Source organism: Actinia tenebrosa, unplaced genomic scaffold (genome assembly GCF_029948245.1).
Source record: "Actinia tenebrosa isolate PJP-AT-01 unplaced genomic scaffold, QUT_ActTen_1.0 PGA_scaffold10__47_contigs__length_13832649, whole genome shotgun sequence".
Taxonomy (NCBI): domain Eukaryota; kingdom Metazoa; phylum Cnidaria; class Anthozoa; order Actiniaria; family Actiniidae; genus Actinia; species Actinia tenebrosa.
In genome coordinates this window covers 5,692,617-5,764,705 of record NW_028292570.1, presented here as the reverse complement: position 1 = coordinate 5,764,705, position 72,089 = coordinate 5,692,617, and the positions used below count along the sequence as shown (strand labels likewise).

Sequence of the window (72,089 nt, the reverse complement as noted above, 5' to 3'; positions counted from 1 at the left end):
TTAAAAGCGAAGGTTTGCTGGAAGGTATTACCGAGTAAACAAACGTGGCGTAGTTAGTTTTTCAAAAAAACCGCTAAAAATCTGAGAAATCCGAGAAAAACTGTTGGCCTAGCGGCGATCTCAAAAGTATGCAAATTTTCAGTTGAATCAAACCAGTCCAAAAACAACTAACGTATACAGAATAAGAAAAGGGTATGAAAACTATATGTTTATAAATTGATAGAAGAGATGTTTTTGATGATATTTAGAATTGAGTGGTATTCACTCATAGATTTGACCCTTGCTACGCCAAAAAAAAATTAATCAAGTGCGCACCTTTTTTTCTCAATGAAACTCACGTCATGAACTTTTTAGATGTACTTCTAGAACATATCCAAAAATCAGTTTGGGTTATTGTATTTTGTGTTCATACGGAGGCCGTGAACATTGGGTATTTTTGACAAATACCTTGACTGAAATCGACAAGTGTTTGTTGTTTCTGGTCGCTATTTTCTCATTCGTTTCTATTTTCATCCGGAATTAAAGCCCGAAAATGCATTTCCTTTAAAAAAATACCTTTCATTACAATTTACATTTTATAATTTACATTATTTTAGCAGTTACAACATTCCTTTTGTAGATTCGGATTTCGGGACAATCCCGGTATTTTATTTTCCTATTCGGCTATTCGGCGTCTTTTTGTAAACTTTTGTACATTTTCATTTAGTTTTAAAAGATGGGCGATCCTTCGCCGCGAAGTGGATATTATTAAAATAGGCAATGGGGAATTACCGTGATTGTGGAATCGGAATGGAGACTGAGACGAGCAGTCTCCTTTACTAACTACCCTCGCCTGGGGAGAAGGTAAAAAGGAGACTCTGCTCGAAGGGTACACTTCAAAGTGTCATGAAATCTTTTACTTGTGTTTTCATGAGGAGAAATCTTTTAAATTTCAAAAGTAATTTCTAATTGTCAGGGAAAAAAACATTAGTTTGTGCTTTTACCTTTTTTTTTGGAGGTGGGGGGGTGGGGGGGTGGGGGGTGGAGGGGAGGATGACCTTATGCTTTCCTCACTCCTTCCTTTCTTTCTTCCTTCCTTCCTTCCATTTTTCCCTTGCTTTTCCTTCCTTTCTTCCTATTCCTCCTTCCCTCCCTCCTTCCCTCATTCGTTCGTTTTTATGCTTCTTTGTTTTCTTTCTTTTTCTTTTATTTGTTTTCAATTTATGGAATTTAACATTTATGTAGTGTTAAATTCCCCGCCCTGTCCAGGGTACACAGGAAAATATTTGCTGTTAAAATCGTTGAGCTACGCATTAAATCTCCCGTATCTCCGTGCATTCACACTGTTAAATGCATGCGCGTTAAACCCCCGGTCTCGTCACATTAATTCCCCGCCCTGTCCCGGGGTCGGGGTCGAGGGCTTCCGTTGACTAGTGTATTACTCCGGCAGCTCAGCTGAGCAGCACGTCGAACTGAACTTTTAACCAAAATTTTCGTCCAGCAACGTTCTAATTCGGGCATGTACATGTTATCATATGGGATTTTGCAGAATGCCGACAAACGTGCATGAAACTGCTTTATAATTTGATTTAAAAACATATTATCTTTAATGGCTTTTGCATGTCCATGTTCCTTAGTTAAACTGCATTGATTTCGTGCGATGTAAACCGTACCCAAAATTTTGAGATTTCTCAAAAGGAAAGTTTTTAAAACTGAAACTATCTTATCAGGTGGAGCAGGTAAAATCTTACAGTAGGTCTTCAATTGTGTCAGTTTTACTGGCTTAATCCGACTGTTATTAATTTTCGTTAGAGAAACTACCCGAAACGAATGTTGTAACTGCTAAAATAATGTAAACTGCTAATAAAAGGTATTTTTTAAAAGGAAATGCATTTTCGGGTTTGAATTACGGATGAAAATAGAAACGAATGAGAAAATAGCGACCAGAAACAACAAACATGATTTAAGAATGATTAAGAGTGATTTAAGAAAAGAATTTTATGAAAAGATTGATTTTAATAGCAATAATAAATCAGATTATTTAGCATGCACATTTGATTTATTTCATTCAAGTAACGAAAGCGTAATCCAGTATTTGTCAAAATTTGTTCACAAATGTTTTAAACTTCGCCAAGAAGAACTTTCTAAAAGCAAAAAATGATTTATTTTATTGGAATAGCATTCGAAAAGTATTTAAACGATTTATATATATGTATGTATGTATGTGTATGTATGGGTATGTATGTGTGTGTATGTACATATGTATGTGTGTGTGTGTGTATATGTATGTGTATGTATATATATATGTATGTATATGTGTGTGTATGTATGCGTGTACATATATATATATGTATATGTATATATATATATATATAAGAAATCTGTGAATCAATTTTCCGTAAAATAGTGCTCAATACATCGATAGAAGTAGAGCAGAATATTTGTTTGAGAAGAAAAAGTCAAGACAACATTTTTCCCGACAAGCCTGTTTCGATATATATATATATATATATATTTTAAAATATGGAAATGGTTTTCTTTTTAACATTGAGGTTGAGAAGCGAAAGCATAGAAGTTCCATAGCTTCAGGAAACTCAGTCATCGTTAACGTTGCGATTTCTTTGCTATAATTCCTTATTGTTCTAAAAACAGTTGGATATTAAGACCACTGCGGTTGACTTTTTCGTAACAATTTATATTGAATGTTTACCCAAAATTCTTTTTTCGTATTTTAATGTGCCAACACAGCTTGAGCTTTGGAGCCATAGCAATATTCTTGGGACAAAGAACGCTGTGTTCAATTATTTTTTTGTGTTGAGAGGTTATTCCGGGCGAAAGCCCTTGGAATTAAATTCGGAAAAAATAATTTCCGACTTCGCTGGGAATCGAACCCACGACCTTCGGTATATATATATACATACATACATAGTACATATACTCTAATCCTGAGAAATAAAACAACAAAAGTTTGAAGCTATAATTAAATATCCATTTTAGGCGTGAATATATTTCAGAGAGCAAAAGCGAAAGGCTATCTTTAATCCCTTTTAAAACATTTAGTTAAAAAAATAAAATAAAATAATAATAATAATAAATAAGAATAAAAAAAAGAAAGAAAAGAAAGAAAGAAAAAATAAAAGTAACCTAACTGAATCAAACGTCTTACCTTTACTTCAAATCAAATCTTATAGGAGTACTTGGACGGCACGGAAAATCGCATCCAAGGTCCAAAATCCAAGATCGAATGACAATTATTTAAATCCATTTTTTTAAAAAGGAATTCGATTTTTTTTTTCCTACCTTGCGAGCAGAGTCTCCTTCTACCTCCTCTACGGGCGAGAGAAGGAAAGGAGACTGTCGAAATCCTGTCTCTTGTTATTTGAGCATGCGTGACAGTTGCTTAGAAACGAATTGATTTCCTCTCCCACTCGGACAAAAATATTACTTCCGTTTCCGGTAAATTTCGCGCGTGATACAGACGAGGGGACAAAGCCCGCTTCTAGTCTAAAACGCAAACCTACGCTATCGATGAACACTGTAAAATAGCCACAAAAATCATCTTTTAAAGAGTTTGAAAATAAATCTTTACCTCACAAGAAAGGCAAAAGGACCAGCAGAAGTAAGAAAAGTTCTATCTTGAAAACCATCGTTGGCTGCTGGTTCCTTCGCCAAGGGAATCGCGAGTTGATAAATTAAGGACTTCCCATATCCTGTTGGTAAAGATACGAAGGTAACCCTACCAGTGATAAGTATAGGTAATCGTATGGAGCCGAGTAAAATTAATGTTTAATTTCACTTGTGTTTTCAAAGCTTTGAAATTGCCCGAGTCGTGAAGCTTTGAAAACACAAGTGAAATTAATCATTAATTTTTAAAACGAAGAACTATACTGACGATTACCCGTTTATCATATATAGGGCAAAATTCGAAGAAAAAATCCATTGATCCTGAACTATCAAATCGAATGTAGTTATGGTTCAAACGAATTTCATTCAGAATAGACCTTATTCGTGGCGTGACAATGTTTTCCCAATTCAGCGTGATAAACCTCTGGGGGAATGAAGAGCTATTGTTTTGAAACTCGTCGGGATATCATCGTTATTCCTTTCGTATCCTTTGGGATACTCATGAATTTTTCGAAGAGTAAAAACAAAAGAAACTGAATCCCCTGGCGGTTTGTCACGCTGAATTGGGAAAACATTGTCACACCACGAATAAGGTCTATTCAAACATAAAAGATCGAGTCAAAAATCATAAAAACATGCATAAAACTATATTCCTACCAACAAAATTCTTAATCTAAATCAGAATCCAAAGGAAGAAGCCGATTAGAGTGGCGTTTTGATTAAGTCCAGACCAAGATGACTGTGCTGCCAGCCCAGCGATGCCGTTCAAGATGACAGTGAAGTTGTACACATTTCGGATTACTTGAGTGGTCTTTCCCGAGACCCATTTACGGAAAACATTAATCCATACACTTGTACACTTTCTAGTGTTATCATTTTCGCTTGAACTTTTTAATTTCATGGTTTCTTCGCCTGCCTAATTATGCAAACATATGAAGCCATTTTGGTTTGGGGAAAAAAAATGTTTACGGTTTGCAAGCGTTGCTAGGCAACTGAGAAACCAATTATACTCTAGTATTTCGGCCCCGCGAATTACGGAAAAAAAGCCCTCCTTCATTAGCCAACATTGGAAAAACTTGCCCATACATTTGGAATATTTGCTCTTTTCGGTCTTTTTCCTCTCTTTCCAAACCAAAAGGTTGTTCTTAAAAGTAAAGTTATATAGCACAAGTAAACTGCGTGACAAAACATCTATGACCCGTAAATCTTCTGTCCTTTCGCTAACTACCGTAGTTAGCGTGTTTTCGAGGCAACGAAGCCTAAGAAACCATAAGAGTCGAATGTATAGGCAAACAGATAGTATGAGCTTATAAAATCAGCAAAAATACGGTTCTAAATTTTAACAAATTCCTATGAATTATATATCAAAATGTTCAGGAAAGCCCGGGGTTTTCAAATCCACTTCTGTTTTTTTTTTTTTTTTTTGACAGGTTCTGTTTTATTTCAAGGAGAGACGATTTTCTAGCTTGACCCCTGTCATGCATTTTCTATTGTAAAATACATCCAATAGCGTACATTCAACTCAAAAAGTACGGTGTTTTTTTTTTTCAATAGAATTCAATCTAAATCATATAATACAGTCCGTGAATAGTTGAATTAACTGAATCCACTTCTGTTTTTTGCCTATATAGTCATTATTTTGAGAAAAGATCCAAAAACCGTGTTTTTGAGACATAATTTGTATGGGCTCACATGAGGGGGCGTGAGCTTGAAATCGTAGCTGACCAAATGTTAACAGATTGTTTTCTGATGCATCATCGAGTAATTTTGCCCTGTATTTGATAAACTCTGTAATCGCTTGATGCTGATAATTAGATACAAATTGAAAGATTTAGAAGGAAAAAGCTTTTCAAAAACCTTTGTAATAACTTCGCCAACTTTGGTCGCCATTGTACTATAATTGTGCGCGCAGACTTGGTCATCGGTTTAATTCGTTAGTTCAGTCGTGCGCATGTAAACCAGGTAAAACCAGTTTGACTAGCCCCAAATCTTTGGCGACGGCGACTTCACAGAAAAGACAAGAAAAGTCTCCTTTTTTTTCTCCCGCCCGTAGAGGAGGTAAAAGGAAACTCCGCGCGCAGGGTATTTTTTTCCAGTGGATTCCCTTTTGTTTTGTTTTTTCAGTACAATTCTCAACAAATGAAATCCCCAAGTAATTTACCGAGCTATTAAGCATTTGGTGCATCAAAGCATAGTTAATATTAACTATGATCAGAGATCAGGTGGTGATTGGCTGATTTTGCACATGTTTTTCCTGGGTATACGCAGTAGCAAAAGTATGTCACTATTGATTTTTGGCTTAATTGTGTTCGGGAAGGAGAAGTGATTTCATAATTTATAAATATTTTATCGTGAAAGCGAAACAGCAACGATAACAGAAACGCTTTGTTTTGTATTTATTTGGCCAGAATGGGAAGTACAGCTGGCATAGGTTGACATGGGTTCAATTTCCGGACTTGGTGTCCTACATAAGTAGAGTTGCTTATTGTTCTTGTCTGTGCTTCGGTCTTTCTCATTTTCCCCATTCATTAATTCATCCATCTGTCCGTCGATCCATCCCTCATTTTTCGCTGAAGCAACTGAGATCTACGGCTGGGAAACATTGCTTTCAGGAATGGAATAGTGCAATTTATGCATACCTAGCCTATAGCAATTCTTGCAATTCTTTCGACAGCCGCCTGAGTCAACTATTTAATATTTGTATTGCAGATTAGCTAAAGTTCCTTTCAGATGTTAAAAATTAAATGACATTTTTGGTATTTAAATCAATGCGTTTTTAAGAAAATATATTTTAAGGATAAGAGGATAACTGAGAACGTTCGTGAATTTAACGAGTTCTCAAGAACAAAAGACATGTAGAAACCGGCTTGTGAAGCAAATAAGCGTAGATAAAGACAGACAACGCGGCTTAAAAGTGAAAGAAGAGGAGTTCTTACGCGTGACTTTAGATAGATGCCAGGTTGTCAGTCATATTAATTACATAAGTTCAAGCAGTACAGAAAGTGTGTAAAGCTTTTAAGTTGTGACGTATTTCCAGGTCCCATAGCTCAAGAAAACTGCTTTTATAAAACAAAATCCTCCACCAAAATCAATTAGAACTTTGGGCAACGAATCCGGTCATGACTGAAATTAATAAAAATTACATATCAGTACAAATTCAAGGTAAACCAATCAGAATCGAGGATTCAACATTATGTTGTGATTTGCATTTCCCATGATTCTTTAATGGTGTAATGGTAGTTTGATCAACACGAGATGATAGAGACCTTTTTTAAGACCTTGGACATCTATTCACAGGTCTCTTTCATTACGAGCTCACCGTTCGTCTCGCTTCGATGCAAAAGCCCGGCTACCTTTCAAGATGGCGCAGGGAACCGTGAAGGGGAGTATTGGTGGAGGCGAACGACTTGTAGAGTGAGGTCTAAAATATTTTTCAAAAATAATGTGCCACTTTCCCCCTTTCCCCTAGCAATGTTGGTTTATGTAGTTTTTTTTAGCCTATGAAGCTGTTGGCTGGTAAAATGCATGCAAGACAACAATTTATGATCAATATTTCATTCATAGTTTTAAATTATTGAGTTTGAAGGACAAGGCAACGGTAACTAAGAAGAGGTGGTGTATCGTTAGGATGGTTAATAAACACCAGAATTTCTTGGATGGTTTTATTCCAACGCTTGACCATCCATGTGACAGGAATTTTACATCATCATAACTTAACACAGGGAACCCATACACGGAGTTTAAGGTTATTACTTTACAGACGGAAAATCAATGCTAGTCGCCACAAGAACAGTCATGAATTAGCTGAATATAAATCTAGATGCTAAATGTAATACTTACTGATTGTCACCCTCCTTTTTTGGACATTTTTAGTACGAGTACGAACGACTGCCGTGGAATATTTGGCAAATTTTTCGTTATAAAAAAGCTAGATTGCAAGCGCCATGACACTTTTTAATGGTAATACCACAGGTAGCCCAAGCTTGGTTTCTGTGGTGTCCTGTTATAAGGAAATGTATGGGGAATCATCAAAAATTTCAATAAAATCATTGAAACGTGAAATAAAGCCTCGAAATTTTACCCTATCATTGAGAAATAGCACTTCTTTCGCTCTGCGTGGTTATTTTTTGAATTTAGCCCGTTTTAAGGATTTTTTTCCCCACCAGTAAGAAACAAGAGAAGGTTGGAAACTCGGGATCCAAAAGCGAGCCATCACGAGTCTTTGAAACCTCGTACGTCTTCGAATTTTCTTTCCAGCGCCAAATTTTAGTCATGACCCTTCTCTCACATCCCTATAGAACCGAGAAAGTCGCATTAGAGATTAGTCTTCGCGTCTTTAAGCCATGAAATTTGCCTGTATTCACATACTACCTCGCTTGTTCTGACCCGTACTTGGAGCTCACTGTACACCAGTTCAACGGATTTCTTTCGGCAACCGACCCGAGGTCACGCCGGAAGTCTTCGTATCGTAAATGCGGATTCGATTTGGATATTGTATTTCTTCGAAATTATGGTGAGTGTATTTTTTAACGGCCTAAGATACGAAAGTATTTAACTTATGATTTCGAAAATTATGGTGATTGTATTTTTTAACGGCCTAAGATACGAAAGTATTTAACTTATGATTTCGAAAATTATGGTGAGTGTATTTTTTAACGGCCTAAGATACGAAAGTATTTAACTTATGATTTCGAAAATTATGGTGAGTGTATTTTTTAACGGCCTAAGATACGAAAGTATTTAGCTTATGATTTCGAAAATTATGGTGAGTGTATTTTTTAACGGCCTAAGATACAAAAGTATTTAACTTATAATTTCGAAGATTCATTCTCCATTCCCCATTCCCCATTCTCCATTCCCCATTCTCCATTCTCCATTCTCCATTCTCCATTCCCCATTCCCCATTCCCCATTCCCCATTCCCCATTCCCCATTCCCCATTCCCCATTCCCCATTCCCCATTCCTCATTCCTCATTCCCCATTCCCCATTCCTCATTCCCCATTCCCCATTCCACATTCTTCATTCTCCATCTCCGCATCATTAAGGCATGGCTCTCAGATGAAAAACTGTTTGGCTATATCATAGCCAGTTTTCTACGAATCTTCCCCAAACTTGGTAAGTTAATGTCTTTTGTGAAAAGAAGGAACCTTAGAGCCTTGGTTACCATGGAAACTAAGTCACGTGACCACAAGGCCGCCATCTTGGATTTTTAAACAAATCGTTTGCAGTCGTATTGAAACTACTTCAAAAGTCCTGAAAATCCATATTCCTTTTTATATTTGCAATACCTATATGGATCTAATTAGATATCTTGGAAATTATATTAAGTTTAATTTTTAGAATATTTTCTGTATTTTCCAAAAAATTAAAAATATTCTAAAAATTAAACTTAATATAATTTCCAAGATATCCAATTAGATCCATATAGGTATTGCAAATATAAAAAGGAATATGGATTTTCAGGACTTTTGAAGTAGTTTCAATACGACTACAAACGATTTGTTTAAAAAATCCAAGATGGCGGCCTTGTGGTCACGTGACCTGGTTTCCATGGTAACAGATATGCGGTAATTGCTTGCCTTGAAGAATTACTACTACGAGCCAAATTTGGGAAATAAACTGTCAAAGATATGAATAAATAACTGGTTTTCCATCACTTCCTCAAAAGAGCCATGCCTTAATGGTGCTGAGATTCTCCATTCTCCATTCTCCATTCTCCATTCCCCATTCTCCATTCCCCATTCCTCATTCTCCATTCCCCATTCCTCATTCTCCATTCCCGGTCATTCTCCATTCCCCATTCCCCATTCCCGGTCATTCTCCATTCCCCATTCCCCATTCCCGGTCATTCTCCATTTTCCATTCTCCATTCTCCATTCTCCATTCTCCATTCTCCATTCTCCATTCTCCATTCTCCATTCTCCATTCTCCATTCTCCATTCTCCATTCTCCATTCTCCATTCTCCATTCTCCATTCTCCATTCTCCATTCTCCATTCTCCATTCTCCATTCTCCATTCTCCATTCTCCATTCTCCATTCTCCATTCTCCATTCTCCATTCTCCATTCTCCATTCTCCATTCTCCATTCTCCATTCTCCATTCTCCATTCTCCATTCTCCATTCTCCATTCTCCATTAGCAGCAGTAAGGGGGACTCGCGAAGGGGGTACCGGGAACGCCCGGGATTACCCGACCCAAGTGGCATGCGTCCCCCGCGGGAATTACCCGTAGGCAGGTATTTTGGTTAAGATATTTGTCTTATATACGATGCATGAATGTAAAAAGTTCACCAATGACTTCTGTGTGATTTGTCTAAGACCCAAAGTTAACATACCCAAGCCCAAGGGGTTCTGGTGTTGTGGTAAGAAAATGCAAATAGAAGACGACACGTCAGCACAGTGTTACGAGTGTGGTAAGAATATTCGTAATGCCGTACCAAATGCTACCAGAGAGCAATATTACGCCAATGGAGGTCGTAAGAAGACCCCATACAAGAGAATAAAATACTTTAGGGACTGGATGAGTCATATCCAAGGTTATCGACCGGTATATTTAAACAACGAAGTAAGGAAGAAAATCATAGACCACTTAGAAGAGCCAACCCCGCAAAGTTTACGGAAGACATTGAAAAAATTAAAGCTAGGGAAATATTACAAAGCTATTCCCTATCTTTTGTCTGAAATTACCGGTAAGTCCATTCCTCATGTCCCAGATATGCAGAGGGCCGAGTGGATGTTCTGTCGGTTGGATAAGGATATTCCTTATTACCCTGACGTAATCTACGAAATATTTCACGAAATAGACCCCAACCACCCCCTATTAGGATGGATTCCGAGAAGATGAAATGTGCAGCCGAAATCCCCCAACGCTTTTTTCAAAGCAGATGTCTACTGAGCGAGTTTTCTTTGTAGCTCCTCTTTTGCCTCCTGGTAGATCTTTTTGCGAGATTCCTCGGAAAGATCTTTTACGATGGTTTTTTTATTACCCGACTTTAACTCCCCGTATTTCTTTTCCTCCGCGAGGATCAAAGAGAACTCCACGTCGTCAATTTTACGGTCCCGCAGAGCCTGAGACACCAAGTCGGCGATGGTGTTAGCCTTTGCTCTTGCTAGGGCTATATGAGTGTCGTGCTTGGATATCTTACCGGACAATTGCTTTATAATGCCTGTCGTAACGGCGGAAACGATGCCACAGGCGGCTCCAACGCTAGCCAAAGGAACGCCGACGACTATTCCAGGTCCGGTTAGGGAAGTAGCAACGCCGGTGCCTGTTAGCGCCACGGACATAGACCCCGAAGTTATCGCTATTTTATGTAGCATGCTTCGGGCTCTGGCATACTTTTTCCTGACCTCCTCATAATGTTTTGTTTGCCTCTCTAAGTAAGTCAGTATTAGGTTTGCTTTATTAAGCCTGAAGTTCTCCGCGTTTAGTTCGTTAGGTTCCTCCTTAGGTAAATCGGGATAAAGTGGAGGTGCTGATGGTATAACATCCATTATATACTAATGTACGACGCTTTTGGGAATGACATAGAGGAGCAGCCACATCATGCTAACTGGAGAGCATTTAGGAAGATGTTCCCACATGCAGACCCTAGTAAGTTTGAGAGAAGACCTGATGGTATTTATTACCAAGGTTCCCGAATGTACAGCAATGAGGATTTAAAGCCAAAGCCGGTACCCAAGCCTACGCCAGTGCATAAGGAAGCTCCAGCTAATTTCCCGGAGGATTTATTGCTTACCGCGGAAGATTACCCATTTTACGACGCCCAAGGTGGTGTAAATGACTTTGATAAGCTGGTAACGCACCTGAAGATTTCAGTGGGCAAGCAATCGTTTGACGTAGTAGTAAGGAATATCTTTAAAGAGACGATGTTCAAGCATACGTCGGGTAAAGAGGCCAGGAAATGGTTAGCAGGACCTAACATGCGGTATTGGCCACAGCAGTTAAACTTTGCTATTTGGGCTGCTACCAAAGGTTGCGGCGTTGCCGCGGATATGTTTCATATTCCAATTATGCGGTTTCATGTTGCCTTTACGGTAAGGAGGTTGTTGCATGAGCTTAACGTGCCCATGCCGGGGGATGAGGCATTTAATCCAATGGATAACCACTATGACTCCGCTGCTCTGGAAAGGTTAATGAATGAGTTCAAACCACAGCAAAGAGACTTTCGTTATAAGGAGGGAAAGACGCATGGATTGGGTATTGTTTATGTTTGGTCGGTTACCGGCGAGCGGCCGGCAGACATGGATCACCAAGCATACCCAAGTAATGAGTTAGAGTTTGCTGACATAGGTGGTGATAAGGGTAATAACACGTTAATTACTAGGATTCAAATGATCTTTCCTAGCACTTGGGATCCGTTTGTATTAATGAAAGGAAAGGGTCTAAGAAACCTAGCTCGAATTAACCGCAGCATAGAAGCATTCGTTTACTGCACCCTGGGAGCGCAGGTAAATACCCGCAGCCCCATTGTTGGGTCCCAAGGCGCTTCACAGGAAACGCAACAAGAATTCCTAACCCTGTTTGAGTCCGCAATAATAGAAAATGATATATCTAAATCGGTGCAGAGATATCAACTTGCAGTGCAGCAGTCTAAAGTGCGACTGGATTACGCTTTGTCGCCTGGTTGTTGGTTGATGCCAAGTAATTTGGTTATCAACGCCAATTCCGTCGTGGGTTACAACAATAAGCTGCAGCGAGCTACCAAGGACATGAAGTTTGGGGTGAACGACGTGAACTCTGACACTCTTAGAAGCATCCCCCATTTCGTGGAGAAGCCTAAGAAGGAGCACGTAGAAAAGCCCGCACCAAAGAACGTAAAGAAGAAGGTCCTGCCTACGATACCCGAGGAATATGACCATAACTTACTAAAAGCCGGCTTAGCAGCTGCAAGCATTGGTCTGAGCTATTATATATGGCGATGAACAACCCCTACGTAGCTGGAGTAGATTGTGTTTATACGACTTACACAGGCGAGAAAAAATACACCCAGGCATCTTGGGTTGATGTCGCGGGCATGTCCGTGAATTTGAATTACTCAGGAAAGAAGTTGATAATATGCAGTATTTGCATTGGCACGAGCAGCCATGCTAACGTGGGCTTTAGGTTCCTGGATGACAATGGCGTACTGCAGCCCATGCGCGCGAAGACGAACAACAGAGAGCCTACGCATTTCTCCGTAGAGCCCAACCCAGCCAGCGCCGAAAATCTATCGGTTTGGACTTTCCACATGGTCGCCGATTGCCATGGGAAAGTAAAGCTGCAAATGCGCGTAGATGACACCGGGAGCGTTTGCATAAATAGCATAGAAAATCAAAGAGATACAGCCTATAACCACGCAACCATCAGCCCCCTTACGGCGTTAAGTCTCTAGAAGCAAACTATGTTTGCTGGAATATATGAACCCACACGTAAAGGAAACTGGGTTTTACTATTATTTAGAGGAGAAGGAATACTCGGGCAATAACTGGTACGACACCAACCTGTGGGCGAACGTTGGGGGGGGGGGGGGGGGCTAGGGCTGATTATATGTACTATTAGTATTAATGGGTGGTATAGCTGCAACGTTGGGTTTAGGATTGTTGATGAAAATGACTGCCCATTATTACCTTACAGGAAAAAGACGAATAGTAGGGCCCCAACTCATTTCAAGTTTGAGCCCACGCCCGCGAGCGCGGAAAACCTAACGTCGGTAACTTTTCATGTGGTGGCCAATTGCCAATACGCGAAGCTTCAAGTACGCCCTAGTGATACCGGCGGCGGGCAGGATAGCATTGTTGGGATTAATGCTGTCGATCGTTCCGGCCCGGAGAATACGGCCTGGAACCATAAGACCATTAGCATCATGAGCGTGCTGCCGCTAGTTCCGCATTACCAAGGCGGCGCGAATACTATCTTTACTTACCGCGCGTCGAGAACACCTCGGGCGCCCAACGACGATAAGCCCCCAGTAACGTACCCAGATAAGGTTGGAGAACTACCCCGATAAATATATATGAATCCACATACGAAACAGGACTGGTTTCTCCATTACCTAGGGGAGGAAATATATGCCGCCAAGAAATGGCACGAAACTGGGCTGTGGGTAAGGGTTGGGGGTTTGGGGGTAGTCGTGTGTACCATTAGCATTACGACGGGGTACTCGTGTAATGCCGGCTTTAGGATCGTTGACGAGACCGACACTCCGTTATTACCCTACAGAAAAAAGATAAATAATAGGATTCCGGCTCATTTTACGTCGGAACCCCCTCCCGTAAGCACGGAAGACATAACGCCGGTGACTTTTCACATGATAGTCAATTGCGAATATGCAAAGCTTCAATTTTATCCCAGTGAAGGCAGCATTCGAATGAATGTTGCTCCGGTTACTACTCCTCCTCCCGACGCAGCCTGGAATCATAAGCCCATCAGCACTATGACCGTAATACCCTTGATACCAAATTATCAAGGCGGTGCGAATACTATCTTTACTTATCCCCAGTCGAGAACGCCCGACGACGATAAGCCCCCAGCAACACACGAGGACAAAACTATTCCCTCATCTTCTTCAGGAATACCACGCCGATAGCTACTACTAACAACCAAATGTTATTCCCCACGAACTTCAACAGTTCGCCGCCGGTCTTTAGTACCAAACCTAAGGTGCTGCCAAGCAAGCCCGGAATGCTTGCTGCCATTTTTTTACCCAGCGCCGTTAACCCTGCCGCAAGTCCCGTAGTTACCTTAGCCAGCCCCGCGCCCATTTCCTTACCCACCTTGGCTAGGTCGCCGCCTATTTTTTTACCCAGCGCCTTTGCCTTCGCACCTACGGCGCTGATTGCATCCATGATAGCAACTACCGCGCCGGCAATACCGCCCGCAAATGCCAACGGCACGCCAATCTTCAATAGCACTTTTAGTACTTTCTTTACTTTTTGCTTAGTAGTGGCGGCCCCCCGCTCCCGCTCTGCGGTAGCAAGCCTCGTCCTTGCTCCCTCAAGTCGTTCCAGGGTTTCCTCCAATTCCCTTTGCGCAGCTGCCCGCTCTTCTTCAGGGCGCGCTTGCTCAGCTATTATTTCCCGCTGCGCGTTGGCGTGGTGCTCTAAGTCTTCGACGGCGCCAGTCAATTGTCGAATTTGCTCGTCTTTGTGGGCGACTTCATCCAACAACTGCATTCTGTGTTGCTCAACTCTAAGCAGGGTGTTGGAGGACTCCATAAGTTCCTCATCCCTTTCGTCCAAGCCTCTTATGGCGTCCTGAAGGGCTTGAAACGTTCCCCTTCGGTCTGCCTTAGCTTCATCGAGCCTTTCCATGAGGGCCGCATATCTTCCATTCATTACATCTCTTTCCTCTTTTACGGTTCGTAATTCCCTTGCTAATTCTTGTGGGTCTCCCCCGCGTTCATACGTTAAGTCCTTAATCCTATCTACGAGCCTCGTTATTTCGGCGTCTTTTTTCCTCCTAAGGGAGGCTACTTCCGCTATCTTTCCCTGCTCCAGGTCGGATATTTCCTCGTTTCGACTTTCCAACTCCGCAGTTAGGTTTTTGATTTCTTCCCTTGCGCTTTGAAGTTGCATGACTTTTTGGTCTTCTGTCTTTCCACCTGCTTCAGGCGGCAGCTTTGCAAGGACGCTAAAGAATCTTTGCCTACCAATGTTTATCCGCTCCTCAGATATTTGCTCCTGTATTGCTAAGTTAGGGCTTCCAATGGCCCGCCTTAACGTCTTAGGAATCTTGGGGTCGGGAAAGAAGTTTCCCATCTCGTCTCTAATTAAGTAAATCTTAGAGCCGCTTTTTGGAAGCCTGCCAAGGATAATTTCTTTACCATATTCCTCGTCTTCATCAAACACCATTATTGCTTTCTTAGGATTCCAATCGGGTAGTAGTCCTTTTAGCCTATCGAAGTCGTCTGGCTCTTTTTTGTCCATGGATTCGTCCATTTGTTCTTGGACTCTTTGAAGCCATTGGGCGTCGGGGGCTTCAGGAACTAGGTCATCCATTTGTAGATATTCCGGAATAGGCTTGTATGGATTCTTGGACTTATACTTTTCCCTTAAGGAGCGCATAGCATCGCGGAATCTACTACCATACCTGCTGACTAACTTACTAAAGAGGCTTTGTTTGTCTACGTTGTCATCAGGAAGTAAAGCATCGTATTCGTCGTCGTTAATGTCAACTTGACCTTCTTCGGTAAGGGGATCAAAATCCGTTCCTTCTACTTCCATTATATATGATAAGCTCAAAGTTAAACCCCAACGTATTACCTAAGCAGGTTGGCGGACTAAAGGCAGAACGCACCTTTCACCGGGTTACATTCACACCTTCTAGCGCAAAGCCAGGGGAAACCCTGTACGTAGGCGTACCCCGCCTAACGGATAACCTAGTCCTAGTACCCGGTACCTTGGCTTTAAGGTTCGACCTAGCGGTACAGTCAAGCCCCACAGATGAAAGGATTATCGTTAACAACGTGGGCCGCAACATTGTTTCTAAGATGCGCGTAAAGTTCGCCGGGGAATCCTTGCTGGACTTAAATAGGTACGATCTGTATACCACGTACAAAGACTTATGGTTGACAGCCTTTAACCGCGCGCAAAGGATAGAACAAGGAATTGGTAGTGTTATCCTGCGTAAGGTTCGCACACCTACGAAAACGCAACCTACTGACGGCAGTGGGGAAACCGCAGTAGCAGACGCAAAGCGAATAAAGACCGCCTATGGTAGCAAGTATGTCATACCACTGGACTTTGAAGTAATCACGAATCACGGCGCGTATTACCCAAGACAGTTATCCGAGCTACAGTTTGAAGTAACTTTAGCAGATGCTAATAACATCATTGGTGGGCTAACCACTGCACTTACCACAACAACCCCATACTCTATTACCAACTTAGAGCTGCAGTACGAGACCGTGTACAGCGAAGAGCTGGCCCGTAGCGCCGGTATGGAAGTGCCGGAAAGGCATTCCTTTACGACCACGTAGTGATGTATAAGACATTTAGCTTCTTGGATAAGACGGATGAGGTTATCAACCAAAGCATTAACCTCCCCCGAAGAAGTCTCACGGGGTTGATGTTGGTGTTTGCCAAACCCTACGAGGCCGGCAAGCGCGACTCCGAAGCCTTTCACAACCCTAACATTACTAACGTCGGCGTGAATATTAACGGGGTTCCAAACAAGGTTTACTCCCAGGGAATAAAACCTGAAGACGTCTACAGGGAGACAAAGCGCAAGTTTGGCGACCAGGTAAGTCCTGAGGAATTCTTTAATGATAAGTACGCGCTGTGGATCGACATGCGCACAACGAACGACGAAGACCTACATGGTCAGGGTTTACGTCTAGTAAATACGCAGGATGGCATAACATTGGAGATCAAGCGCACCAAGAATGCCTCCGCGGGCGACGGCGATAAGATAAACTGCTACGTTTTCGTAGTTTCGGACGCGCAACTGAGCGTGGAAATGAATCAGCTAAAGAGCGTTGCCTATTAAAATATTCCTTACGTATATGATGCTTCGCGTATTTGAAAACAACGACACCAAACTGCAATGCATAGTGCAAGGCGAAACTTTGTACTTCAAAGCGAAGGAGGTGGCTGCTGCGTTAGATTACGAGAACACGGCTAAGGCTATTAGCGACCACGTATCTGAGAAAAACAAGAAAAGGCTGGGCGAGATGAACATAACGAATCGTTATGTTACTATGCACCCACGTTCCTTATTCATATCGGAGCCTGGTCTGTATCAACTAATATTTAGCTCCAAGCTACCTAAAGCCGTAGAATTACAGGATTGGGTATTCGAGGAAGTCCTACCCGCGCTGCGTAAGACGGGTAAATATGCAATAGACAAGCGCTTCGACGGTCCAAACAAGTTGGTATTTAAGATCGAAAATGAATTCGACCTGCATAAAAAGGTAGTGGACTACATCCGCAGGTTTTACCCCCAAATGCTCGTAACCCCTGGTCTAGGTGAACTGCAGGATTCGGATGGAAAGCGCATAAAGTGCTGGCAAAAAGGATATCAACGCGGTCAGCCCGACTTGTTAATTCTTAATGCACACGTGCGATACCGTGGATTCTGCGTAGAGCTGAAGGCCCCTAAAGGCAACGGGGTATTATCCGAGGATCAGCGACTACTCTTACAGAGGTACAAAGAAAACGGCTATAAGGTAATAATTGGCAACGACTACGATGTCATTTGCAGGGAGATCACGGAGTATGCACAAGGAATTCGCCTGCCATGTAGGTGGTGCTGTAAGCGCTTTAAAAGCGCGCAGACTCTGGGAACGCATTTAAGGATATTCCATAGGTATAATGGATAAGGACAAATTCAACGAGTTAAAGTTCATACAAACGCACTGGCGCGATTTAACCGTGGGGGAAATCTACGAGATAAAGAATTACGTAGTTTTTGAAGACTTGGACCGCCTGCGTTTGGTCTTAAAGAATAAAAAAAGAACATACACCCTTTGGGCGCCTGATAGGATAAGGTACGCCATTGAAGGGCAGGATGTTACCCACGTTATGAGTCATGGTAAAAAGGATGGCAGGTGGGTATTCGACGTGGTTAAGTATGAGCCTGAGAGTCCTCTGCATAATTGAACTTCATACCTCAGTTCACTAGTACGTCTGCTAAAGTCCGCTGCGCTTTAGGATCCGCGGGGCACCAATGACCAACGAAGGATCCTTCGGGGAATACCTTGCCGCAATGAAGGCAGGTGTAGTTTTTACGCGGTGCAGGAGTGGGTGTCGCAATGCAATCAGCTGGTAGTTCGCATGTAATACAGTCCATATATTGAAAGGGCGATTATGAATCCTCCAAAGAATGCGGCTGCGTAGGCTAGCATATACTGCAAGGCCCTTTAAAAGGGGTCCTTATTATTCTTGTTGTTTTGTTGAGGTATTGTTGATCCCTAACAAACAACAAGAAAAATAAGATCAGGATTTGAAACTCTTTGCACAAACCCTGCTTTACTATCAAAGGCCCCTTACTACTTTCGAGCTTTCCTTACTGCCTCATTACTGGCATGCCAAGCATCAAAGCGATCTAAGTACTCTTTAAAGCCGCCTTGGCCCTCATACAAACACTGCCAAATATGTTGTTCACTTCTTTGACAGCCGCAGCGATCGCAGTTGGCCTCCCAATATTCCCTGTTCTCCCACCTTACACCTTCGACGCGGTCAAACTCCGCAAAGCGCTCATCAATTTCCTTCTTGCGGCGCGTTAACTCCTTTGTGGTGTTGCCCGGACAACATCGGGCGGCAACGTCGCCGTGTTTTAAACATGCTACGCCAACCAAGTCGTACCCGAGGCATCTATGTCGGTGCCAGGCGTCGGTAACGTCCTCGTCGCAGCGCACGCATACGTTCTTTAAACAAACCCTTTTATTACGATGGTACTCCAAAGCCTGCGCGCTGCTAAACTGCTTATCGCAGTCTTCGCAAACGGTAACGTTGTTTACTTTCTTACTGCATACACGTCTTTCGTCTTTCTTTCGACGTGATATTGCAACCGCTGACGGCTGCTAAAACCCCTTTTACATTGCTCGCACTCCATTATATCTATGTGTTATTTAAGCCTCATAAGGGATACCGAATGAAGTCCTGCACGCTTTCTTTTGCCCAGCCCGCCATCGTCAAAAGGGCGCCAAACCTTTCCGCGCGCTTCAGGCCGCACATTTCATCGTACAACTCCTGCACGCGCTCTTTCAAGCGGTCTATCTCCTCCCTTTGCATTTCTAAGGTGTCTCTTTTATCTTTTGCGTCGGCGACAATTCTTTGCACTGCTTCCACTGGCTCCATATATATCAGGGAACAAGTTCCCTTCGAAAGAAGGGATATAATGAACCCAGATCACATGCCCTGTAACGCTCTGATAGTAGGACCCACCGGCTGCGGAAAGACCCAGTTCGTGGTAGAGCAGCTATTAGGACCCTTTAGATACCGTTTCGACTACATAGTGCTGCTTTGCCCTACCTACGTGAATAACCGCACCTGGACGGGTATAGGAGTGAAAAATGACGACTTCTTTGGGGATATCTTAGACCCTAACGAGTTATCTGGACATCTTAAGTTTTGGCACAGACAATTCCCCAAGAATACACAGACACTCCTCATATTGGATGACATCGCCTGCGGGGACGACGTAAAAAGACGCACCTCCGAATTAGTGAAGCTCGCCTTCAGCGGCAGGCACGACAATATCAGCGTTTGGTTGCTCTCCCAGCAGCTTACCAGCGTCTCTAAGCCCTTCAGGGAAAACATAGGTTCACTTGTCGTATTTTATACTCCGAGCAAGTCAGACCTGGAAACCATCTTAAGCGACTACGGCGGTGAGATATCCAAGGAACAGTTACACGAATACATGCGGCATCTAAAAACGCACCAACATTCCAAGATGATCTTCTCTTTGAGGTTTCCGTATTCCATAAAGATATATGGATATTGAGCAGCTCTTAGATGAAGTCCCCACACAGTTAGACGAAAGTAACCTCAAGGAACAACTCAACATCCTTGTGTCTTCTGGGAAGTGTAAAGAAATGATAGGCAAGGAACTTACCCATGAGCAAGTTAATAAGTTGTCAGAAGAGGAGGTTAAGAAGTTCCATAAGAGGTACGAGGCCGCCCTTGCAAGTAAGAGCACGGACGCCGTAGCAGACTCCGCTATCCGACTTGCGACTAAATTACTTGGACTTGCGCTGCCCATAGACGACGTGGAGCAACTGCGGAAGGACATTAGCGAGGACTATGTCATCGCCCAAGAACTTAAGATAACCTGTGGGTGGCTGTCCTTGAAGTGCGGTAAGTTAATGGCAGTCGCCTCTGCGGCCTTGCACGTAGCTCAGCATGTCGACTTGAAGGAGGTACTGGTGTCTTGGAAGGACTTCAAGAAGGACAGAGAAGTCGAGAGGGTCTTCCAGGCGGCACTTGCTGAGGTACCTGATCACTTAGTCAAGTCGTCCTCAGGAATTACCCAGGTCGCCTCAAGTACTTAGTCAAGTCGTCCTTAAGTACTTGTTCAGGTCCTATTAAGTTACTTATCAAGTCCTTCAAGTCCTTAGATATAAATGAGTGAACCAGAGTCGAAGGTAGAGCAGCCCCAAGAGGAGCAGAAGATTACCAAGGCTAAATCTCCAGGCAGAGTCGCTGCCGGAAAGAAGCTCGCGGAGATGAATAGGAAGAACAAAGCCAAAAAAGAAGAAAAGGTGGAGGAAAAAGAAGAGGAATCCTTTATTAATCCGGGCTACGTCATCGGCGCGTTAGGAGTTGCTATAGCAGCAGGCAGCCTCTACTTACAATGGCGGGCTACGAAGCCAAAAGCAGAACCCGTGCATGTGCCGCCAACATATCACGCACCCGTGCAGGAGCCCCGAAGCAAAATACCCGTGATGGAGTAATAACCTTCTCGCTTTGTAATATAATGTCAACCGCGTTATTGAAAACTGTTGAAGAAGCAGCTATTATTACTTCCATCGTTGCGGGTATTGGTTGGGTAGGTAAGAAAGTGCTCAAAGAAGACTTTACTGAAGACCCAAGCAAGAGCTTCGCTAATTTTGCTAAGATGACCGCTGCCGTAGGCGGGGCTATCATGGTAAAGGATTACCTACGGAAGGAAAAGTACCTGCCTAACATATAAATGGCTAGTTTAGTCGCAGGTGGAGTTATTGCAGCTTTAGCATTCACTGGAGCTAATTATGGTGGTCAGTATTTGGATAGATTAGTCAGAGGCGATAAAAGCGGAGATTTAGCTGCCGAAAGGAAGAGGCACGACTTAGCACTGGAGAAATATCAGCGAGACGTGGCGGCTTGGAATGAAAAAAGACAAGCTTACAGGGATTGGTTGGACAAGAACTACCAAGACAAGATGCAGGCAGACAAGAACTTTGAAAATACAGACTACGCTTTTAAGCTCTATGCGCAAGCACACCCCGACTTTAGAATGAGAAAGCCCCAGTTTAAGAATTACTACCAGCCTTCTAAGAAACAAAAAGACAATGAGTTGGTCTTCGTAGGAGTCGCAGGGCTGGCAGGAGGCGTAGCTTTGGCGTATTTAGTCTAAGCTGCGCTTAGCCTCTAGTGGCGCCTTTGGCGCCTAGAATATAATGATCGTCTTTTTGGAAAGCGACAAGAATGACTTTACCACTTATCTGAATCCCCCCATCAAAGCCCATAAGGTTCGGCTGGTTAGTTGCTCTTTGTACAATTCTTGGTATAATTTAATCAATGGTATGGTCACCGTGCATAAGGCGCCTAACAAATATCAAGGCGTAATGCTACCCGATGGACATTACACACCAATCACCCTTGCTAAGGAATTAGCAAAACACGGTTATACTCTCACCACAGGGTTGCCGCACGAAATGACCTTCAAACATAATCTTCCTAACAATTTCTCGGTAACCCTAGGAAAAGCTGATGCATTAGGATCTTTACTGGGCGTTTCAGGCAAGGAAATTACCAACACGGCCATACCCGTGAAATGGAAAGTCGCATCCTCTTACGAAGTCTATTGCGACTTGGTCCATAGCTACAACAACGGGAAAAAGTCTTCTCTTATGTCCAAGTTTCTACCCAAAGGTAATCCATTTGACCTAGTAGAATACACTCCCATTTCTTTGAGCTATGACTTGTCTAATTTGGTAGAAAGCATAAACATCACCATTAAAGTGGACGGAAAGACGGTGGATTTCAATGGACGTAAGATCAATCTTGTCTTATCCTTCGCTTGAATCAAGCGAAGCGCGATTCTATTCATATAATGGGTCGAACTGAGGACAAACTCAAAAGGATTTACTATGGACCTGTAGGCTATTGGAGAGGAGCGTCAGCTATTAAGAAACTCGCAACCGCGGCCCGGGTATCAGAAGAAACGGCTAAGAACTGGTTAAGAAAACAAACCCTCTGGCAGGTTTATCTTCCCATGCCTAAGTACATTCCCAGGCCCAGCTTTACCGTAAATGCCCCCAATGAAGTTCATCAGGCGGACTTGCTTTTCTTACCGCACGACAAGGTGAGAAGAAAGACCTATAGGTACGCTTTGACCGTAGTCGATATCGCAAGCAGATACAAGGACGCCGAACCCATAACCAGCAAGGATTCTGGGGAAGTCGCAGAAGCCCTAGGTAGGATTTATAAGAGCGTCTTGAAATGGCCTAAGCTGCTGCAAGTGGATGCGGGGACGGAGTTCATGGGCGTGGTTACTAAGACCCTTAAAGACCACAGCACTAAGATTAGGAGAGACGAAGCAGAGTACCACAGGGGTCAGAGCATCGTCGAAAGATTCAATAAGACCCTGGCCGAGCGTCTCTTTGGGTACCAGTATTAGAAAGAGCTGGAAGATCCCTCCAAACGCAACAGGGAATGGACTCAGAGGCTCCCCCAGGTCATCGCGGCTTTGAACAACGAGGCGGCCAGGGCTACGGGAATGAAACCCAAGGATGCCATAAAAAAGAAACTCGTGGAACACAAGTCCTACGTCAGAAGTTCGAGGGCGGTCGGACTGAAGGAAAAAAAGCTCCCCCGCGACATAGTGGTCAGATACCTCTATCAGCCGGGGGAACTCGAAGGTGGCAGTAAGAGAGCCACGGATCCTAACTGGTCTTTGGAAACGTATGAGATTTCGAAGTCCGTCACTAAGGAAGGGCAACCCGTGTTGTATTACCTAGATGGCCCAAGTCGCGGATTCGTCAAGGAAGAGCTGCTCATAGTCCCCAAAGACTCAGAGTAGTGCTGCTCCACGCGCCCGATTACACTCTAGGCATGTCAGTCTTACGTTGCCTCTGCAATGCCCGCGTTTGTTATTTATGCGATCCACGGAGAACTGTTGATCGTCATTCGGGTCAAACCTCCATAGTAGTGGTATGTTACACTTGGCACACCGCGCCCCTTTCTTATAGACGTCGTCCACGCATAGGTCGAACGTCATATTTTTTTCTTCGTCGTGGCGCTTGTAGCGAAGGAGTTTCTTGGCAATGTTTTCTTTGGCTACGTCTTCTGGGGTGCGGTCGTAGCGCAGTTGCGGACCCCAGGCTCTTTTTAGTTGCTTGGCATACTCCACACGACTTACGGCGGTGTAGATAAGGTTGCTCCAACACAGCCGCTGGTCTATGATCCACAGCGTTTCTCTTATGGTAAGCCCTTGCGCGCTGTGGACTGTCATGCAATAGCCCAAGCGCCAGTCTGGATGGGAGGTTATTTTTTCCACCTTTTCTATGGGCACCCAGGCTTTATCATGCGTTACCGCATTTTGCAGTTGGATGTCGGTACCGGGTACGCAGACGTCTCTTTTTTGCATGCGGGTGTCGTGGGGTTTGTAGCAAACAGGTACGGGATGCGTAGGGAAGCGCTCTCGGTGTATATTTAGCAAATCCTTTTGTATGCGAGATTGTGCTGCGCGTTTGCTGCTCAGCACCAGATCCTTTGGATGCCACGTGTAAAGGAAGTCCTCGTATTTCTTCGCTCGTATGCGTTTGCGCAGTGTCTTGCATTGGTCGGCGTCACTAAGGCCCCTTAATTCCGCTTTCAGGTTTCTTACTTGATCCTTACTACGGTAGTCGGTGTTGATTTCTTCAGAGTAGTCTACGAAGCCCTTTAGACATTCGTGGGGCATTTCTCCGGCTATAGGAGGTGGTTGACATGGATCCCCGGCAAATATCACTTGACATTTCCCGCGAAGGAACTCTACGAACTCCTGCAGGATTTCCAAAGGTACGGTGCAAATCTCATCCCAAAGTATCACCGGAGGTATGTCATGGATGGCCTCTGGTACCCATTTTTGTCCATTCCAACGGAAGAAGCTGTGGTAAGTTTGAGCGTCGTAACCCATTTCGCAGAGTTCTCTTTCCAAACGATGCGTTGGCGTTAACACCTTCACGCGGGGAAAGAGTTCCAAAACACGCGTCGTCTTACCACTGCCGCCGGTGCCGTAGAGGTAAGAGAAGCGTTGGTAGGAAATAGGGTCGGCAACGGAAGGCAAAGGCTCCTCAGTAGGCGTTACGGCGCCTTTAGTATGCTCGCCGTGATACTCCACACGTGCTCTCCAGGCTTTTATCTCCTCATCTTTAACGCGCCATTGTCCACTTTCTGCGAGTTCGTTGTCGGTGTAGACTTTTCTCATCTTTTCCAACACGTGCGGCTTCACGTATAAGGAATCCGTGGCCACACGCGGCACGTCTTCTTTGTCGAACCGCAGCAGCATTGCAAGAAGGTTTACATGCGCATATGCGAGCATGCTGGCACGCAGATGGTAATACTGCGGTCTGTGGTCCTGGTAGTAGCATAACGCATTCCATTCGTGTAGTTTATCGTCGACCATGTAATCCCATTTCTCTACAGATACCATCGTTCCTTTGTCATGCGCGCGTTTGACGAGGAAGCTTAGTTCGCCGTCGTCTGTTATCAAGCGACGCTGCATGTGTTTTTCGCCTTCTTTAGCGCCCTGTGTGAACTTTCCTATGACCACCCGCGCTGTGGGGTTGTGCTCCGGTAACCATTTGGTAAAGGCGCTGTGGCAGAGTATGGCTTCATGCGCCGTGTATTTTAAAAGCTTACGCTCTTCGAAGAACTTCAGTAGAGGCACGGGCAACCATTCTTTCTCCTGCAGATGCTTTCCATTCGGATGTAAGCCTTTTGCGAGCTTCCAGCTGGTTAACCTGACAAATCCCGTTGCTGGTGCGTCGTAGTGACCATCCAACGCAACGCGGAAGAACTGCGAGTCTGGATGTCCGTAACGGTCGTAATATTCCTTACAATCTCCTAGACCTTTGAAGCTTGCGGGGTAACAATGTTTCATGTCCAGCGACACGTATTCGTCTTCGTCGTACTCCATGTTCCACAGTCCTCCGTGGCCGTGTTCTACGCACGCTTTGGCTATGTCTTTGAACTCCTCCGGCGTGGGTTTCCAGCCGTTTCTCTTCTTCGCGGCTAAGAAGTCCAAGCTACGGCAGCTAAGCACTTCGTCGGAGAAGTCTTCTCCTAAAGTCTCGCACGCGCTTTGAATGCGCAGCTGTTCCACTTCAGGACGATACAAAGTACCATCTTGGGTCATAAATTGACTTCCCTCCGCATCCATTAACCAAATAGAATTCTCGTGCATTAGTTCTGCAAGCGGCGACTCCTTGTAAACGCGCGTTTCTTTCTTCTTTGGGAACCTTAACTCCCTCCACGCATGTGCGTTATGCTGGTAAATTACGATAGGCGCACCCCGGCCCCCATACTTGTGCGTCGCGGAGTAAATGAAGCCGTCGGTGATGTCTTTCACGTGTATACGCCTCTCTAAGGCAGTTTCTAACTTCTTGATGTTGTCTATCGTTGCTCCGGCCCTGCGGGTGACATGCTCCCATTTCCTGATGGCTTCTCTTCTCTTCAAAGTTAACTTACCACCGCGGGAGGAATCCTCAAAGAACTCCCTCACCAACTTACCCACGCAGTTGCCAGGATGCCGCATTGGCTTGAGCTTCTTAACGTCCGGCTTTTTGATCTCATAAGCAGCGTAGATAACTACGGTAACCGGGTAAGCAACCTCGTAGAACAGCATGTCGATGCCCACCAGTGCTCCAGGACGCGTGTCCTTGTTTAAAACGAACAGGTCCTTCCTACCCGACGCCCGTATCGGATTACGCCCCTTTTCTATTATCCACTCGCCGTCTAAATACTTTATAAACGTCAACTCCAAACGGTAGTCGCCTTCGGGCATCAAGTCGATTATCCTTTCTGCTCTTTCCTCGTCCATAGTTTCATCTGTATTTCCCTCCATAAATGTCGTGAAGGCAAAGTCGGCGTCCAAGTTGTCCAACGCGCGGTTCCTAAGCTTTTGTTCTGAATGCTCTTAATCGTGTCCATCTATATCTAAGGAATATCTTTTCCTCCGTTTGCGGTACACAGCAGTAGGGGACACATTACGCAACAAATACCAAAATACCTACCTACGGGTAATTCCCGCGGGGGACGCATGCCACTTAGGTCGGGTAATCCCGGGCGTTCCCGGTACCCCCTTCGCGAGTCCCCCTTACTGCTGCTCCATTCCCCATTCCCGGTCATTCCCCATTCCTGGTCATTCCCCATTCCCGGTCATTCCTCATTCCCGGTCATTCCCCATTCCCGGTCATTCCCCATTCCCGGTCATTCCCCATTCCCGGTCATTCCTTATTCCCGGTCATTCCCCATTCCCCATTCCCCATTCCCCATTCCCCATTCCCCATTCCCCATTCTCCATTCCCTGTTTTAGTAACATCCCAGCGAAACTCGGTCTATGGAGCAACTTTTGCTGTGTAAGCGATTAAGGAATTAGGGAATTCCCCAATCTTAAGAACTAAGAAAACAAACTCATTGTTTGACATTTGGCGAGCTACGAAGCATGTGGAGGAACAATAGGGATAAACACTCCCACACCAACCTTTCCACACATTATTTATAAAACCATGCTGGGTAAAAAGTTTGGCGGAAACTTTAAGGTAATACCGGGAATAAGAATTCATAGGAATTTTTTAAAGATCCATTCATTTTGAAATTTTCAGTTACCTTATTCATAAAAGCAGGGTGGAAATGGGGGTCACCGCTTTAGTTCTCGAGTTATAAGATATCGTGTTAGGGGGTAATTCCAATTATTCATATTGATTTTTTGCCATTAAATACGTACTTAAAATTTGTGTGGAAAGTGAAGGTTTTTATCGATCAAAAGGTCTAGACTACCAAATGGCCGATCGTAAGTTTATCTAGCATTTGATGTTACAAAATTAATTTGAAGAGCTGTAGGTAAGGTTCAAAGAAAACTAATATCTAATCAAGCTTTCAAAAACGAGGTACGCGAAATGGATGCGCAGTAGGAAAGGTCCCAAGCTACTTTAATATTTGGTTTGTGAGAATAAAAGTTAGAAAATCCCTGTGCAGCTGAATGTTTCTATCCATGATTTTATTCATGAAATCCTGAGGATGGAGAGAAGGTTTGCTCCATTCCCAGTCCACCTGGTTAAGACATCTTGCTACGTCACTGAACTAAGCTTCAGCGATAGCAATGTTTTTTTTCCTTATTTAGTTTCTTTGTCTTTTCTTCTTATACTAGGTATGTGTATACAAGTATTGAGCAACAGCAAGTAAATTTATTAATTTATTGACATACATTCAAAACATATTGTTTTTTTAAGAATTTATATAATAACTACCTTTTTTTCTTTTTAAGAATGTCTCTCATTTCATTGTAACTTGTCTTTAAACCTTTTCCAAAAACTATATAACTTGGACCTTTTTTAAACACCTTTACTACTTAACACTTATCTAAAATATAACACTTATTTAAAATATACGTCTTCTTCTTATGTATTCTCTGTTGCACAGGGTTCTGTGAAAGCCTACAAATCAAAAGTGTTTGTTATATTGTGAATTTGTATAAGTTTTGTATTTGTTTTAATTTATCGCTGGTATTTCTGAATATTCTGACGATAAAATAAGATTAACATTGAGTGAATGAGTCTGTAATCAAGAAACACTTTACAAACTCAAAAAAGAAGCAAAGTAGCAGCTACTGGTGAATATTCCCATAAATTGTGAATGTATACCTCTTAGACTAAAGAGTTAATGTAACTGTTTGAAAAAAATATCACTTAGAAAGGCTGTATGGGATAGAAGAGGGAGGACCTATTACCAGAAAAATCATAGCTGAACATATCGATCTATATAGACAATTGTGGCTTAATGCTTTCTCATTCCAGATCACGTGTCATTCCATAGAGTATCATTTCTTTGTTTAATGGTTGCACATGAGAAGACACATGATTATGCGTATAGCTCAAACAAAGAATCTAATTGTCAAGGGAATGACGCATGGTCTGAAATGGGAAACACATCCAAGAGTTAGAGGTTTTGTGGAAGTATGGAAATGACAACAAAATGTCGTGTCATCCAAATGGAGTTGGATGCCTTCAAAAAATTGTTCCAAGTCGAGGCACTTGGGCCAACAATACAAAAGAATTTATAGAAACTGACCAAAAAATGCAATAACTGTTTGAACTATGATATCTGCTAAAACGTTTCCTTTTATCTGAACCAGGACGACCAACAATTGTTCTTTATCAAAGTCGTTAAGCTATTATTACTAAGCTGCCATTGTTAATGATTTGACTCGCCCTCCGGCTGCATTACGCGATGACCATTTGTAGTATAGCCAGGCAGGGGATCCGTCTGCAGACAAATGCATACATTTTACGTGAATTTTTTTGTGATATGGAAAAATATAACGTTGGAGGGTTGGAGGGTTGGAGGGTTGGAGGGTTGGAGGGTTGGAGGGTTGGAGGGTTGGAGGGTTGGAGGGTTGGAGGGTTGGAGGGTTGGAGGGTTGGAGGGTTGGAGGGTTGGAGGGTTGGAGGGTTGGAGGGTTGGAGGGTTGGAGGGTTGGAGGGTTGGAGGGTTGGAGGGTTGGAGGGTTGGAGGGTTGGAGGGTTGGAGGGTTGGAGGGTTGGAGGGTTGGAGTGGAGGGTTGGAGGGTTGGAGGGTGGAGGGTTGGAGGGTTGGAGGGTTGGAGGGTTGGAGGGTTGGAGGGTTGAGGGTTGGAGGGTTGGAGGGTTGGAGGGTTGGAGGGTTTGGAGGGTTGGAGGGTTGGAGGGTTGGAGGGTTGGAGGGTTGGAGGGTTGGAGGGTTGGAGGGTTGGAGGGTTGGAGGGTTGGAGGGTTGGAGGGTTGGAGGGTTGGAGGGTTGGAGGGTTGGAGGGTTGGAGGGTTGGAGGGTTGGAGGGTTGGAGGGTTGGAGGGTTGGAGGGTTGGAGGGTTGGAGGGTTGGAGGGTTTGGCGAAAGAAATGCTTTTAAAAATTGGCAGAAGCTTTCTCTCAGGTGTACTTTATATTTAGCACACGTCTTTACAAATTTTACTATATATAGTAACATATATATGACAAAAAAGAAAGGATGTTGCTTTGATAAAGCATATTAGTGCTTACCTGTCTTTGAATTGCATTAAAGTCACCATTTAAAGAATTGGCGTTGACAGACGATGTCGAAGAATTTGCTGGTGCATTGTCGTTTGCAATTGGTTCCTAAGGAAATGTTAAACACATGAAAAGTAAATAAAAAGCACTTTCAATACAATACAATACAATACATCTTTATTCACATTTCTTTTTTATGTTAAATTACATTAAATTATATCTTTAGATCATTGAAAAGAAAGGAAATACTCATTTGGTCAAATAAATAAAGCTAAATATAAGTGCGTAATGAAAGGAAATGTCTAGAGCCTAAATAAGCCATATAGTTTCCTAGTTAGGTCCCAGTCACGAGAAAAAAAAATTAGATGAAATACAAACAGTAGACAAACAACGGTTATAACAACTGCCAACCCGGTCATGTATTAGATGGTACATAAAATTGCTTTAGTAATAGGTGCTGCTTAAGTTTTTTGGAATTTGCTGCCCAATTTGCTGCAACAATAGATTCCCAAAGCTGATGTTGTTTTTTTATCAATGTTGGTTCTGAAACGTGCAAATCTAGTGTTGTGGGAGTGGACTTCGCTTGCATATCGAAAGTAGTTGTCAAAGAGGCATGGGAGCTGCTTATTATGCCATTGGCATGAAAACTTAAGTAACTGAAGTGTATTTTTGTATATATATTTTCTACTGTAAGAATCTCAAATAGGTTTAATAGCGGAAGTGCGCTCTCCGTATTTTTACCAATCCGGCAATATAGTTATCAGAATTAGCGTGAAGCTCAAGTAATCAAGAGAGGCCTTCCTTCAGTCCGAAGTCAATTTGATAACAAAAAACAACAATACCGTTTCTTTAACATGAATTGGCAAGCAAAAAATATTAAAAAATGGATCTTTCTTTACCATTTTAAGATTTTAGCATCCTTTCATCAAATATCTTATTCTTGTTAATTCTTGCAAATGCAAAATGACGGCTACTGACTCGGAACGGTAATAATGTGCATGTTCTATGTATGGGTTTTTTGAGGGTAGATAAAATTAGCATTTTCAAAATTAGCAAATTCATAAATCATCATTTGAAAATATAAAAAAAAGGGCTACCAATTTGAATTTTTTATATGACATGATCTAAGTGACTTCTAGGCCCTAATAAAAATTTAGTCAAAAATATACATTTTTATGCAGGAATAATATGCTCAAATATGGGTTGGTTCCGAAGTACAGACCATATGATTTTCAGTCATAGAAGTTAGGCATTTTTTTGGCATTTTCGTATGTCAACAATGGAGCTTGTCTTCGAACCACACATGTTTGTATCGAACTGTTTTCTCTTCCCAATCGCTGGATTGCTTAGAAAAAGGCTGAAAACTTATAGTATTGATGTATAACTGATATGCAATACATATTCCTTCAGAAGTATAGGTCATTTGATTTTCAGCCGTAGAAGTTATATATCTTAAATATGATATTATTATTTTTTGATATTATTTTCAATCAAATTTTAAAATTGTAATGAGAAATTTCGGTAAAAATTCTGAATCTGTGAGAAATATTTACGAACATGAAAATATATCAAATGAAGATGTATCAAGATGACTTTAAGAATCTATGCATCGTTCATGGAATAAACGTTAAGTGCCTTTTCATCATTCCCGATAAACAAAGAATTAAAATCAAATGCAGTTGTAAATATCTCTTGAAAACTAAGAAGAGAGTTGTTTAAATTTACATTATAGATGAGCTGCTTCAATAACTTAAAAAATTTAATTCATAATTTTAAGGTACGTTGTTCAAGCAGTTTATCTAGAAATTAAAAACAGCGTTTGGCAGCTCGACAGTTAAAGTAATGTTGAATGAAAAAAAACTTTTTTTCACTTAGGGACTGTTCATTAATTATGTCTCAGGGGGGGCCTGGAGGAAAAATCAAAGAAAACCTTGGAAAAATTAATGCTGTAAGTAGATATGATCCTTTCTGGCAAGAGAAATACTCTTCACTTTTTTTTTTAATTTCTACCGTCTTCGGAGCCAGGATCAGATCTAGCAAGAATTTGTTTGCAAGAAAAATGGATTCGATATTTTAAGCCTTCAAAGCATCAGAAAACGTGTTAAATTTGAAAAAGCATACTTTTAAAATAGATATTTCCTTCTTAGAAGAAAGGATCCCTTTAAGCAAACGATATGTAAAAGTCTTGCTTTGAGGTTTTGAAAAATATAGGCTTACATTCAGTTCTAATTCACAAGAATAAGAGACATATTTATCAATGCAACACAATTATTTTCTTTGCAGTAATCGACCTTTGTAGATGTTCTTGAATATTCTTTTTTGCTTATTGACTGAAAGATCCAAAATCTTACACACGAACATGTCCTCAACTGACAAGCAACACAAAATAAGCGCGCTTATTTTGTGTAATAATACTAGCTATTCAGAACTTATAATTTATTATGTATGGAAATATTAACTATAGAAAGAAAGTCGTCTTTGATTCGCTGATCCGAACAAATATAGAAAAAAAAATTTCTTAAATAAAAACAATTCTTAAACATTACTTTTTGATCCTACATTACTGCATGAAAATGTTTTGCTGCTGATCTTGACTTTAATTTTGTCCCAAAGCGATGTGTTCTATTTGAGAGTTTTGGTTTCAATGCAATCCCTGTGGTGTGTACAAGGACAGACGGAAGTAATCAAGCCTTGAAAAATCAACTCGATGGGCAAGCAATTTTTCTTAAGTATTGTATCTTCTCGCGCGGAAACTCCGCTTTAAAATGTTTTCGACTTACTTCATCATGTTCTGTCGGTTGATTCGGTCGCTCTCCACCATGAATGTCAATGTTTTGCTTAAAAAAGAGAAAAAAACATTAGCAATGCAAAGACGAGGACAATTAAAGAGTGACCACTGTAAATCCGTGAAACACTAATTACTAAATAGTACAAAATAGTGCTAGTTAAACAATAGAAAACAATGGAATTTGCATTAAATTGTGCTAATTAGTATTACTAAAGTTTCACGGATTTACTGTGGTCACTCTAGTTTATTTGCACCTGAATTCCTACAATATTTTAAAATAAAGTCAGAATAATTTTGAAATAGGTGACAGCTAATTATAATATAACAAAAGGGTTAACCTGGATAATTAGTTCATTAGAGTAAACAAATATACAATAATAATTATGCAGGATCACAAGACAAATTAAATATATATCATTTATAAATATATCCTATAAATATGTATTTATATAATTTATAGTAGTATATGTAGTATAGGTTTGTAGTATATGTTTATGCACATATACAAATATTTGATGAGATACAAAAATGGAAACAGTCCTAAAATATGAATGTCAGTATTTATTGAAAATTAACAAAGACTACTGTGCCTTGCCGTAATGCAGGTAGCTTCAAATGATAAGGTTTTGAAATATGTGGCGTAAATTCATATTATTTATTCAAATATTCTAACTTTTGACCTAAGAAGTACCTGCTATGCTTTGCTTCAATGCAGGTAACCTCAAATGATAAGGTTTTGAAGTATCTGATGTTAATTAATTCATATTCATTTAAATATTTTAACTTTTGGGCATAAAAGGAATCTTTTATATAAGCAAACAAATCATTCTTTATCATTCTTTATGGATAAAAAGATGAAACCTTTTGAAAACAATTATTCCTTTGAGATATGCATCAATGGTCCGGGCACATATCTAATATTAAAAACTTTCATGTTTTTGCATATAGTCATGTATTTTTTTCTATATATATAAGTGTATGTTGCAACGTAGCAAGAAGAAGCCGGTCCAATTATTCTTTGATTCTGCTTTCTAGAGCTACTACTACTCTTCCATAAAAAGTAGAATAAATAATAATTGTCTTTCGAATCGAAAAAATCCGCAATAGTATTCGAAGTCTTACTAACAAGAACGATGCCAATGATATACGTTCCCAAATGGAACCTTTTATCACCTTTAATTTTTTTCTAAAATATCTTTATCTCTGACTCGTGATATGTTACAACATTTTTTCATTTAGTCTCAAAATTCAAAGACAGGCTATCTTACTTCCAGCTCTTTTCAAAGTATCCTTTCTAAAAAACATGAGCTAGGAAATATATGACGAGGGCTACTATATTCTAACACTGAGCTGTTGATAGATAGATTTATTTTTCGCTCATGTTGTTGAAATTTTACAACTTTTGCTGATAGTACAGTAAATGAGGGTTTTAGTAAATGTGTAAATAATATTGTACGTAATTAAAATCATTGAGCCTGAGGGCTAAGTTAACTGGGAAGTTTTCTAGTTATCCCCCAGCCTTTGTGTCTCTAATTATTGTTCAGGTTATGGAAATATACAAGAAGTTACAATTGAAATAATAAAGAAAAAAAATGAAGAATATAGTAGTGTTACTTAGTATTTTAGATTGGAAGTAGATGTTAAAAATTACTCAGAATACTGTTGTGAGAGTAGAAAATATTTCAATTGTTTGGGAAAAGATAACTTCCTAGCTGATTTAAGCTGCAAGAGAAGGTTTGACCAAAGGTCAATTGCCGTGAAAGAGATTGCCTGTTTGCCAGTGTTTGTTCGTACTTTTGTTTTATGTAGATTTTGCCTGCTTACATACATTGTGTTGTATCTAAGCACACTACTCGCATATTTAAACATATTATTAAAAATATCTGGTAAGGATCCATTATGCCAGGAGCGCATAAACGTTAAGACGTGCAAGCGGTAGATGCTGGCACCCATCTACTGCTATGCTTCATCCTTACCACATCTCCCTTTTGCCTTGTTGTTATTTTCTTGTGCTTTGCCTATCAACGTTTCTTTTCTGTATTTCTTTGATTTTGTCTAGGTTTTCTTTGATCTTTGTTTGACTATTAGGCTTTAAGAGGTTTGCAGTTGTTGGAATTAGTTATCGTCTTAACCTTTGTCTCATCAACAGCTGAGCTGGAAACTGAGCTGTTTAGGACTTGAGTTGTATTTTGGTAGTTGAGCAATGCTTCATTTATGTCTTTGGATTTAGACATCAGCCTATTAACTGTTTGAACAGTTCTTTCAAGTTGTCCATTTCATTATGGATGATGTGGAATTAAAGTGGTTCGAGTGAATCCATAGTCCTTCACTAAGTGGGCGAATTCATCTGATAAAAATTATGAACCATCATCACTAATAACTTCATCAGGTATGAGATACTGACTTCGCAAAATGCTACTCAAGAACATAAGTTACAGCCTTGCTAGTTTGATTCTCGAGCTTCTCTAGTGTGAGGAAAGCCCTGGCCAGAACAGTTTATTTCTTGTACGTTGTTTGCACTTAACTATTCACCAATGAATCTCATCTAAACATTTCTTTACGTAAAGGTTGAGGTACTATTAGCTTTGGACCTTTAAACACTAGACCATCTATCACTTATAATTCATTTTTGTGCTGCCAGAAGGTTCAATATTTGCTGAGAATTCTTGCTTAAAATGGAGCTTGTGTACTCTATAGCAAGAATTTCTTTTTTTTTCTATTTAGGCATAGTTAGTCCTTTGTGCTGTGGTCAATGCTCGGGAAGCATATGCAATTGGCTTATCCTTTTGTAACAATGCTACTCCTAGCCCATCCAAATGCCATTGTACCTGTTTCTCTAGCTACTGCCTTAGAGGAGCACTTTCCTTTGGTAATTTGTGTAGAAACTTTCCTCGGCATTGAACTACTAGACCCATAAATGTTCTAGGATTGAAGGATGTTCTTTGATGCTGTTAGATGAAGACATCTCTTGTATGGCTCTGACATTCAATGGGACTGGTTCTAGGCCATCAATTGTCAATACGTGTCTATATAAAAACTTCCTTTTATCCTTAATATAACATTTAGTTTTGTAGAACTTGAGGTGTTATTCTTTGACTCTATCTAGAACTTGCTCAACCTTCTCCAATGAAAAAAGCCGATGCCAATTGTGCCCTATACCCTTGTCACCAGTGAAAAACGAGGAAAATACCCCTACTTTTTCATATCAAACATTGAGTGTCGTATTTCCCTGTGTTTTACTCTAATTTTTTCGGTAAAAAATTCGAGTTGATTTCCAAAAATTGCGTATAAAGGTAGATCAATCAATGTTAAATAGGTTTATCGGATTTTTGAGAGAGATTTCTGCAGCTAACGATAGATGAAAAGCTCTTCAGTTCTATGTCAACTACAACCAGTTATGGAATTGATCATACTCCAACTTCGACACTAACATATAGAGTAAAGCTTGATATGTTGACCAAAGATGTGCTCAAAAATTCTCAAACATTTTAAAAGTAGTAAAGAGACACTTTTTCTTTAGCAACAAGTCTAGAATACTTTTACCTCTGACTCGAAAACTGATATTTTACAACATTTTCCCATGCATTTAGTCTCCAAACAAGCTATCTTACTTCCAACTAGTTCTTCCTAAACAAATGCTTCTTTTAAAATAGGTTTTCTCAAAAACATGAGCTAGGAAATAGGAGTGATACTATATTACAAGACTGAGCTTCTTCGATATTTCAATAAAACAAATTCGTAATTTGTTGAATGTTTACCTCACAGCTTTCATTCGTTCGTCCATCTATATGAGCATTTCTGCTATTTGACTCCTGTAAAAAGAAGGGGCATAAAGCTTGTGAGTAGCATTCTAAGTCATTAACATTGCAACAGATTACACTATGACACTCCAAACATCAAGTCCGATGTAAACCGAAGTAAACTCGTAACCAAATTCTTTAACAGCGAATGAATTGATATTAACTGGCTTGTCAAATATAAAAATTGAATATGTCTTTACCATTTTTGTTCTCTTTTAATGCACTACGTTTCGTTTAAAACTCAAAAAGAGAACATCAAGAAGCTAGGATACTGAATTTGCCAAAAACAAATCAAAATGGCCGCTGCGAACCTTACTTAATCACCTGATCAATCTTAGCCAATTAAAAAGCTGTTTAAAAATTTCCGGTTTTTTTTTTCTGTTTTGTTCTTATTTTTGTTGTTGTTGTTATTTTTTTAAGATGGGAAATGTTTAAGTGTTGAGTGCTAGCGAGCTTTAATAGCAAGCTTAAGTATAGCAAACAGAGCACTCAGATTAACAGTGACATTAAACAATCAACAGTCAGAAGCGCGACAGGGGATACCCTTAATACGAACTACTCTACCAATTGTATTTAAACTATACATTCAGAAGAGAGTTGTTCCTTTCTTCTCATATCGAAATAATTTTGAAAAACTGCAAAAATACATAATATGGAGTCCAGATATTACCCTTACGATGCCCGCCCTGTTGGTTGTTTAAAACATATCAAATGATATCGCCATTCTTGAGCCACGTGAAATTGGTGTTATTAGGCAATGATGAAGCTAAAGATTTCGTATTGAAATTTAGACTAAATCTTTACAGAAAGAGGTAAATAGAGTCAGTGAAGTTAACTGACAGAGCACAGGAGAAGCATTTTACTTAAGCGTGACTGTGACTGACTAAAGAAGATGACCAACGACGACCGCAACAGTAAAGATGAACGTGTTAGCAAATGAAAATTCATGATAAACAACTGGACTTCATGAAGCGTTTACAACTAAGGACTTAACTCTATTTTATGTGACACTCCAAAGATAAACAGTATCAAAAATAATGACATATTTCAAATACTGGTTGCTTCAAAATAAATGAATATTTCTATAGATAACTTATTTTAATGTTGATTGAAATATAAAAAGGAATAAAGGTTGCAATAATCATTTGCCATTTATTTAGCTTTTGCAGCTAGCCATAGTGACTATGTTTGGTATTTATTTGGTATAGTATAGTATTTATCTATCGTAATTGCTGCGAAGCCGCAAGGCGAGCAGCAACACTAATCACGACACAACAGTTATTGCATGTTGGGAACCCAGTGGACTGTATGCGAGCAAAATCTCGGATTTGGATCACGGCGTCGTTCCAGCCGGATATCTCGGAGGATGCTCGGAATATGCTCGGACATCGGTCGTGTCATAGCGTGTCTTCGGAGAATGCTCGGTAAATAAAACAAAACAGAACTTAAAGTATAGAGTCGTGTCGTAAGATTAGATAATTTTGTAGATTTCTTTCGTATTTTATTATGTATATACTCTATATTCAACTCGATTCTTCGTTACGTCCTTGGGAACGTAATGCCTGGTGATAGTAGCTGAATATTCGGCTGTGACAGCTGTAGAAGAACAAAAGGCATTGGAATATTCAAGCTACGTTATGCACTGAAAAGACGAGCAACACAAATTATGGCGAGAAAGCTGGCTGAGTGAGATTACAAAAGTAAAAGAGGTGAACAGGATTTCAATAGACGAATTAAAAATGATAAACTCTTTACAAGTGAGAGGACTTTGCTCGCGAAGACATTGAAATATGTAAGCCGATTAAACGATCGATGCGTCTGCATGTTGTGTTTACATCGTTGCTACTACACTGTAGGACAAATTATAAACTTAAGTAATGAAAAAACTGAATCGATCTTTTTTATTCTGATTAATTGATATATTGCTATTGTTGATGAGTGTTTTCAAGTATCTTGATGCTGGCTGTTGGTAAAATGTGGTCTTTCATATATCTCCGCAGCTCTTCACTTACATTATGTAACGACTAGTATAGCTCGTAGAGTTAAAGCGCAAAAGAAACCTGAATAATTATCTTACTGTGACTCTCGCGCACTCTTACGTAACACGGAGATTATAGATAACTAACATGTTGACAGACACTTACAGGACACTTACAGGACATTCGGAAACATTAAAAAATAGTCGACAAAAAAGATAATAAATGTAAAATATAAATGTAGAAGTCAGTCGATCCCTCTATTTTCGAGTCTGGAATCCAAAACAAAACAAAATTTCTTGAAACGCTCGTTGATTATTAATGATTTATATTAAGGTATTTTACTCCTTTGCTCTGTTTTTTTTATGCATGAATATTCTATACCAAAATAAAACTCGAGTTGTCTCCTTATTTGGGGAGATCCGAATAAAATAGTAAACAATCTCCAGTGTCCGAATTTCCTCTCTCATGAAACCAACGATTGGACTAGAGGTTGTTTCAGGGTTCAATCAGTGAGTTAGCCGTGTACTGACGTTATTAGATCCAGTAGGCCCAGAGGTTGTTTTAGGGTTCGATCTGTGAGTTCACTTAAATAAGCCAGAGTTTGTTTCAGGGTATTGATAAAATTAGAAGCTTAGACGATATGCTGTTTTGCGTGTAAAATATGCCAAAATATGTCTTAGACGAAAATATGCCACTGCTGCCAAAAGTGGCTGTTTTCCCTTCCTTTTTCGTTTAAATAAAATAGTTATTTGTAGAATAATTTAATATACTTACATTTGATTTTGTGCTTTACATATGTTTTGCCTTTTACATGACCACGTGGAAAAGTGGAAAATGACGAAACCTTTTTCCCCATCTTAACTTGTTCAACTAAACCATACAAAGTGAAAACTCTTTGAAACTAACTTATTCAATTCCAATATCGTTGGCATAGTGCTGCTCTGACATCATTCAATGTTATTTATCTCTGGAAGCGGCACAAATCGACAAGCGAGCGAGCGCGTGAGCACTATATTCACCTGTAGGTGAATATAGTAGCATAAGACGTAAATTGTAACCAATGAGCACGCCGGATTTATTATATTCACTTGTGTAAAAATACTAATTATCTTTATTATTTAATTGCGAAAATTTTGAATAGGCAATGAGCTATGAGGAAACTATTGAGAGCAAAGCCAAATCCCTTCATTCATTCCTTTATTCCTTCACCAAAATAATCGAGTGAGTAACTTTTTTGATACAAATTTATAGAATTTTTTTGCGAAGTAAATTGAAGCCAAAAATATTGTTTAATAATGTATGATGATAAAGATCTGACGTGTTATTGGACGCTTTTTATATTTTCTTTGTAATAGGAAAATCCCCTACAGATTCGATCAAAGTTGTTTCCATGAAGTCTAGATTATGCCGAGACATTGCCGATATTGCCGATAATTGTCTTGGCGTTTCTTGAGTAATGTAATAACCGACTCCCTTAGTTAGTTACCGTCAAGGCTGAAATAGGACACTTGTATTATGGCGTCATTTGATTTACTACCAGCACCAGAATCCCTTTGAATACTTTCTTTTGTTCAGTTAATTAGCAGCAATTGTCTTACAATTCTCATGAGGGAATACGAATTTAGATAAGAAAGAATGTTCGCGAAGCATTATGGTAGTGGGAGTCAAAAGACGCTCAGTATCATACAAACGTCTTATTGGCATGCAGAAACATCTGTTGAATTACAAAAGGCCATGTTCGTGACGTGTATAGTTGGTCCAATTGGACCAAAGGCTAATGATTTATTCGTGAGATTTTTTTCTAATTAACTCGCAGATTTTAATAGTTATCAGGTCTAAAGCCACTTAAAAAAGAGATGCTGAAAACTGTCAAAAGAAGTGCTGTAGATTATCACTTCAAACCCAATAAAATTTTTGTCCAAAAACAGACAATTGTAAATACCATATCATCAAAAACTACATTTATGTGGCTTTTAGAAAATGTATACTTTTTTAGGCAAAATATTGTGAAATCTGTGTTGTACAAATCCCGTCCTGATACCTTAACGCATGTGGTTAAAAAAATATGGTTTTTTTGACGCATTTTATGTCAAAATACTGTAGTTCATATAATAAATGCAAAACATTTAATGGGAAAAAATAAAATCCCTACACTTGAACGTTTGATAAAGGCTTTCCGCTAAGAGAGTTATCAGTGACAGTGTGTTCAACTAAAAACGTTTTATGGCTGAAAGAGGGTGCCAATAGGGGTACCCAACTGTAAGTTAAAACAGGATTCAGAATAACTTCGCATATTTCAAAAGTGGTAAAATCAGTTAAAGATTTTTAATTTCTTGACCATTTTTTGTGGGGGCGGCAAAAAAAATACCAAAGTATTGAAATTGTGCTGCAAGAAATCACTACAAGTCATGGTATCACCGTATACTTGTTTAATTGCTTATCATGTATTAAACCAACTACGGGGCACACTAACCATATATTCTCCCTCAGATGTGATCAGGAATTCCTGACCACTTTTTACAAAACACCATCTCGACTAGCGGCTCTGTATTTTGCCTCAGAGATGATCAGGAATTCCTGACCACTTTTTACAAAACACCATCTCGACTAGCGGCTCTGTATTTTGCCTCAGATGTGATCAGGAATTCCTGACCACTTTTTACATAACACCATCTCGACTAGCGGCTCTGTATTTTGCCTCAGAGATGATCAGGAATTCCTGACCACTTTTTACAGAACACCAGCCCTACTAGCGGCTCTGTATTTTGCCTCAGAGATGATCAGGAATTCCTGACCACTTTTTACAGAACACCATCTCGACTAGCGGCTCTGTTTTTTGCCTCAGAGATGATCAGGAATTCCTGACCACTTTTTACAGAACACCATCTCGACTAGCGGCTCTGTATTTTGCCTGATTCCTTACTACTTTTTAGCAAGGAAAGCCTAGGTTTTTTTAAAGAGATACAGTACTCCGTTTATGATAAAGGTTCTAGCTAAACAATTTTAACCTTGTAATTTCTTATATTCCAGTTTTAATTTTTGGCAGTTCAATGTTGCAATTTGTTCTTATCGTTCAGAGTAAAATCTGTTAGCAGTATACAAGATTTTGGAAGCTCATCCGTCCATGGTTCAGGGGGGAAACCAGACATCCAAGGTTCCTCCACGATCCCTTCCAATAGCACATCTTGAAGTTCTCGTCGGCCATTACCAATGATCGGTGGCTTGCTATTTGCTTGACAGTGTTCTTCAAGTTTGAATTTGTCAACAGAACAGTGACAATGCTCACATTAAATTTGACACCGCTTATTCTATTTTGAAGCCAGGAGTTTTGTGTTTGTTTATGGTTGGTAGATTCGGGACAAAGAGCATTAGGAAAACTTGTCTTAAACTCTTTTTACGATTGGTCTAAACCCTCCTCTACTGGAAAGCTTTGATGGCAAATGCGACAATCTTTCTCCGGATTCTTTTTCTTTTGTTACGTACAACACAGGTTACAATAGTAGCGTCAAAAAATGTTGAAATTCTGCCTCGATTCTGCTATACCATCATTTCAAGTTCCTTGCTTTCAGATAAGAAGAAAAAACTTGATTTGACAAATAACTGCATTTACCTTTAGAGATCTCCTGGTCTTTACTTTTGCCTAATGCATCCACGTCTTGTGGTTTTGTATCTTGTCCTGAGCGAGGTGTGCTAGATGTCGAAATTTTATCATAAGGACCATCCCCAGATGAATGGCGGTTTATTGGCGTTGAGCAGTAGATAGGATCAGTTCGCGTCCTTCCAAAAAGAATAGTTTCGTTTTCAAGTTGATCCTTCTTGGGCGATGAGCAGTCCGTAGAATGCTCGGATATATATTGAAGCTGGGCTTTTAGCATTCGTGGCTGGGGAGAATTCCTCAAAGCTGGAATTAGTCGGAATACCTACTATGTCAAACGAATCATCTCCAAAGCTGCTATCCGTAGGAATATTCTTGAGGCTGGAACAAGACTTCTCAATAGGCGATTCATTAACAAAGCTGCTGTCAGAAGGGATGTAAAAAACTGTATTCTTAGTCACCGTCTTCACTGGCGATCCGGCCTTACTGAAGCTGCTGTCGTTAGGGATGCTTTTATCTTGGTGTAAATTATTCAATGGAGATCAGTAAACGAACTCATTACCAAATCATTACTAGTTTCTATAATTTTTTGTCTTTTCTGAGGCGACGAATGTGCTTTGTCTTCATTCATGGTGATCGAAGACTAAATTTGACGAAACGTTCAGTTACACAAAGAACCGTTGATTGTTATGTTATTTGCAAATCAAAATGCCGCCAAAATTTGCACGTGACAGGACACACACAATGAGTTTTTCAACGTCTTCCTGATAAAGAAGATCTCCAGAAACTGTCAAAAGGGCATAGATGAAAGATGACATACAGCTAGGAATACTAAATGATTTTTTGGCATCATCGTTTGAAAAATATTTTAGTTAATATTTTATACAATAATATATCAAACATGGACAGTTTTTGTTCAGCAGAGGATATCTTTTTGCAGTATGTCGAAATTTACCTTTTTAGTTTGTAAAACCCTTAGTGAAGGTCATGCGTTCATGGTGTGCATTTGATAGAGTCCAGATACATGTCCTGTGGCTATTCTGGACATGCTAATTGCTTATTACTTACATAAAGGTCATTTCTTCGTTCTGACCTAAAATATATAATCCACGAGTTAGTCTCTCCGTACTCAGTACCGCTTACAGTTGTATTTCAACATGGCTTCATCAGCAGACATTTCGTGCAGAATGAGAGCCCTTACATTTTACATTCAGGTACTAAAGAACAACCTAAGAACTAAAAAGGGCAGTGCTTGGGCAAAATCCTTCACTGTTAAGCTTCTGCTACACAAAAGTCATAAGGTAGGAAAGGTCATTGAATAACTACTTCATAGATTTGGACATCATTCAGTAATTTTATATATTCGATCTTTTTTTTGTTGTCATAGTTTAACTGCTAAAATGGCTACAGGATGCTAGATATAACGCTATGTGAACCTTGGCCAGATGGAAAAGATTTTGCGGCAAAGGCTTCAGCCATCTTAGGGATCGAGGTGCTTGAAAGTGCAATGCCGACAACACCATTAGGAAGCCTAAGCAAAGGACCACAAGCAAAGAGAGTGCGCCGCGAAACTAGGCAAAAAAGCGCTGAACTATCTGTCGAGCCAAGGAATGATCTGCCTGTCTCACCGAGTGCTAATCTCCCTACAGCCCTAGCACATTTATCTGAAGTAGAAACAGCAGATCAGCAGATTCCCGAGCAGTTATCCACTTTCCTTAAATTTGCCATTAAAGTTGACGGTAAGTTCCAAAAAAAAAGGTGCAATATTACGTTACACTAGGACACTGGGTTCTTATACGCTTTTGGTACTTACGACATCTTTTTTTAAAAATGGGGGCGTTATTCATTTTTATTATTTTATTTTTGTGCTTGTCATTGTAGTGACCACCAAAGTGTTAACAAGCTCTTTAACAGCACCGAGAGCGGAATACGAGTTACGTGGCGTTGACCACGTTATTGTGAAGCAGCTGAAAGAGCAGATGCTCAACAACCCTGTTCCTGGCCAAAAGCCGTTAATAGTCGTGGTAAAGGGGCTCCACAGAATAGAAGATTTCGAAGCTGAGAACATTGATTCTTATGAATTGGAGGTCGTTATTGGCGGAAACCATCGGCGCGTGGCTATGGCAGAACTCAACGAGGAGCATCAAGATTTGTACCCACTCAAATCGGTGGATGACATCTTGTTTAGAGGTATGGATTCATTTACTATAAATACATAAATTAATGGCTAAATGTAAGAGTATGATTGACGGTTAAAGTAAAAGATGAGAAAGACTGAGAGAATCATGATAAAGCAATAATGTTTTTCTATTTGTATCTTTTTCGTTGAAGAAATGCTCACCAACGCAGCGATAAAACTGTGATCAGGCACACAATAACATGGACCAGTTCAGTCATGAACTCACGCCTCAAGATAAGGTACGTAAACTAAGTAGTTTAATAGCTTTAATAGTAGTTTAATAGTTTAATAGCGTAGGCTAGTAGGTTAAAACAAATGCTCCGCCAAACAATGTTTGAGTAATGGAATAGTATACGTGATTTGTATGGTGGTTGGTTAACTTCAAAAAGTAGAAATCGCTTAGAAATCTTACAATACGTGAGGCCACGAAAAAAATATCGAGCAGCCAAAAATTCAAATATTCCCGTAAAATATCGAATGGTTCATCCCTTAAGACGACTGAAACCTGAGATGCGCTATTTTTTTTAATGCATTTTCAGGTGAACTACTAAGGATTGCCAAAGAGAAGAAATGGCAACTATTTGTCATAACGAAGAATGCTGGACGCATAGCAACTTTGAAGGCCATATATATTATTACAAATTCTGCAAATACAGAGCCGCTAGTCGAGATGGTGTTTTGTAAAAAATGGTCAGGAATTCCTGATCATCTCTGAGGCAAAAAACAGAGCCGCTAGTCGAGATGGTGTTCTGTAAAAAGTGGTCAGGAATTCCTGATCATCTCTGAGGCAAAAAACAGAGCCGCTAGTAGTGATGGTGTTCTGTAAAAAGTGGTCAGGAATTCCTGATCATCTCTGAGGCAAAATACAGAGCCGCTAGTCGAGATGGTGTTATGTAAAAAGTGGTCAGGAATTCCTGATCACATCTGAGGCAAAATACAGAGCCGCTAGTCGAGATGGTGTTTTGTAAAAAGTGGTCAGGAATTCCTGATCACATTTGAGGCAAAATACAGAGCCGCTAGTAGGGCTGGTGTTCTGTAAAAAGTGGTCAGGAATTCCTGATCATCTCTGAGGCAAAATACAGAGCCGTTAGTCGAGATGGTGTTCTGTAAAAAGTGGTCAGGAATTCCTGATCATCTCTGAGGTATTTTGAAGTCACTGAATTAAACAAGTAATGTATTTACGTGTGTCACGCGTTTTTTGAGCTCAAGTAAGGGGAAGGTATCCTAGAGTATAAATTTGCCGATATAATTATCAAAAATTTCCAATTGGGCAAAACTAGAAACTTCTTTCTTAGGATGTCCCATTACTATTCATTGAGTAAAAGCATTAAAAAGTAAATAAATTGCCTTTTTTTAAACTTTTCAGTAAAAGCAAATGGTATTCAATTCATTTTTGCCGCAAAGTTGGCAAAGTTATTTAAAAATTCTTTGAATTTGACGCCAACACGGGTTTTGAAATATGCGAAGTTATTCTGAATCCTGTTTTAATTACTAATTTTTCGGATGAATGTCAGTCGTAACTGTTATAATTTTACCAACGCTGGTCAAAATATTAACGAAAACAATGAAATACTGATCAGTTAACTGTTAACTATTATTTTTAGGTTATTTGTCAGTTAATACTATTTTTTAGCCAATTTTCAGTTTACTACTGACCCCATGATATTTTTCATGCTAAATAGACAAATCTATAATATTACTGCAAGGATGTCATTGGAAACTAAACCAATTGCATCAGAAGTAACTGAAAGAATATCTAGAATATATTCGTAGCTACTACCGTCACTACTCGGGCTAAGAATAAAGGGATTTGAACTGGGATTTGGGTAAATGTTGGGCTTGGAAATGGTCCCCTCTATTAACTCTGGAATACGTCATCAGAGCCTTGCATAGATTTGAACGGCCAGGAGCTGCTAACACGAACGTTATACTTTTAGATACTAAAACATAAGGAGGAAGACGCACAAATGTAGTTAATAACGGGAAATAAAAGTAGTATTTTCGGTATTTGTTTGGGTACATTTTTAAAAAGAACTCACAAGCACACACAGTATTTATTATCCCGCCGCCAGTGGTCACGCAAACGCCTTCTCGGTTTTGTGTAGATGGCCGTCACTACACCTAGAATTCATGATTTGTGTAGCGGTAGGGAGCAAATGCTGCTCTTTCTTCAGAAAAATCCCTCAAGTTTGCTAAGTATTGATGTCTCAAACGGCTTATAAAAGATTTGAAAAATATTATTTTAATTTTGGCAGTCATTTACTTGCTAATTTATGCAAAAACGATTCTTTCTGAAACAGCGTATTTAGGCATATTTGATCGATCGTAGAAGCTTAAAAACACATTTACCTAAGAAGTTTTTTTCACAATCTTGAACAATATCATCTTGACATCACATACAGTGAAAATCTCGCTTTTCCGTTGTATTGGCCATGGTAAAATTCTCACTTGTTTTGAGGGTACTTTTAAGCTCAAGAAAACTGTGTCTTGCAAATAATCCTTCCAGAAATTCTTCGTTGAAGCTACATGTCTGAAAATCATTGTGAGGCATATAGAGATACCATATTTGAAGTTTATTAGGTTAGAAAGGTCAGGTATTGATTGTAATTCGTACACGAGATCGGTGATTTATCTCAAATTCAGAGTCGTCAAATTAGCATATTTGCCTATCTGCATAAAAATTCAAATTTCTCCCGAACAAAAAAGAATTTTTCAAAACTAAGGGCACAGGGGTTAATGTTATAAGATAGGGTATCTAACTCTAAAGTATAAAACAAAATCGATTTTTTGACTGTTGCCACGAAATTTCGAATTTGTCTGGTTTTTACGGACAGCCGCTCTTAAATAAAAAAATAGGGCCCTTTCATCGGAATAACTTTTGAACTTTCGAGAGAGAGCAAGAATCACGAGAAAGTGAAAACGATTTTCAATTTTTCTTTCGTTTGGAGCCTAGCTCTGTTGTGATTATCCCACGCTGTGTTGCAACAGCTAAAGCTAGTACATTTTTTTACAAGGAATAAAAAGCATTATTTAGCTTAGTTTGCTACCTTATTGTCAACTAGACATTTAAATACATTTTTGGTATTATTCTTCCAACGAGGCAATTAAATTTTCTTAGAGACAGTTGGAACACGGATGACTTGAGGTCAGTCATACTTGTCAATGTCATGCAAATGCACACACTAAAACTATTTTTAAGATGGCCAATAATGGCAAACTTTATAAAATATTATATTTGCATATACCAACTTGTGTACTTCCTAACAACGCGCGCGCTCTTTGGATAATTGGAGGTGAATATTGTACGATATTCACCTAGACTCGCGTCTCGGAAAACATTCCCCAATATTCACTCCGCCTTAAGCGAATAATTGCTAATTATATCATGTATAATATTATTTTCAATTTTTTTAGTATATTCGTTAAAAAGTAAAACTGAAGTCATTGAAGAATCTTATGTCGACATTTTAAAACTAAAATCATTACCAATGAAAAATATTTTATCATAAAAATATTGTGAATATTGCTTGTCTTTTCATGCTAGCTCCTACGCTACAAAAGTCGATCTCCAAAATCTAACTGAACTTTACGAGGGCGTACAATGGAGTGAAATCATCAAATATATATTAGACTAATAATATACTTTGGTAGCCCCTAATTTTCTTGTTTTCTTTTGTAACTATTTTACTATTGTGAGTTGTCTAATATATTTAATTTCAGGGGATAAATGCCTTCATTTTAACGAGGTTGTGTTCAACTACTACAAAGTTGTATAGATCATGGTTTTCCATACACGAACGATTGCATGCACGTTATTGCAAGGATGGCAATATTAAAATACCTCATATTGTCAACATGACCGATGACAATATATTGAATTACCTTCGTGCTTACCTTTCATTTAACTCTAGATTCTTTAGGAATTTTCTTTGGGGAGGCATAAGCATTTTTAGTTCTGCAAGTTCCAAGATCTCTGAACTTTTTCAAAACTATTTTTTCTATGATTTGGTTTTCCGGCTTACTCAATACTTGAACAAACTCGTAAAAAAAAGTCAGACATTCATTGGCTGAAACGATTTACAGGTTTGGGCACATTTTAGTCATGTGTATACAATTAGAAAAAAAACGTCAGTCTCAGTAGAGTGAAAAATATTAAACTCCGGGAATCGTTTCTTCAACTAAATATGTATTCATAAAACCCTGATTTGGGATTCTTTCTACAGTGATATACTTTCCAGACATTTTAGTTTATCATTTACATATATAGATACAAAAAACTTGCGAGATGTGTTATATCATATTCGGGGAACTGTTTACTTTCGAAAGTCACGCGTAATGAATGTTTATTTTAAAGTAGTGACCTTTACTACTTGTTTCTACGTGCACAGGCTTGTCGGATAACTATGTGGGGGGTTCGCATGGGAGTCCTGTGGTTTTATGTTGAAATGTTTGAATTTACTTTGACTTTACTGCTAATACTGCATGCTTCTTAAGACTTCCCTCTCTTTATTATTATTATTTATTATTATTATTATTATTGTTGTTGTTGTTGTTATATTATCATGTAAATTGTACTTGCACATAGAGGATGTGCAAACAATTTTTTTTTTTTTTTGCAATGTGCAAACAAATTAATCTTTTCAGCCAATCACCGCGTGAGCTCTGAACCAGGTTTACTCGACTAAGTAATCAAGGAAACCAAAAGATTGATGGCAGGATAAATTACTAGGGGATTTCATTTATGGAAAATTTCCCGGAAAAAAAAAAAAAAAAGATCCACAAGAAAAAAACTTGAATTCCTGAAAAAAGTATAAAAACTTCTATAGATTTTAATAATTACATTTGATCTTGGATTTTGGACCTTAAGAAATACCATTTTTCTCAATTTGTTTAAACAATCATTAAACAGAAGTGCCGTCCATGTACTCCTACAGGATTTGATTATATTTAAGGAAAGGTAAGACCATTGTTTTTTAGGGATATTTCTTAAACATATTTCAAAAGCGATAAAAATAGGCCTTCGCTGTAGTTGGCTGAAATATTTCAAGCCTATAATAAACATTAAATTTTCGAGATATATAATATATATATAATAATTTATTTTCATAGAATATGTAATTTTGTAAAAAATTTTCATTTTCACTATAAAACCGCTAATACAATAATTTCACAATATTTAAACATTACGGGTCTCAATTGTTTTGCCAAAAGTTATATTTCAATTTTTTTAAATCGTTTTGCGGAATATACTGACTACAAGTGATTTTTTATGTATATATGTAATTTGCATATTCATTACATATTCACAACTCTCAACTCACAAGTTAATCTTTCTCGGTAATGTTGACCTATTACCCGGTTTAGCGATTAGCGACTTTAAGATTTGCAAAATCTACGACGGCGACGTCAACCGGATGTGTAAATAATTTCTCTTTAAAACACTCATTAATAATTCATAAGCTTATGGTCCAATTGGAGCCACCATACACGTCACGTGCATGAACCTTTATACCCGATGAAGTCCTCTTCATTAGTATTCAAGGGATTTTATATAAAGACACATGTGTCTTTATATAAAGAATCATATGATCTTTATATAAAGACCACTCGAATACTATGAGGATGACTTCATCAGGGATGAAGTATACATCCAAGTTTAGATGAAGACATAGAGCTTCATCAAGGTCATAGTCAACCATAATGATCATTGACTAACGAGCCTGTCTTTGCCTTGGCACGCAATATCCAACGTGTGGGAGCTTCTATTGAATCTGGTTGTGCATGCCCGTGACGTCAAATCTCTATCGAAGTATAAAAACCCATGTTCGTGACGTGTATGGTGACTCCAGTTGAACCAAAATCTTATAAATTGTTCATGAGTGTTTTAAGCAGTTCAAAAAACTCGTAGATCGTGTTTTATCAGGCTACGCCTCGTGCTTTTATACCTGATAAAACACTCCTACTCGTTTTTTAAACACTACTTAGACGTTGCCGTTTCAGATTTTACAAATCTCAAAGTCCCTATTGTTTCTATTGCGACGAAGAAGGTTTTGGTGCGCGTCAATCACAAGGCGTTTCAATAACATTATCGGAAAACACAAAGCTATATTAAGCTAGAATGCATGGAGAGTCCTTGATTCACGTCCACCAAAAGCTTTTTCCTCGCGACAGAAACAATCGCTAGAGCGGCTCGTGTGATTGAGAATGGCTGTAAATGCTTAATTCATTATAGTTCATTATATTGGATAGTCTTAAACAAGTTCAGATAACTTGAAAAAATGTATAAGTAAAATTCCCGGAATTTTCCTGGACCTTAATAAAAGTTACTGAGAACAAAGTAAAAATAACTCAGTAACGCTATTCAAAATATCATTCTGTCCTATGTGTATTTAATTTAATAGCAAAGAAAACCATCATCTATAAGACTTGATCCAACCTACCTCTTAGTATTAAGCAAGAAAACCTTCATTAAGAGTACAGGCGTAAGGATACCAAAATTTTCTTGTGCATTCTATTATTATTAAGAAACATGTCTCTTCAGTTTGCATAACAAAATAATTATATGTATTTTACATCAACAAGGTGAGTCAATAAAAAATTGCGAAATGAATGACGTCATACAGAAAATGTACTTTCAGTTGCAAAAACAAAATTAGACTTTTAAAGTGCAAATGAACCCTTCGACAATACTTTCAGTACTGATTCTACATGAAGTAAATAGTTGAATGGTAAAATATTTCTTGATCTGAGTGATGCGTTTCTAAGTTATGAAGGTTTATACTTCCAATATGCTAATGAGTGTGACGTCTATTAAGGCTTAATCAAATATACAAAATCGAACTGGTTCATAGAAACAGTATTTAAAAAGCATCATTATTTTACTCATGGTTTACATGAAAGCTATTTACAATTTTTATTTTCAAAATGGCCAGCATTTAGTATTATTAGTTACAACAAAAACACTCAAATACCTTACCTGACGTCATCATCATTAACATATTGGAAGTATAAACCTTCATAACTTAAAGACGCATCACTCAAATCAAGAAATACTTTACCAATCAACTATTTACTTTATGCAGAACCAGTACTGAATGTATTGTCAAAGGGTTCATTTGCACTTTAAAATTTCATTTTTCAATGTCGTTTTTCTTCTTCTTTTTCACCCTTTTTTACTCAATAAAAGAATCATAGATATTTTTTCCCCTTCTGATCCTAGAAAGGGCTGGTATTCCTAAGTTATCCGCCAGATGCCAATTGTTGTTTGTAGATCTGTTTAACAACATTATACAGGATAAAAGTTATAAGCTGTCAGAACTGCTGCCGCCTATGTCACTATATAAGGGGTAGCTAAGATCTCAGAGAGTATCTAACGTGCCAGTCTGTAAAACGTACAGATATAAGCACAGTTTTATCATAAGCCATAGCTTCTAATTATAGTCTTTTCTATAAATAGCTTTTATTATCTTCACAAACTGTCTTTTATAATAACCTGAAATCTTGAAATACTTTCTAATAGTAGGGTATCATTATATTTTATATATTATATATATATAGTATATTATATTTCATAGATTATTATATCTATTACTGATAATGCTTTGTACATTTTAACGCGTAATTCAGTAGGAAGACTGCGATGTGTTGAATCTTTGGAAATAAATGATTTATCTATTTACCGAGGCAAAGGAGCGGCGAAGGCTGAAGCATTGAGACTCTCGGAAATGCCATTTCCAGAATTTTGAAAGGATTTGTAACATTTTACCGAGGCAACGGCCTCGCTTGCCTCATAAAAACTACGGTCATGTAAACAGCTTTCGTCAAAATATAAAGCTTTTACCCTTCAAAAAGTTTAAATTATTACTGATTAGCCCCAGCCCTCCCCCCCTCCACCCCCAATAAACGTACTTTTCGCAATGACAGGTGAAGACTAGAGATTATGTCCAGTGCAATGTTAAGTGCAATTGGTTTATCAAATAAATAGTAAAAAATATATACATCAATCACTCAACCTACATAGGAGAAACGGGACGAACTATTAGGTCTACGATCAAAGAGCACCTTCGCATCAAAGGACAAATTGTCTTTTGCCATTTAATCCAACACAATGCTACACCTACCTTGCAAGATATCAGGTGGAAATCTCTACATCCCATCATCAAATATTATAATGAAAGAAAAATCATCGAAATTAAACACTTGGAATTAGAAATGAATAAAACAACATCATGAATCATCCAATTCATTAGATATGTATCGATTCAACAAATAGACATTATTTTTTATGTCTCATGTCCTCTTTATTGACCATATATTGAGTCATCACATTGTCAAAGTAGTGTGGATCCATATGTCAAAGTTCTTACCTGAATCTGTGCTATGTGCTATAGAATATTAGAATAATCCGCTTAGCATTGTTTCGCTTCCAAAATCTTTCGTCTTTTTTTCTTTCACTTCTTTTCTCTTCAAATTCATTCAAATGAAAGCGCGCGCAGGATAATTGGCTGATTATCTAATTGATGACGTAATTATCGCGCTCTCGTATCCAGCATCTTACGTCTCTTTACAGGATATATCACCGATTCGTGCAAGCAAGGCTTTTTTTGAATTTTCGGCTGCTTTTATGCATCTTTTAACGTTCCCTTTTCCTCACGACTTCATTTCAAATTTGTGTTTCAGCAACTGCATTTCTTGAAGCAATTTTCAATGCTTTTCATTAAAGCACAAGATACGATTTTTTCCAATTTAAATGAAGTTTTATGGATTGTAAAATATTATGCTCCATATTCTCCTTCTATATCGAAACTGAAATAGTACGTCACGTCTTTAGGACTGCATGAGATTGAAAAGTTTACATTTTCCGAGGCGGAACGTATCTGAAGAAAGAACGTGTCTCATTACTCACGCTTAAAACTCTGCGCCCATGTACCGCGAAACACATGTGTAATATGTGAGTCTATTACGCCCTGTCTAAACTAGGAAACATCTTGAAACATTGTTTCCATGCGTGTTGGAAGTATAAAATGCTTCTGCCGCACCGCAGAGACACTTTTGCGCTTTAGAAGCAAAATTTGTTGCACGCAGCAATGTTTCGCATGTGACTAAATTTAGAAACATCGGGTAAACATGCGCGCTTTATATGCTTGTAGACATATAAATGAATAATTAGTCAACAGTATTCCGCGTTTTTAATATGCAGGTTTTGGTGAAAGGTACTGGTATACTACAATGTTTCTTCAGTAAAGCTTGTTTCACAATCTGTTGAGCGATAACAAAAGAAAGTGCGGGGCACATGCACCAATATGTAATGCGTCAAATCAATGAGCATAGTAGATAGTGTACGGCATTAGCTATACATCCATGCATTGCGGGTTAGGTCTAACGCCCATGCGACGGCTTTAGCTTCTTTGGATGTCTCGGGTGCGTGGCAAAGTTATATTAGCGGAGCTCCCGCGCGTGCGGAAAACCGTACTTAAGAAAAAATGGTAAACCAAATTTGAGGCAAAACTTGACGGATGAACATAGCGAAAATGAACGTGAAAGACAAAGGAATTTGAGGCAAATTTTCAGCTTAACAGAAAGAAAAGGAGAAGTTAAGGAAGAGACGTGCAAGACAAAATTCTATGAAGGAATACCTCGAAAAAAAAGCTCAAAGATATCGGGTGAATTTTTCTCCCGTGCCCTGTTTAGCATGTCTAGTACTTTTTCTTGTTTTTAATTTGTTCTCCTTTGCTTTTATTATATTAAGAAAGCCTTATTTTGTGACACTTTCTTAATAAGAAATTTGAACTATTTTTAAGATTTCTAAAGTGAAAAGTAATGCTGATAAGTAAGAAAAGGAAAATAGGTGTTGTTTCCGAGATAATCGGCCTGCAGACTCCATGATTGCCCAAATGCAGCCTAGTAAATTATTCTACGATATCACATGTATATTTTTGACAAAAAGACGAGGGAATACATTGATTTCCATATTTACTCCTCTCAGTGCTATAAAAAAGTATCATACAGACGAACCCAATTTGTTTTACAAAAAAGTATTTTTGTTGCGTTAGAAAGATTAAGAGAGAATTCTTTTCGTATTTAAGCAGTGAGCGCCAAAAACGCGCAGAAAACTAAAAAATCCCTCCTTCTTGAAGCCTTATATCTCGATAACCAATACGGTGACCCCCTTCTCTTTTTTCATTATTTGAATTCCCTAACAATGAAATTCAAATGACAGAATTTAAAAATAATTCATAGAAGAATTTTGAAGATTCGGTACTACCTTAAGTAATATTAAACAGAAATTCAAAGTCTAAAAATAACGGTAATGGAACTTCGTCGAAGAATATTCCAGGAACAAAACTAGCCCCTGGGGGAGTTGTATAAAAAATTCCTAATACTCGGGCGAAAAAAAAAACAAAACAAAAAAAACACACACACACACACACACAAAACGATGTATTACACTGCGCATGTTTTTTTTTTTTATTATGGGAAGAATTATCTTGATCTCGAATAAAAAATAATGATGTGGAATGCCTTTGGTTTGAGATCGTGCGAAAGAAATGTAAACCTCTTTTAATCTGCACCATCTACAGGGCACCCGACGTTAACTTCCTATCATTTATCTCTGCTTTAGATAACAATTCTCCTAAAATCGACTATTCAGCAAGTGATGTCATTTTACTAGGTGACTTCAACCTTGATGTCTCCTCTAAGAAAACTCCTTTGAAACAACAGCTAATCAACTTCACTCGCTCTCTGGATTTCACCCAGCTGATTAAAGATCCGACACGAATTACTGAAACATCAAAATCTATGATTGACTTAATCGTCGTGAACAATGAACATCGTTATACAGACAGTGGGGTAGTAAATCTATCTATCGGTGATCATTCTCTCGTTTACTGCGTTCTTAAAGTAGGTAAACCTAAGGCAGGTCCCAGGACAGTGGAATACCGTTCTCATAACAACTATGATCGCAAAACCTTTCTGAAAGACCTGAAAGACGTTCCTTGGAACTTTGTGGAAGACAGTGACGACGTAGTGATATCAAGCGCAGTAAGTACTACATCGACCTGATCAAAGACAGCAAGGAAAACGGGAACAATCTGTGGAAAGCAATCAATAAAGCTACCTGCCGGAAGCAAGATCAGGCTTCTATTCCCAACTACATAGTCTCCAACGGTGTCCAATATCTGGAGTCAAAGTCCATCGTCAACGTATTGAACAATCACTTTGCTTAATTCCATTGGTCAACTTCTTGCAAAGAAAATCTCCTCTCTTATTCCTGTCTTCTCACCCAATATCACTTCTGACCCAGATCAAAGTTTCCATCTAAGCTCAGTCCATGAAACATTTGTTCTCAATCAATCAAAATCTCTCAAGACCAACAAATCGATTGGATTGGACAACATCAGTGCTCGCCTTCTCAAGGATTCTGCAGATGTAATCGCTCAACCAGTTACTAATCTACTGAACTTATCTATCAAGCTCCACTCGTTTCCTTGTATTTGGAAATGTGCTGAGGTCATAGCCCTGTTTAAGCTGGGGATAGAACTAATGCCACCAACTATCGACCCATCTCTATTCTTCCGACTTTGAGTAAAATCCTTGAAAGAGCTGTCCACCTTCAACTCTACGAACACCTGAGTGCAAACAATCTACTTTCTGACAAGTAGTTTGGCTTTCAACCTAAACGTTCGACATCAACTGCATTAGCCAGCCTTGCAGATGACATTCTACGTAACATGGATAACGGTAAACTATGTGGAGCTGTCTTCTTGGATCTGTCTAAAGCCTTTGACACAGTAAACCATACGATTCTAATGAATAAAGTATCTTCAGCTGGTGTTCGTGACAACGATCTCAAATGGTTTGACTCTTACTTGTCATCAAGATACTTACGCACTACTTGTGGCTTAGAAGTATCACAGCCATTACCATGCAACATTGGTGTACCTCATGGAAGTATCCTTGGGCCTCTTCTGTTCATCATCTACATCAACGATCTTCCTAATGTTGTCCGCCATTTTCAAGTATCCCTATACGCTGATGATACAGTCTTGTACTATTTCTCCTCCTCAGTTCCTGACATAGAAGATAAGCTTATTGAAGATCTCAAGCTGGTTGGCGATTGGTTTAAGATCAATCATTTGACCCTGAATGCAACCAAAACTAAAGCTATGCTGTTTGGAAGCAAGAGAAAGACCAACATCTCCACCATCTCCATACAGGTCCACCTCAAAGACATCGAGAGAGTTCAAGAATTCAAGTACCTTGGTTTAGTATTTTCCAGCAATATGTCTTGATCTGCTCATGTTGAAAAAACGATGACCAAAATCAACAAACGCCTTGGTCTCCTGAAGCGAATCAAATATCTTTTGCCTAAATTCGCTAGACTCTTGTACTTCAACAGCTTTGTCCTACCGCTTTTTGATTATGGTGATATTGTTTGGGGAGATAAAGATAATATCACGCTTATGGAATCTCTTCAAACCCTGCTCAACAAAGTGGCCAAGATTATCCTGGATCGTCCTCCACACTCCTCAGCATCTGATGCTCGGAAGGAACTTAATTGGATGTAACTCAGTAAGCGCAGATACTACCATCGATGTTTACATATATTCAAATATAAAAACAGATTATTATCATCAAATCTGAAGCTGAATAAGCTCAATGAGCATGGCTACAACACGAGGCATGGAAGCGAGTTTCGCTTACCACGACCCAAAACTAACTGGGGAAAACAAACATTGCAGTATCAAGCCATGAAAGAAAGGAACAATCTGAGTGACACACTTAAACAGTGTTCTAAGATTAGCCATTTTAAATCGAATTTCTTTTAAACCTGTAAACCTAAGTAATTTGCCAACTTTTCATCTTTTACATTTTTACATACTAGTAATAATGATGTAGTAGTAATGAACTAGTGATGAACTAGTAATATTATTGTCAAAATATCTTATTTATCAGGACCTTCTCGAAAATCACATTTATAAGTGAAGAAACTTCCTGTTAAAACATGAATGTAAATAAAAAGTATCAAGAGGTTGAAAAACGTAAAAGCAAAATGAAAATGACAACAAAAAAATACCTCGAGAGCTGGAGGATGAAAAACCACATTTTGTTGGCCTGCTAGTTGAGTATGTTGGCCTGCTTGAACGGGTAAACCTTGTTCGTAGGCTTGAACAGGTAAACCTTGTTTTGGATTTGCCGTTGGGGCATTTTGGTGTTTGAAATAACATGAGATTTCAGGAGCTGTTAACGGTCTGTAGTCATTTATTTATTAGAAACATGAGTATTGCACAAAGTCAAGTTAAAATATTATTTTCCACAAAATGTCGTGGCTAAGCAATCGTATTTAAGCATGTTTTACGTTCTGCATCTCATTTGATATCTTGCATCTCATTAGGTATCTATATAAATGCATACTACAACCTTTCTGCAATCAAGTGTGTGTATGTATATATAATAAATTAAATATTACGCACGTTGTGATTGGTTGATAGCCATGTTTGCATGAGGGTATGTAAACACAGTTGTGCGTCACAACCGTTTTCGTGTTTTTCAAGTTCAAAAATTACAATTTCTTTTTAGGAAAAAAACGTCCCAAAAATGTATTTTGAAGACGAAGTTCCAAATTTTGACTTGTTTCAGGGTTACAGGAATAACCCTATGATCTCATGCAGGTCTTTCTGATCGTAATATCATGACAATCTCTGGTCACCGCAACGAGAATTCCCTCAGGAAAGAATTCCCTCAGAAACTACAAGACAAGTCCTTCGTCAGGACAGCTTCGGTTGTTCAGCGACATGCTTTCTCATACCTTTAAAGGCACCGCCTGATAAGGAATACAAATATTTCAAGAAAACAGTCAGCAGCTTCATGCTTTTTCCAGCGATAGCTCTTCAGCTCCATAAAATATCTTTTCAAGGCAAGACGAAACAATCAACTTTGCTGCCATGTTTTCTGGCTGTCAAATTGAGCAAAACCACGTTTCTTTCAACCGAGAATTCCAGTCACAGTGACAGTCAGTTATCTTACTTTTGATCACTTTCGTAAAGATGATCAATGCTTAAAACTATTTTGTGTTTACATAGCCTGATAGCAACACTTGGGGGGTTGTGAAAATTCTCCCAACCTCCCCTCGTGTTGCTATCAGGCTATTTAAACACGGAAAAAGATATATATACACTCGATTTCAGAAATATTTTGGTATACATTTATACATTTATGCAAATATCTAATGAGATGCATAATGCAAAATAACCATTTTCAACGCTTAAAACCAACTGATTTGTAATTTGTACGATCTAATAGACAAGAAGAATTTTTTTGAAAGTCATTGAATAAAACAAACAATAAATAAAGCGATTTTTCTTAACCTTTTTTGTTTGTTTGTTTGTTGTCTTTGGTGGTGGTGGTATTTTAAGATTTAATAATCATTTATTATCAATATTATCAATATTGAAAACCTTTCATATCAGATTTCGTTGCTCTGAAACGGTGATCATGGTAATATTAGTGTAACAACACGGCTGAAGCTTGACTCTATTTTCAATAGAACGTCATGATCAGCTGATCAATCCTTTTGCGCAATCAATGAAAAAAGTGTTTGGAAAAAAAAAACTTATAAAAAGAGAAGAAATGTTGTGCCAAAATTGGAGAAACGCTAAGAAGAATATACTTGATTTTACGAGCTTCCTTTGAAAATATCATTCAATATATACATTTATTTTTTTATTATGCATAATACTAAGCTATTTCGTATTCCTTAATGTAAAAAATATAACTTATACGTATTTACATTTTATATTGATTTTAATATATGATCAAGCTAGAATGAAACATGTAATATATGAACTAACTACAAATACCGACAAAATTGACACGAAGTATTAGTATTACTAGTATTATTAAACTGCCCACTGAGAAGTATATGAATCATCCTTAATGCTAAACAAGTTAAATTTATATCTAAATTGGCACAAAATCATGACATATTTTTTATGAAATATCCAGAGTAATACAAACAATAGCTCTGATTGACTTAACATGGTCCGTGGTGGAACGCGGTTAATACGGCCACCACGTGGACAGGGCAAAATGTCCGTATCAAGCGCCCTCGAAATGTACGTGCGTATACAATTTTAAAGCAACAAATTACTATTAAAGTTTCTTTGCTGTAACTCAACTGATGCTACCAACCTTAAAACAAAGGACGGAACACAGTTGTCGACGTGCAAAATTATGAAGGGCGACTATGTATTCGCATACTTTCTTTTGTACGTTAAAACACATTTCGATGCTGGTTAGTTTGCCAAATAAGACTAAGGGTATAGAAGCTCGTTCGGCACTGAAAAGCCCTTGCAAAGAATGGAATACATTAAAAGTCGTTGCACTTTTCTGGGTCGCACTGTAACATATTTTCCTGTAGTGTTTCTAGTTAGTGAATTAAAATCGTATTTAGAAAGCTTTTATTTACCAAAGCGCCTCAACATCTGACAATCGGGTCACAGAAAAGTGTCCGTTGCCGTATTAATCGGCGTCCGTGCCTTTAAACAGATATATTTAATAGATATTGTATGGGAATTTTGTCGCAACCTACAAAACTGTCCATAATAACCGAGTGACCGTATCAAGGTTTTGGCCGTAGAGTGGGGTTCCACTGTACATGAATTTAGCGTTAAACGTGCATAGAGTTAACTATTTATGACGATGAATGAACAAACCAATACAAGACCAAGCTGAAAATAAAGAACAAACGTAGAGCAAGCTAAAAAACATGTAGCTGTCAGTTTGTGATAAGTTAAGGGTTATTTGCGTTGAAAGTGCAAACATCAAACGAAAATAAATCAAACTATCTGTGCTTCATGACACCTTTTTAGGTTGCTATGGAGGATAGCCCAGCAGCGCATATACCTCAATAGAAAATATTGAAATTAAAACATCCGCACTCTATAGATTGAAGTCATTCAGTGCAAGTAGGTAAAACGAAATCATGGCCACGAACTTGTTCTCTCTCAGCTTCTTTGCCCTGATGGTATGTTACTTTTCAAAGAAAATAGTGACCATTTTGCTTGTTATTTTTATGCAGTTTAACAGATTGTTTTCATGCTTCAGTACGCATTTATATGTCGATTTTGAAACTATTACATCATCTAAAACAAGCCACTTATTCTTTGGGATGCAACTTCGTAGCTAATTAATTAGGATTTAATTGCCTTTTCCCTATTTCTTGTCGTGTCAGTCGAGTCTCTGTGCTACTGCGTTAGTAAAAGGTAAAACACACATGTTAAGTCACACTGTACGATTTAAAGAAAACTATTTTCTAACCTCTCAGTGGGCTGATTTAAACCGGAACAGGAAACAAATTCACATCCCCATTGAATTGGAATTTAGGGAGTAGAGTACTCGCACTAAACCCGTGAAATAATATTTAAAAAACGAGTGAGAGTGTTTTTAGGGGTTTCCAAACACGAGAAAACATTTGAAAGAACGATGCCTTAGGCCGAGTGCTTTTATTGTTTTTGAGTGTTTGGAAACCCTAATGAAACACGAAGCACGAGTTTTTGAAATACTTCTCAAATGAGTTGATAATTTATTATACAGGCAAAGAAATTCTTGTTTTTATTTTTTTATTTGATATACGTAAAACAGTTGTATGAGAGAAAAATTTATAAAATAGAGATCCAACCCAACTTTGCGTCACGGTGAAACTTGAATTTCTTCCGTATCGTGTCAGGTTTGGGAAAGTAAGATTTTTCAATTCGCTGCCAGCAGTATTTTAGAAACGTTTGCATAATGGGATTCAAAAGGTGCTCCTTTCCAGATTCCGATGGTAGGGTGGCAATCCCTAAAGACAACTCCCTTCTGTCCCTCTGTTCAAGCGGTATCGAAGATCCAGTCTTAGAAATGCTATGGTCTCCCATCATGGGATATGATTCAGTTAGAAGATTTTTAGTAGGGGTAGAGGAGGGATGTGTGTTTGACAAACCGGATACTCGGCCTGCAAAGATTCACTGAACTGGAATAATGACTTCCAGTTCTCCCCATTCTTGGTCAGTAAACCGTGAGTGCAATACCAGTTTGAATATACTTCTATTTTTTAGATCTGGTACCATGTGACGGTGATACGCCCCTAACTGACTCTTTGGGTGATGATCTATACTGTGGTCGTGGAGGCCAGCGGTGTCCTATTGGTTCATACTGTGACATACATCCTACAGATAGATATGCCAAATGCTGCCCAAATAAAGGTATCCTAATCTGATTACAATTTTATATTGCGATATTTTTAGGCAGCCCGTTACGCTTACGCTATCAATCTTATCTTTCATTCTTCACCATGTTTGCCTTGACGTGGTGAACTTCAAAAAGACAAAAAACCCTAAATTGGACGCAGGACTCTATACTGCTTTTTGAATTTCCTAAGTGAAAACATGTAAAAAGCAATCTAGCTTTTGTCAAAGTTTGAAGAAACGTTATTACTTTACACTGATAGAAAAAACATTATACGAGATTTTGTCATCGTTTTCGAACGATTTTTGGTTCCTAAATCTTTGAGTTACGAAGCTGAATTTCCGCTATTTTTTTCGAAAAATAACCAAACGGCATAACATAAAGATTGCAATATAACCTTTCACTTAAGTAGCTTCATCGTTTGTAACAGATGAGCCTGTTTCATGTGATGGCGACAAGCCGCTGACTGACTACACTGGCAAAGATTTGTACTGCGGTCGTGGCGGAGTCAGCTGTCCATATGGCTCGCATTGCGACATACACCCCTCCGACAAATATGCAAAATGTTGTCCCGTAAAAGGTAAAAACTAACCCCATATTTCGAGTAATTAGAGTAAAGTATAATACGATTCATTGATTATCAATTTATTTTAAGCACATTTTTTCTTATATTCATGGTCATATTTTAAAAAACACCCACGGGGAAATTCAAAGTAAATGTCAAGTTTCTGGTACTTTGCTAGTTAATAAAATAACATAAAATACACAAAACAAGTATAAAAGGGGTCTCCGTGGAATGCTGCGAGTAAAAGGACTTAAGTCGAAAATTTCGGTAAAGAGTCATCAAGTGGCGGAAACAAAAAACAACAAAACTACAATTTATTGGAATATATTACGATGTGGTTGTTACTAATAATCTGTTTTCAAAAACGTTCTCTCCTAGGAAATCCTTAGCCATTGGAAAAAATTGCCCTTACATTTGGAATATTTGCTTTTTTCGGTCTTTTTCCTCTCTTTCCAAAGCAAAAGGTTGTTCTTAAAAGTAAAGTTATATAGCACAAGTAAACTGCGTGACAAAACATCCTAAATGACCCGTAAATCTTCTGTCCTTTCGCTAACTAACGTAGTTTGCATGTTTTCGAGGCTACGAAACCGGCTAAGAAACCATAAGAGCCATACCAAAATGTTCAGGAAAGCCCGGGGTTTTCCAACCCACTTCTGTTTTTTTGACAGGTTCTTTTTTACTTCAAGGAGAGACGATTTTCTAGCTTGACTCTGGTTATGTCATGTATTTTCTCTTGTAAAATACATCCAATAGCGTACATTCAACTCAAAGAGTACGGTGGTGTTTTTCAATAGAATTCAATCTAAACCATATAATACAGTCCGTGAATAGCTGAATTAACTGAATCCACTTCTGTTTTTTGCCTAGATAGTCATTATCTTGAGAAAAGAACGAAAAACCGCGTTTTTGAGACATAGTTTGGATGGGTTTACATGAGGGGGCGTGACCTTGAAATCGTAGCTGACCAAATGTTAACAGATTTTTTCTGATGCAAAGCTGTTGCTTTTTGCCGTTTTTGTAAGTCGAAAGAAAATGTTGCGTTTCCGCTGTGATACTGTTCTACTGATTGGATGCACATCTTTAGCATTTATTTAATATCAAACAAACAAGTCTATTGACCCCAACATCCCTTATATTCTTTATTTATTTCATTTATTTCTTTATTTATATTTACTATTTATTATATATTTACTTTACTTTTAAAAACTAGTTTCAGTTCTAGCTATGTTTCACCATTGTTTTTACTTGATTATCCAATCGCAGCTAATTAATTATATTAGAGATATCATTGACTGACAACTGCCATGAACCTATTTTGAATATACCTAGCTTAACCCAATGTAATTAGAAGAGAAAAGAATCAGAACAGAAGAGTAATAAAGATCCCGGAGAAAGACTCTAACAAGAGCTCGAGAATTAAACGAAACTTAGAGTATTAACAAGACGAGAAAAATAGTATAGAAGGATCCAAATTGTACATTTTACAAACCAGTCATGTTTGATTTCCTATTTCATAACTCTTCAATTGATTTGTTACTGAAGAATTTAGTTGAACAAATTTACTTGAGAAGGTGTTTTGCTGAACGGTAAAATGCTTCCCTCAATAAATATTGATAAACACCTGGAAAACAACATTACCAACGTTCGCTTTCGTTAACAGCCTAGAGAAAATCGATGAATGCTTTTCTATACATTTGAGCCACGCTTTTCCCTACAAATCATGTCATGAGTACAGCCATAAGCCAAAAACTACTTGGTATTTTTTTAATGGTTTAAACTTAGTAAAAATCCTTTTTCTGTTTTTTATTGTGCTTGAGCCGTGAAGAAGGTAGCTTCACAGAGCAATGTATCTATAGAAAAACTCTGCGTGACAAATCGCTCTACATATTTAGGAATTGCAGATGACAATAATTCATCAATCAGAGTAGTTTTCGCAATATTGTGAGCATTTACGAGATGGATGATATTCCTTGGAGCAATAACACCATGTAAGACCGCTGATCGTGTAGTTTTCGTAATATTGTGAGCATTTACGAGATTGAGATTATTCCTTAAACAATAACACCATGTAAGATTGCTGATCGTGTGCTAGTCGGTGAATTGCCTTGGAACGGTAAAGCATGTCTACTCAACGTCTTTTTTGCAGACATTCGGAATATCCTCTATATAAAAATCAAGAAGCAGCTCTAATCTTAGTGTGGTGTGCACCATATATTTAAATGAGTTTCCCCTGTTAAGTTTTACTGACTATACGTTGTTATGTATGGGTTTCCTGTTTTCTTCCTCGGCTAACCTTATAGCTCATATAGTTTACGCTCTACCTTCAAACATTAAATACTTAGCATGTGTTTAACGTACAGCAACTGCATCAATCGAAAAGGGTAAAAAAGAAAGGCCAACATGTTTCATAATGAAAGTTAAACATTTAGGAAAAATTAGCATTAATACGTATGCGCGTAATAGGCGTAGATGAACTAGCAGCCATAGAAGTATAGAAACTAAACATTCCTGTTAGAGCCTTAAATAATACCCAAACATATTAACAGGCACACTACAATGGTAAGAAAGGTCCCATTTTGGAAGCCCCATTTTTGATTTTTGCAAGCCAATTCATTTTAAGAGGACTAAAAGCACTGATCGATGATCGTGTAGTGAAATTGCTCGGACATTGCCTTGTAGCAGCAGCGATTGTTTTGCAGACATTTGAAATTTTCGCCATATAAGAAGCAAGAAACAGCTCTTGTCTTTATGTGGTGTGCAGCTAGTATATATTTGAATGATAGGTTTCAAATTTCTCTGTTACCTTTTACAATGTTATAGTTTAACGACCATCATTACCCACGGATTTCCTGCTTCCTTCCCGAGACGTCGCTATTAAACCACGTAGTTCATATAGCTCATATAGTTTTTGTTCTTTCTTCAAACATTAAAATACCTAGCATGCTTTTAACAACAACAACTACAGCAATCAAAACGTATCAAAAAGAAACGTTGTTTTTGTTTGATAATGGATACAAAATTTAGTACTAATGCGCATGTGTGCACGACTTGTTGTATTCGAGCCACCATTGTGAGAGTTGCAGTAAAGGAACGTATTATTCCTGTCATAGCCTTTAATAATACTCAGAAAATTAAGCAGGCACCATACGATGGTAAAGAAAGATCCCCTTTTTTGATTTATGCAAGCCAATTGATGTTAAAAGAACTAAAGCACCGATTTAACACATTGACTGGGAAGCTTGGCGAATCGCCTTCCTCCATGTCTTGAGTGCTTTTCATTCACCTATCATATATTTTTCGTCATTCTGCAGGAACCAAACAACAGCAGTGATCAAGTTCCTTCAACATCACCTTCAAATATCAACTCTACCAATGGCATTCAATACTTGGAAGAGGTAAACATTAAACATTTTAAAAACGCTTTTGGATCAAGTATTTTCCCATCGTAACATGCTGAACATATCTAAACACCTTGTTTCTTATCTTTATATTTTCTTTGTCGCAAGATTCTTAGGTTCCAAATACTAGAGTTTTATAATAATCATCAAATATCAAAGGGAAATACAGCAAGTGTGCTAAAATATTACAAAACTTAGTTCTTGCTCGTATAGCATTTGTTTCGTTTCTTTTCTTTCGGGAGGACCAGTGCTTGAAAACAGTAGAGCTTTAGAACTAAATTTCTAGCTAATTTAATAGCTAGTGTTTTTAATTCAAAAGAAATAAACATAATTTTTGAATATATGACTAAGTAAAGGTGAAATGTGTTGCCCAAAATTGGCCACACGAAACGTGTTCCAATATGGAACAAGTTCTTTAAGACGTAAAGCTCCTAATAATGTTCAATAATTTGCCAATTTAAATATACGCTACCATAACTCTTCTTGCTATCTTACTTTAACCATTGGAATAAGAGGGTCTATCTAGTGCTAGATACATTTTTGGTTATGGTAATGATCAAAATCCAAAACGCAACTGGCTTAACCAAGAGCTGCACCCCACTAACAATATCGAACAATGTTCCTTATGTTATTGTTATTTTCGAAACTCAACTCTTCTCCAAAGAAGCCATTATATTACCAATTACATATATATGTATGTATATCAAATTATGCTTTACAACAGTATTATTTAACCAAGATTCAGGTAATAGCTGCTCAGTATAGCAAGCTAATCGAGCTGAGCAGCCGTTAACTGTTAATATCACATTGATAAGGTCGCCTTAACTATAGCCAAACTCAGTTTCTGATTTGGACTATAGATAAGTTTAAGGAATTTGTTATTGTAATTAATTAACATGGTAATTGAAATGGAAATAGAAAAGCAGGAAATATATATATATGAATAAATTCATGACTATATTGGATGATTGGATTGATAACTATACGACTATATGACTATACTGGATGATTGGATCGATATTTTACAACCATCAGTCCCCGCACGTGGCTCTTCCTTGATCTTAGTTCCAACCCCCCTATCTCTACATTCTATATTTACTACATACAACACTCAACTTACATGCTGGTTTTTACGGAGGGAGGAAACCGGAGAACCCGGATAAAACTCTCGTCGCAAGGGAGAAAACATGCTCTATTTCTGTTGGAGAAAAGAAAAATATTTTCACTAATCTAATTTAGAAATTTAATGCATAGTTTTTTCGAATAATTGTTAGTAAAAATAAAGTATTCTGAACGACATTTTTGACTCGAAAAGTTTCCAATATCTATCAGTTTTGTCTGTAATCACAGAGTCAGACAATCACGAACGGACCCTCAGATCCATGCTAAGTGAAAGCCCAAGATCGAATTTTAATTTTGAAGTTGATTTTTTGATTTTTATACGTCGAGAGCTATATAGTACATGCAAATGACAAATCACATGTTCCCTGAAGAGCGTATTGTTTTTTCCGTATTCTATTTTTTTGTTTTTTATTTATCGTAGTCACCGACTAACTTAAGAATTTTTCAGCCTGTAAATTGTCATCACAGCGTATCTCAAAGATTTTCAATTGCAGGATCGACGAACGATGATCCTTACCCATTAATATCCATCCGAAATTCAAATTAATATAATGAAAAACAATTGACCGTTTCAAGACTTGTACTTATTGATCGTGTGCTGAAGGCAAAAAAAATTACAAGACTTTTTTTATTGTATATTTTGAGGCTCCGCAAATATATTTACAGTAGACAATAGACCTCCTAGGCTCTAGAGCGCTCGAGTGTAATGTTGTCCAATTTCAGACCACGTGTCATTCCCTTGAGAACAAAATTCTTTGTTTGAGTTGTATTCATATTCATGTGTCTTCTCATGTGCAACCGAGCGCAAACCTTAAACAAAAAAATGATACTCTCAGGAATGACACGCGGTCTAAAATGGGAAAACATTACGTCAATCAATCAATATCAATCAATCAATCAATATTTTATCTAGTGCTTATTAATATAACACAATATTTAGATATTTACATTTGTGAGACATGCATAAAAGTACAAGCTACCTATGATAACTTAAAAGTTAGACTAGATAGGTAGCTACTTATTACATAGATTTAAATTGTAAAAGCAATTTGGTAGATGATACATTCTTCTATTCACTATTTATTACTATTATTAGCTATTTATTACGTCAGAGCCGAGGAGGTCTATTGGTGACAACTATTGTAATCAGTTGGTGTATATGCTTTTGGAATATTTACTTTATGTGTTAAGATAAAGTCATAAAAAATGCGATAATTTTCATGTAGCTCAGTTAAGAAATAAAAGGTATATAAATAAAACGCTTATATCATTAAAACGCTTATATCTTTAAAAAAATTATATCAAAATACTTTTCAAAATTATTATTATTATTCACATATCAACAATCATGTATAGAGGCATTGCACCATCACGAGATGGCAGCCATCACAGGAGGCAGGAACAATTAAATATGGTCTAATCAGATTTACATAAGAAAAAATTCAGTTTTCCAGGGGAAAAAATACTATTGTTGTGCCTCCTGTCAGGTCTGCCATCACGTGATGGTGCAAAGCCTCTGTTGGTCGAGTTTGTTGGCTGTTATGAAAATAAAGCCTTTGGAAATGACTAGAATAGGTTATCACATTTTATTCCCTTTTAGAATGTTATCAGTGAAAAACTGGACTAGTGAATGCTTTTTATTTGCTGCTTTGATTACTGAAGTAGTTTATCTACGAGTATATCTATGACAAACGGGTCTATCTATATATCAACTGTCGTTGCAAGTGATGATACATGCCCAGTTTTGTTTTTTCCAGACAACTATATGCTCGACGTGCACTAGTGTATGCAAGGATATTCCTTTTGATTTTATAGATACATTAGTAAAGGTTAAATGTGTTGACCTATGCATTCTTTTCCCAGCCAAACAATGACGTTCGGGGAGCGAGACGCAAGATACCGACAGAACATATTGATGTAAGTTGAACGCTTTTTATAACATACTCCTCCCTCCATCCATCCTTTAACTCATCTATCCCTCGCTCAATATATCAATCCTTCCGTCAATCCCTCTCTCCCTCCATTCCTCCAGCCATCCCTCCTTTCCCTTCATTCTCCCTCCCATCCCTCCTCTCTTCCATCCATAAATGATACCATCCCTCCCTCCCTCCATCTTTGCATAATCTACCCTTCAACCAATCTATCCCTTATCCATCCCTTCCTCCATTTCTCCCTCCATGCATTCGTTTATCTAGTTACCCCTCTCCCAAACCATTTTCCGCCTGTCCTTCCATCCCTCCCTCCCTCCATCCCTCCCTCCCTCCCTCCCTCCCTCCCTCCCTCCATACATCCATCCATTAGATTATCTCTCCCTCTCTTCATTGTTTATCTCGTCCACGTGCTCATAAAATTAGCATAAGTAATATAAATGTATACATTTGACTGCAGACGTATCCCCCCCCCTGGCTTCACAAGCAAAGGCCATCGCGTAATGCAGCCAGAGGACACACATCAATAGTGATTACAAAGGCAGAATTTTATTTGTTATGGTTGAGGATACTCTAGGGAATGACACATGGCTTTAAAAGAATAAGATTCTTTGTTTGAGTTGCATCCATATTCATGTGTCTTCTCATGTGCAACTTTTAAACAAAGAAATGATACTCTAGGGAATGACGCATGGTCTTGAGAATAAGATTCTTCGTTTGAGTTGTATCCGTTAGTTGTTATCCGTTGTATAAATTAGCCTCATTTAAGGGTCATATATTCATTAATACTGCACCAAAACGGAGAACGCTTGACTGTAACAAAGAGAACACTAAAGCCTGGTTTTCACAAGCGACGGAAGCAGAGGCGGGAGCAGAAGCAGAAACTTAAGACGTCTTATGTTCCTGTGAAAATCAAAAACGGAGACGTAAGCAGAAGCCGAACATCGACGGAAGCATAAGCAGAAGGAACGGAAGGTTTCCTTTTTCTTATGCTTATGCTTCTGCTTCCGTCCTTATGTCGCTAGTGAAAACCAGATTCTTATGCTTACGTCGCTAACATACAGAAGCACAAGGTGGTAGGCCAATCAAATTCTCGTACTCAGTCCCCTACACGGGAAACTTCCTATTGTTCCTCTTATGCTCCGTCACATTCATTTACACTAGAACATAACGATCTTATGCTTATGGTCATGCTCATGCTTCAGTCAGAAAAGAAAGAATAGAATATGGTAAACTTCAGTAAAGAAAATAAATGTAAATCAAATAAGATTTTTTTTAAATGACTTTAAAAAGTAAGAAGACGATTTTAGGATATTTTAATAAATTGCCAGTTTGATATGTTTCTTGCGTTATTATTTTATTCAAGCATTCTACTTTAGGGACATTCAAGCTGCATGGGGTTTATTGTATTTGTTAGTATTCTGTTTCAAAAATGGTACAGATGCTTGACGTCAATATTGACCTCAAAGATCAAGTAACTGCTTGTCTTTGCTTTTCTCTCAAGTTTGGGGAGTCCCCTAACTCGTCGTTTTCCAATATTAACACATGAAGGCTGAATAAACTGATCGTCAAAGACGGCGATATAAATTACGGCCTCGTTATTTAGCATAGTTTAAAGTATAAGCAAGAACAAAACAAAACTGCATAAGTCAAAGGTGGACTGGATATATTAACCATTAATGAAATGAAATAAAAGCAGAAAAATTGTGTTTCTAATATTTTACCAGAAATGTCGGATTAGTATTAACCGTTGCCGACCTGAATTATTTATGTATTTATTTGTATTAACTTTACTTAACATTTTTCTGAATTCAAAAACCACTAAAAGAAGAAAAAAAATTGTAAAATGTCTCAAGATATAAACTTTAGATTTGCAGCTTTTACTCAAGAGGCTCTATATTAGTCATTCCAAGGTTGAGGAAACGACTGGTTGGAGTTGAAAGTGCAGTGCATTATGGGGCTGTGTTAGGGGACATATCTTCCAGGATAGTGGCCCGTCAAGTTGGATGCGCACGCAACCTTGAGAAAACGGTCTATTGCTCTCAACACAATATGCTTAGTTTAAATTAGCTGGCAAAAGTATTGCATATTATATCTCAAATACTAGGAGTATCTTTCTGTCTGTGAGTTGCTTTTTCTCGTCTGCTTTATTTGGACTATGGTTCCTCGTAAATTAAAACCAGTTCTTTTTGTTACGTTTTAACTAAAAAATGCTCTCGCTGTCAGTGACCCGAAAGATTGGACTAAATTTTGTAAAACTGGTTTGTATTATGAATGCAAGTTATATTGCCCTTGTACAATGAAAATTCAAATTTCATCTGTGGCTTAGACGTGCCGAACAGAGGCTGTTTCAGACTATTATGAAAGTTAAGCTTTTACTTTTATTTTTTTTCAAATGATGATGGTTTTTACTTCGATGGCCCTAAAACGTGTTTCGACGATCGAGATGATTCAACTTGATCGCTGCATTTTGGCTTCAGGCTTTTTTAAAAAAAATTCACCTTATTTAACACCTTGGACAATTATTCACATGTCTCCAGCATTGCTTGCTCACCATTCATCTCGCTTTGATGAAAAGACGAAGGGAACTGTGAAAGAGACTATTGTTTCAGGTCCTGAGAAAATCAAAGACAATTGCCTCGTGATCCTTGCAATACTCTTTAAAACAAATACTCTTTTACTTCGACGAAGAACTAGCGTCCGAAACTTCAGTAAGGTTTTTCAACTTTTCACGGTGTATAATTTACTCTTTTATCATTACTAAGACAAATAGAGTGCATCCAGTATAAAACCATGAAATAAGAACAAAGTTGATAGAGTGCACGCACTAAAACCGTGAACATTAAATAGTACTAATTAGTACTATTTCATACAGAATCCTTTGTTTTCTATTGTTTAATTATCACTATTTAGTGCTAAAAATTAGTATTTGTTTCACGGATTTAGTGTGAGCACTCTACTGACAAATAGCACTATTTAGTGACTATCATAATATAACTAGATTGTTACGCGCGCTCTGATTGGCCAAAAACCAATGAACTATTTAAGGAATGGATCATAAGTAGCGTGCATCCATCGAGTTATGGATGCACGCGGGAGGTTGCTAAGCACGAAGAAAAGCGTAAGAGTGGCACGAGGCGAAGCCGAGTGACACTCTAGCTTGTTAAGAGTTCTTTATATTTTCTCAAGTGCGTCTATATCGCCATGGGGGAGCGCTTGTTAATTATCAGTTAGACGACATAAAAGCGCGCGCCCATGGCGATATAGACGCACGAGAGAAAATATAAAGAACGATTAACAAGCGAAAGAGTGGCACGAGGCGAAGCCGAGTGACACTCTAGCTTGTTAAGAGTTCTTTATATTTTCTCAAGTGCGTCTATATCGCCATGGGGGAGCGCTTGTTAATTATCAGTTAGACGACATAAAAGCGCGCGCCCATGGCGATATAGACGCACGAGAGAAAATATAAAGAACGATTAACAAGCGAAAGAGTGGCACGAGGCGAAGCCGAGTGACACTCTAGCTTGTTAAGAGTTCTTTATATTTTCTCAAGTGCGTCTATATCGCCATGGGGGAGCGCTTTTTTGTCGTCTAACTGATTTATAATATGACCAAAAATCTACCGTGCGACCCATGGGCAAATAGTTCATAGGCATTTCAGCCAATCAGAGCGTGCGTTATATCACCCATCCCGCTCGTGCGCGCGCTATTGACGCCATCGGGTTTGAAAATTTAGAGAAAAAAGGCGAGCGTCCGTTGAGATCAGCGTGCGCGAGCGTGCAGCCCATGGGGAAATAGTTCATTGGTTTTTGGCCAATCAGAGCGCGCGTAATAATCTAGTTATATTATAATCGTTCTTTATATTTTCTCTCGTGCGTCTATATCGCTATGGGCGCGCGCTTTTATGTCGTCTAACTGATAATTAGTCACTAAATAGTGCTATTTGTCAGTATCAACTTTGTTTTTATTACATGGTTTGACTGCATGCGCTCTACTGTGCAGTTGTTTGTGGGA

The 72,089-nt window shown here is 38.7% G+C and overlaps 1 protein-coding gene and 3 long non-coding RNA genes across 8 annotated transcripts in view; 2 read left to right on the top strand and 2 right to left on the bottom strand.

Annotated features, from left to right (window-relative positions):
- LOC116286574 (uncharacterized) overlaps positions 1-3,328 on the bottom strand; it is a 19,580-nt gene extending 16,252 nt beyond the window's left edge. The window contains exon 1 of the long non-coding RNA XR_016119193.1: positions 3,146-3,328. This is a non-coding gene — a long non-coding RNA (uncharacterized LOC116286574). The remainder of the gene's footprint in view (positions 1-3,145) is intronic.
- Positions 3,329-27,473: 24,145 nt separating this feature from the next.
- LOC116291020 (uncharacterized) lies at positions 27,474-47,838 on the bottom strand. Of its 2 annotated transcripts, XR_016119165.1 has the most exons (6): positions 47,731-47,838; positions 36,042-36,095; positions 32,276-32,332; positions 29,508-29,603; positions 28,561-28,755; positions 27,474-27,926 (listed from the first exon to the last, which is right to left on the bottom strand). It is a non-coding gene; the product is annotated as an uncharacterized LOC116291020 (long non-coding RNA). The 2 variants fall into 2 exon arrangements; XR_016119164.1 differs by having other exon boundaries at positions 27,474-28,755.
- LOC148912857 (uncharacterized) lies at positions 42,655-45,295 on the top strand. Of its 3 annotated transcripts, XR_016119147.1 has the most exons (5): positions 42,655-42,958; positions 43,045-43,396; positions 43,539-43,847; positions 43,989-44,075; positions 44,376-45,295. XR_016119147.1 is itself a non-coding variant. In XM_089026641.1 (3 exons), the coding sequence occupies exons 1-3, from the start codon at positions 43,069-43,071 to the stop codon at positions 44,018-44,020; spliced, it is 669 nt and encodes a 222-aa protein (XP_088882767.1). In that variant the 5' UTR covers positions 42,655-43,068; the 3' UTR covers positions 44,021-44,084. The 3 variants fall into 3 exon arrangements, 1 of the variants encoding a protein (XP_088882767.1); XR_016119146.1 differs by having other exon boundaries at positions 42,655-43,396; XM_089026641.1 differs by lacking the exon at positions 44,376-45,295 and having other exon boundaries at positions 42,655-43,396; positions 43,989-44,084.
- An 806-nt stretch (positions 47,839-48,644) lies between the features above and the next one.
- LOC116303180 (uncharacterized) lies at positions 48,645-69,413 on the top strand. Of its 2 annotated transcripts, none has more exons than XR_016119163.1 (6): positions 48,645-48,793; positions 60,933-61,079; positions 61,493-61,642; positions 64,939-65,022; positions 68,011-68,064; positions 68,536-69,413. It is a non-coding gene; the product is annotated as an uncharacterized LOC116303180 (long non-coding RNA). The 2 variants fall into 2 exon arrangements; XR_004197922.2 differs by lacking the exon at positions 48,645-48,793 and adding an exon at positions 59,799-59,863.
- Positions 69,414-72,089: the final 2,676 nt, after the last annotated feature.

Bases quoted from the DNA above. Each gene is read 5' to 3' on its own strand.
- LOC148912857 (XM_089026641.1), top strand. From the start codon at position 43,069: ATGCTAGATATAACGCTATGTGAACCTTGGCCAGATGGAAAAGATTTT. The intron at 43,397-43,538 runs GTAAGTTCCAAA...TTGTCATTGTAG, and splicing joins ATTTGCCATTAAAGTTGACG to TGACCACCAAAGTGTTAACA. The intron at 43,848-43,988 runs GTATGGATTCAT...TTTTCGTTGAAG, and splicing joins GGATGACATCTTGTTTAGAG to AAATGCTCACCAACGCAGCG.